Raw genomic sequence first — 60,948 nt, 5'->3', positions numbered from 1 at the left:
AAATACTAAAGCTCCTGGAAGCAGGTATTATCTATCATGCTGCTCATGGTGATTGGGTGAGTCCGATGCATTGCGTCCCTAAGAAGGGAGGTTTTACCGTTGTCCCTAATGATAAGGATGAATTGATCCCTCAGAGGATTATTACTGGCTATGGGATGGTGATCGATTTTAGGAAATTGAATAAAGCCACTAGGAAAGATCATTACCCTTTGCCTTTTATCGACCAAATGCTAGAAATACTGTCTAAACACACACACTTCTGCTTTCTAGACGGTTATTCTGGTTTCTCCCAAATACCAGTTGCACAATCTGATCAGGAGAAAACCACTTTCACTTCCCCTTTCAGTACCTTTGCTTACGGACGTATGCCTTTTGGCTTATGTAATGCACCTGCTACCTTTCAAAGATGTATGATGGGTATATTCTCTGACTTTTGTGAAAAGATTGTCGAGGTTTTCATGGATGACTTTTCCGTCTACGGGTCTTCTTTTGACGATTGCCTCGGCAACCTTGATCGAGTATTGCAGAGATGTAAAGACACCAGTCTTGTCTTGAATTGGGAGAAGTGCCACTTTATGGTTAATGAAGGCATCGTCTTAGGACATAAATTTTCTGAAAGAGGTATTGAAGTCGATAAGGCTAAGGTTGATGCAACCGAGAAAATGCCATACCCCACAGATATCAAAGGTATAAGAAGTTTCCTTGGTCATGTTGGTTTCTATAGGAGGTTCATTAAAGACTTCTCTAAGATTTCTAGGCCTCTTACCAATCTCTTGCAAAAGGATATTCCTTTTGTCTTTGACGATGATTGTGAGGAATCCTTCGAAATACTTAAGAAGGCCTTGATAACTGCACCTATTGTTCAACCACCTGATTGGAACTTACCTTTTGAAATCATGTGTGATGCTAGTGATTATGCTGTTGGTGTTGTCCTAGGGCAAAGAGTTGATAAGAAGTTGAATGTTATTCACTATGCTAGTAAAACTCTAACAGTGCCCAAAGAAACTATGCTACTACGGAGAAGGAATTTTTAGCAGTCGTGTTTGCATGTGAAAAGTTCAGGTCTTACATAGTTGATTCCAAAGTCACTATTCACACCGATCACGCTGCTATTAAGTACCTCATGGAGAAGAAAGACGCTAAACCTAGACTTATCAGATGGGTTCTCTTGCTACAAGAGTTTGATTTGCACGTTGTCGACAGGAAGGGTGTTGATAACCCCGTAGCAGATAACTTGTCTAGGTTGGAGAACGTTCTTGATGACCGACAACCTATTGATGATAGCTTTCCTGATGAGCAATTGAATGTCATCAATGCTTCACGTAGTGCGCCGTGGTATGCTGATTATGCAAACTATATCGTTGCCAAATATATACCACCTAGTTTCACATACCAGCAAAAGAAGAAATTCTTCTTTGATTTAAGACATTACTTCTGGGATGATCCTCACCTTTATAAGGAATGAGTAGACGGTGTTATTAGACGTTGTGTACCTGAACACGAACAGGGACAGATCCTACAGAAGTGTCACTCCGAGGCCTATGGAGGACACCATTCGGGAGATAGAACTGCACACAAGGTATTGCAATCAGGTTTCTATTGGCCCACTCTCTTCAAGGATGCCCACAAGTTTGTCTTGTCTTGTGACGAATGTCAAAGAATAGGTAATATCGGTAAACGTCCGGAAATGCCTATGAACTATTCACTTGTTATTGAACCATTTGATGTTTGGGGCTTTGACTATATGGGACCTTTTCCAAAATCCAACGGGTATACTCATATCCGAGTTGCTATTGATTACGTCACTAAGTGGGTAGAAGCTATCCCAACCAGTAGTGCTGATCACAACACTTCTATCAGGATGCTTAAAGAAGTTATTTTCCCTAGATTTGGAGCCCCTAGATATCTAATGACCGACGGTGGTTCACATTTCATTCATGGTGCTTTCCGTAAAACGCTTGCTAAGTACAATGTCAACCATAGAATTGCATCTCCCTATCACCCTCAGTCCAGTGGTCATGTAGAGCTAAGCAATAGAGAGATTAAACTAATTCTGCAAAAGACTGTCAACAGGTCTAGAATGAATTGGTCTAAGAAGCTTGATGATGCACTCTGGGCTTATAGGACTGCCTATAAGAATCCCAAGGGCATGTCTCCGTACAAAATGGTGTACGGTAAAGCATGCCATTTACCTCTTGAGCTAGAGCACAAAGCTTATTGGGCAATCAAAGAGCTCAACTTTTATTTCAAACTTGCTAGTGAGAAGAGGCTATTTGATATTAGCTCGCTTGATGAATGGAGAACTCAGGCATATGAGAATACCAAGTTGTTCGAAGAAAGGGTTAAGAGGTGGCATGATAAAAGGATACAAAAGTGTGAGTTCAATGTAGGTGATTATGTCTTGCTATATAATTCTTGTTTAAGATTTTTTGCAAGCAAGCTTCTCTCTAATTGGGAAGGTCCCTATATTGTTGAGGAAGTATAACGTTCCGGCGCTATCAAGATCAACAACACGGAAGGTAATTGTCCAGGAGTGGTAAATGGGCAGATAATCAAGCATTATATCTCAGGTACTCCCATAAATGTTGAAAGCAATATTATCAATACCATAACTCCGGAGGAATACCTAAGGGATATTTATCAGCCTGTTTCAGACTCCGAAAATGAAGAGGTATGTGTTTTGCTAAGTAAACAGACTCCAAAACTTTTCCAGTAGGAATTTTTCTCCGTTTTGGAATATTTAGAAAAATAGAAAAATTTGAAGTAGTCCGAAAAGCGCACGAGGAGGCGACAAGCCTGCCAGGCGCGGGCCACCCCCCTCGTCGTTCCTGGGGGGCTTGTGGCCACCTCGTGTGCCTCCCGGACTCCGTTTTCATGCGGAGTACTCCTTCTGGTCGGAAAAAAATCATTATATATTCTCCCGTAAGGTCTGACCCTTGTATCACGCGATTTTCCTCTGTTTTCGTTTCGAGCATGTTTCGGTTGTAGATCTAGATTGCTATGACGTCCCCAAAAGCTCTGAAGGACAAGATCTTCGAGAACGTCATCAATCCCTACCTCACGGGAGTGCTGCAACACCCTCAATCTATCGAGATGCGTGAGGGGATGTTGCACATCCATGATGTTGAGGGGCCTAAGAAGACTGGAAGCATGCAGGCGAGGCTCGAAGCAATGGAGCAACATGTCTTCAAGTGCCAAGGGATTGTGGAGCGTGGACTCAACGCCAACCACATGATGATCACGGAGTTCACCAACAAGCACAAGATCGATGCCAATGACATCGGGAAGCACCTCTCCAGGCTCTATGACGGAATTGGTCACCTCCAAGCCCAGATCTATGACCTGCAGAACCAAAACTTGAGTATGAGTATAGATTTAAATCAATACGGTTGGCTGCAGATTTGAGGATTCCGGAGACTCAGTCATCTTTCCATGATGGAGCACCAATGCCTTGGAAGACGGAGGATCAAACCTATGTTGAAACGACTCTACCACCATCACCTCCAAAAGAAGACAACTAAACATGGGTATGGGAGATCCCCTTGGCTTGTGCCAAGATTGGGGGAGTTGCCCCGGTATCGTATCACCATCACATCTTTTGCCTTTACCTTTTTTTTAGTTTCTTCCTTTTCAGTTTTCTCTTTCTCTAGTAGATTAAAGGTCTTAGTGTTTTAGGCTTGAGTTTTGCTTTGTGTCACCCCCGATGTATTCGAGCTCGTGAGCCATATAATAAAGAGTGTCTTAGTTAAGGGCCTTGCCTCATGCCATGATCAAAAGAATAAGAAAAGAACAAAAGGATGAAAGATCATGTAATGATCTTATGGAAAGTGATGGATTCACATATAAAAGGGATGATGATTGAAACTTGTTGAGGGTAGACAAACGTAGACCTTGGTCATTGTTGCAATTAATAGGAAGTGATAAAGAAGGAGAGGTCCACATATAAATATATCATCTTTGACACCATCTATGATTGTGAACACTCACTAAACTATTGCATGCTTAGAAGTAGATGTTGGACAAGGAAGACAGCATAAAGAATTGTGTTTGCTTGGTTCCGAACAATGTTATATGACTAGAGATCCCTTAGCATGTGACGATTGCTTCCACCTCATATTAGCCAAAACTCCCGCACCAAGTAGAGATACTACTTGTGCATCCATAAACCTTCGACCCAGTTTTGCCATGAGAGTCCACCATACCTACCTATGGATTGAATAAGATCCCTCAAGTAAGTTGTCATCGATGCAAGCAATAAAAATTGCTCCCTAATATGTATGATCTATTAGTGTGTGGAAAATAAACTTTGTACGAACCTGTGATGAGGAAGACATAAAAGCGACGGAGTGCATAATAAAGTTCTTTATCACAGGAGGCAATATAAAGTGACGTTCCTCCACACTAAGAGGACACATATCCAAACCTCAAAAGCGCATGAAAACCTATGCTTCCCTAATATGTATGATCTATTAGTGTGTGTAAAATAAGCTTTGTACGAACCTATGATGAGGAAGACATAAATGATGGGGAACGTCGCATGGGAAACAAAAATTTTCCTACGCGCACGAAGACCTATCATGGTGATGTCCATCTACGAGAGGGGATATTCGATCTACGTACCCTTGTAGATCGCACAGCAGAAGCGTTAAGAAACGAGGTTGATGTAGTGGAACGTCCTCACGTCCCTCGATCCGCCCCGCGAACCGTCCCGCGATCCGTCCCACGATCTAGTGCCGAACTGAAGGCACCTCCGCGTTCAGCACACGTACAGCTTGATGATCTCGGCCTTCTTGATCCAGCAAGAGAGACGGAGAGGTAGATGAGTTCTCCGGCAGCGTGACGGCCCTCCGGAGGTTGGTGGTGATCTAATCTCAGCAGGGCTCCACCCGAGCTCCGCAGAAACGCAATCTAGAGGTAAAACCGTGGAGATATGTGGTCGGGCTGCCGTAGCAAAGTTGTCTCAAATCAGCCCTAAAACCTCCGTATATATAGGGGGAAGAGGGGGATCCTTGCCTTGGGGTCCAAGGACCCTCAAGGGGGTCGGCTGAGCCAAGGGGGGGAGTCCTCCCCTTCCAAACCGAATCCAATTAGGTTTGGAAGGAGGAGTCCTTCCCCCTTTTCCCACCTCCTCTTTTTTTTCTTTTCTCTTTGATTTTCTTCCTATGGCGCATAGGGCCTTCTTGGGCTGTCCCACCAGCCCACTAAGCGTTGGTGCGCCACCCCCAAGGCCTATGGGCTTCCCCGGGGTGGGTTGCCCCCCCCCCCCCGGTGAACACCCGGAACCCATTCTTCATTCCCGGTACATTCCCGATAACTCCGAAAACCTTCCGGTAATCAAATGAGGTCATCCTATATATCAATCTTCATTTCCGGACCATTCCGGAAACCCTCGTGACGTCCGTGATCTCATCCGGGACTCCGAACAACATTCGGTAACCAACCATATAACTCAAATACGCATAAAACAACGTCGAACCTTAAGTGTGCAGACCCTGCGGGTTCGAGAACTATGTAGACATGACTCGAGTGACTCCTCGGTCAATATCCAATAGCGGGACCTGGATGCCCATATTGGATCCCACATATTCTACGAAGATCTTATCGTTTGAACCTCAGTGCCAAGGATTCATATAATCCCGTATGTCATTCCCTTTGTCCTTCGGTATGTTACTTGCCCGAGATTCGATCGTCAGTATCCGCATACCTATTTCAATCTCGTTTACCGGCAAGTCTCTTTACTAGTTCCGTAATACAAGATCCCGCAACTTACACTAAGTCACATTGCTTGCAAGGTTTGTGTGTGATGTTGTATTACCGAGTGGGCCCCGAGATACCTCTCCGTCACACGGAGTGACAAATCCTAGTCTCGATCCATACTAACTCAATGAACACTTTCGGAGATACCTGTAGAGCATCTTTATAGTCACCCAGTTACGTTGCGATGTTTGATACACACAAAGCATTCCTCCGGTGTCAGTGAGTTATATGATCTCATGGTCATAGGAACAAATACTTGACACGCAGAAAACAGTAGCAACAAAATGACACGATCAATATGCTACGTCTATTAGTTTGGGTCTAGTCCATCACGTGATTCTCCTAATGACGTGATCCAGTTATCAAGCAACAACACCTTGTTCATAATTAAGAATAAATACGTATCCGGTCTGCGACTTAGAGTCGTCCGGATCTGTGTCAAAGCTTGCATCGACGTAACCCTTTACGGCGAGCTCTTCGTCACCTCCATACACGAGAAACATCTCCTTAGTCCTTTTCAGGTACTTCAGGATATTCTTGACCGCCGTCCAGTGATCCACTCCTGGATTACTCTGGAACCTGCCTGCCATACTTATGGCCAAGCTAACGTCCGGTCTAGTCCACAGCATTGCATACATGATAGAACCTATGGCTGAAGCATAGGGGACGGTGCTCATATGCTCTCTATCCTCATCCGTTGCTGGGCACTGAGTCTTACTCAATCTCGTACCTTGTAAAACTGGCAAGAACCCTTTCTTGGACTGTTCCATTTTGAACCTCTTCAAAACTTTATCAAGGTATGTGTTTCGATCTATCCCTGTAGATCTTAATGCCTAGAATGTAAGCAGCTTCTCCTAGGTCCTTCATAGAGAAACTGTTATTCAGGTAATCCTTTATGCTCTCCAAAAACTCTACGTTGTTTCCAATCAGCAATATGTCATCCAAATATAATATTAGAAACGCCACAGAGCTCCCACTCACTTTCTTGTAAATACAAGATTCTCCAACCACTTGTATAAACCCAAATGCTTTGATCACCTCATCAAAGCGTTTGTTCCAACTCCAAGATGCTTGCACCAGCCCATAAATGGATCGCTGGAGCTTGCACACCTTGTTAGCATTCTTAGGATCGACGAAACCTTCGGGTTGCATCATATACAACTCTTCCTTAAGGAAACCGTTAAGGAACGCCGTTTTGACATCCATCTGCCAGATTTCATAATCGAAAAATGCAGCTATTACTTAAGCATCGCTACGGGTGAGAATGTCTCATCGTAGTCAACTCCTTGAACTTGTGAAAAACCCTTTGCCACAAGTCGAGCTTTATAAACGGTCACATTGCCGTCAGCGTCCGTCTTCTTCTTAAAGATCCATTTGTTCTGAATAGCCTTCCGGCCCTCAGGTAGTACTTCCAAAGTCCATACTTTGTTCTCATACATGGATCCTATCTCGGACTTCATGGCCTCTAGCCATTTGTTGGAATATGGGCCCACCATTGCTTCTTCATAATTTGCAGGTTCATTGTTGTCTAACAACATGATTGACATGACGGGATTACCGTACCACTCTGGAGCAGCACGTGGTCTCGTCGACCTGCGTGGTTCGACAGGAACTTGAACCGGAGTTTCATGATCATCATCATTAACTTCCTCCTCAACCGGCATCGCAATGACAGAGGTTTCCCCTTGCCCTGCGCCACAATCTAGAGGGATGAGAGGTTCGACAACCTCATCAAGTTCTATCTTCCTCCCACTCAATTCTCTCGAGAGAAACTCCTTCTCGAGAAAAGCTCTGTTTTTAGCAACAAACACTTTGCCCTCGGATTTGAGATAGAAGGTGTACCCAACTATCTCTTTTGGGTAACCTATGAAGATGCACTTTTCCGCTTTGGGTTCCAGCTTTTCAGGCTGAAGCTTTTTGACATAAGCATCACATCCCCAAACTTTAAGAAACGACAACTTTGGCCTTTTGCCATACCATAGTTCGTATGGTGTCGTCTCAACGGATTTTGATGGTGCCCTATTTAAAGTGAATGCAGTTGTGTCTAATGCATAAGCCCAAAACGATAACGGCAAATCGGTAAGAGACATCATAGATCGCACCATCTCTAATAAAGTACGATTACGACGTTCGGACACACCATTACGCTGTGGTGTTCCAGGCGGTGTCAACTGTGAAACAATTCCACATTGTCTTAAGTAAGCACCAAACTCGAAACTCAGATATTCACCCCCACGATCAGACCGTAGGAACTTGATCTTCTTGTTATGACGATTTTCAACTTCACTCTGAAATTGCTTGAACTTTTCAAATGTTTCAGACTTGTGCTTCATTAAGTAGACATAACCATATCTACTTAAATCGTCAGTGAAGGTGAGAAAATAACGATATCCGCCGCGTGCCTCTACGCTCATCGGACCGCACACATCGGTATGTACGATTTCCAACAAGTCACTTGCACACTCCATTGTTCCGGAGAACGGAGTTTTAGTCATCTTGCCCATGACGCATGGTTCGCACGTGTCAAGTGAATCAAAGTCAAGTGACTCCAAAAGTCCATCGGCATGGAGTTTCTTCATGAGCTTTACACCAATATGACCTAAGCGGCAGTGCCACAAAAATATGGCGCTATCATTGTTAACTCTAACTCTTTTGGTCTCAATGTTATGTATTTGTGTACCACTATCAAGATTCAATATGAACAATCCTCTCACATTGGGTGCATGACCATAAAAGATGTTACTCATAGAAATAGAACAACCATTATTCTCTGACTTAAAAGAGTAACCGTCTCGCAATAAACAAGATCCAGATATAATGTTCATGCTCAACGCAGGCACTAAATAACAATGATTCAAGTTCATAACTAATCCTGATGGTAACTGAAGTGAAACTGTGCCGACGGCGATTGCATCAACCTTGGAACCATTTCCTACGCGCATCGTCACTTCATCTTTCGCCAGCCTTCGTCTATTCCGCAGTTCCTGTTTCGAGTTGCAAATATGAGCAACAGAACTGGTATCGAATACCCAGGCACTACTACGAGAGACGGTTAAGTACACATCAATAACATGTATATCAAATATACCTGATTTTTCTTTGGCCGCCTTCTTATCAGCAAGATACTTGGGGCAGTTGCGCTTCCAGTGACCCATACCCTTGCAATAGTAACACTCTGTTTCAGGCTTAGGTCCAGCTTTGGGTTTCTTCGTCGGATTGGAAACAGGCTTGCCGCTCTTCTTTGAATTACCCTTCTTGCCTTTGCCGTTTCTCTTGAAACTAGTGGTCTTATTCACCATCAACACTTGATGCTCTTTACGGAGTTCAGACTCTGCGACTTTCAGCATCGCAAACAACTCGCCGGGTGACTTGTTCATCCCTTGCATGTTGTAGTTCAACACAAAGCCTTTATAGCTTGGTGGCGGTGATTGAAGGATTCTGTCAGTGATAGCCTCTTGCGGGAGTTCAATCCCCAGCTCAGCTAGACGGTTTGAGTACCCAGACATTTGGAGCACATGTTCACTGACAGACGAGTTCTCCTCCATCTTGCAAGCATAGAATTTATCGGAGGTCTCTTACCTCTCGATCCGGGCGTTCTTCTGAAAGATGAACTTCAACTCCTGGAACATCTCAAATGCTCCATGACGCTCAAAGCAACGTTGAAGTCCCGGTTCTAAGCCATACAAGACTGCACATTGAACTACTGAGTAGTCCTCCTTACGTGTTAACCAAGCGTTCTTAACATCCTGGTCAGCCGTAGCGGGTGGTTCATCTCCTAGCGCAGCATTAAGGACATAATCCTTCTTCCCAGCTTGTAAGATTAGCTTAAGATTACGAGCCCAGTCTACAAAGTTGCTTCCATCATCTTTCAACTTAGCTTTCTCTAGGAACGTATTAAAATTCAGGGTGACTATCGCGTGAGCCATGATCTACAACACAAATATATTCAAAGTGGACTTAGACTATGTTCAATATAATTAGAGTTTAACTTAATCAAATTACTCGCTAAACTCCCACTCAAAAAGTACATCTCTCTAGTCATTTGCACTTACACTAGCTCAAGTCCGATCATCACGTGAGTTGAGTATAGTTTCAGTGGTAAGCATCCCTATGCTAATCATATCATCTATATGATTCATGATCGACCTTTCGGTCTCATGTGTTCCGAGGCCATGTCTGCACATGCTAGGCTCGTCAAGCTTAACCCGAGTGTTCCGCGTGTGCAACTGTTTTGCACCCGTTGTATGTGAACGTTGAGTCTATCACACCCGATCATCACGTGGTGTCTCGAAATGACGAACTGTAGCAACGGTGCACAGTCGGGGAGAACACAATTTCGTCTTGAAATTTTAGTGAGAGATCACCTTATAATGCTACCGTCGTTCTAAGCAAAACAAGGTGCATAAAAGGATTAACATCACATGCAATTCATAAGTGACATGATATGGCCATCATCACGTGCTCCTTGATCTCCATCACCAAAGCACCGGCACGATCTTCTTGTCATCGGCGCCGCACCATGATCTCCATCAACGTGTCGCCATCGGGGTTGTCGTCCTACTCATGCTATTACTACTAAAGCTACATCCTAACAAAATAGTAAACGCATCTGCAAGCACAAACGTTAGTTTAAAGACAACCCTATGGCTCCTGCCGGTTGCCGTACCATTGACGTGCAAGTCGATATTATCTATTACAACATGATCATCTCATACATCCAATATAGCACATCACATCGTTGGCCATATCACATCACAAGCATACCCTGCAAAAACAAGTTAGACGTCCTCTAATTTTGTTGTTGCATGTTTTACGTGGTTACCATGCGTATCTAGTAGGATCGCATCTTACTTACGCAAACACCATAACGGAGATATATGAATTGCTATTTAACCTTATACAAGGACCTCCTCGGTCAAATCCGATTCAACTAAAGTTGGAGAAACTGACACTTGACAGTCATCTTTGAGCAACGGGGTTACTCGTAGCGATGAAACCAGTCTCTCGTAAGCGTACGAGTAATGTCGGTCCAAGCCGCTTCAATCCAACAAAACCGCGGAATCAAGAAAAGACTAAGGAGGGCAGAAAAACGCACATCACCACCCACAAAAACTTTTGTGTTCTACTCGAGAAGACATATACGCATGAACCTAGCTCATGATGCCACTGATGGGGAACGTCGCATGGGAAACAAAAAATTTCCTACGCGCACGAAGACCTATCATGGTGATGTCCATCTATGAGAGGGGATATTCGATCTACGTACCCTTGTAGATCACACAGCAGAAGCGTTAAGAAACGCGGTTGATGTAGTGGAACGTCCTCACGTCCCTCGATCCGCCCCGCGAACCGTCCCGCGATCCGTCCCACGATCTAGTGCCGAACTGACAGCACCTCCGCGTTCAGCACACGTACAGCTCGACGATGATCTCGGCCTTCTTGATCCAGCAAGAGAGACGGAGAGGTAGATGAGTTCTCCGGCAGCGTGACGGTGCTCCGGAGGTTGGTGGTGATCTAATCTCAGCAGGGCTCCGCCCGAGCTCCGCAGAAACGCGATCTAGAGGAACCCATTCGTCATTCCCGGTACATTCCCGGTAACTCCGAAAACCTTCCGGTAATCAAATGAGGTCATCCTATATATCAATCTTCGTTTCCGGACCATTCCGGAAACCCTCGTGACGTCCGTGATCTCATCCGGGACTCCGAACAACATTCGGTAACCAACCATATAACTCAAATACGCATAAAACAACGTCGAACCTTAAGTGTGCAGACCCTGCGGGTTCGAGAACTATGTAGACATGACCCGAGTGACTCCTCGGTCAATATACACTAGCGGGACCTGGATGCCCATATTGGATCCCACATATTCTACGAAGATCTTATCATTTGAACCTCAGTGCCAAGGATTCATATAATCCCGTATGTCGTTCCCTTTGTCCTTCGGTATGTTACTTGCCCGAGATTCGATCGTCAGTATCCGCATACCTATTTCAATCTCGTTTACCGGCAAGTCTCTTTACTCGTTCCGTAATACAAGATCCCGCAACTTACACTAAGTCACATTGCTTGCAAGGCTTGTGTGTGATGTTGTATTACCGAGTGGGCCCCGAGATACCTCTCCGTCACACGGAGTGACAAATCCTAGTCTCGATCCATACTAACTCAATGAACACTTTCGGAGATACCTGTAGAGCATCTTTATAGTCACCCAGTTACGTTGCGATGTTTGATACACACAAAGCATTCCTCCGGTGTCAGTGAGTTATATGATCTCATGGTCATAGGAACAAATACTTGACACGCAGAAAACAGTAGCAACAAAATGACACGATCAATATGCTACGTCTATTAGTTTGGGTCTAGTCCATCACGTGATTGTCCTAATGACGTGATCCAGTTATCAAGCAACAACACCTTGTTCATAATCAGAAGACCCTGACTATCTTTGATCAACTGGCTAGCCAACTAGAGGCTTGCTAGGGACAGTGTTTTGTCTATGTATCCACACATGTATATAAGTCTTCATTCAATACAATTATAGCATGGATAATAAACGATTATCTTGATACAGGAATTATAATAATAACTATATTTATTATTGCCTCTAGGGCATAATTCCAACAATAATAGCGACAGACTGCATAATAAAGTTCTTTATCACAAGAGGCAATATAAAGTGACGTTCCTCCACACTAAGAGGACACGCATCCCAACCTCAAAAGCGCATGACAGCCTCTGCTTCCCTCTGCGAAGGGCCTATCTTGTACCTTTACTTTTTGCCCTTGAAAGAGTCATGGTGATCTTCACCAATTCGTTATTTCGCCTTTATCTTGGCTAACGTCATATGCTAGGGAAAGATCTATATTCATATGTCAACTTGGAAGTAAGTATTCATGAATTATTATTGTTGACATTACCCTTGAGGTAAATGGTTGGGAGGCGAAACTATAAGCCCCTATCTTTCTCTGTGTCCAGCTGAAACTTTGATCTCATGAGTATCACGTGAGTTGTAGCAATTGTAGAGAACGAAAAGATGATTGAGTATGTGGATTTGCTTTACAAGCTCTTATTTGACACTTTCCGATGTTGTGATAAATTGCAATTGCTTCAATGACTAAAGGCTATCGGTTGTTAATTCTCGGTAAGGTTCTTGATCCATGCTTTACCTTGTGAAGGAATTGTCACTTTAGCATAAGAGTTCATATGATGGTATTGCTGTTCTGATCATGATCATGATGCCTGCATGTTCGTATCTTGTTTTGTCGACACCTCTCTCCCTAAACATCTGGGCATATTTATTGAGCTCGGCTTTCGCTTGAGGACAAGCGAGGTCTAAGCTTGGGGGAGTTGATACGTCCATTTTGCATGATGCTTTCATGTTGATATTTATCGCTTTTTGGGCTATTATTTCACTTCACGGTACAATACTTATGCCTTTACTCTCTTATTTTGCAAGGTTTACATGAAGAGGGAGAATGCCGACAGCTGGAATTCTGGCCTGAAAAAGGAGCAAGTTTGAGATGCCTATTCTGCGCAATTCCAAAAGCCGTGAAAATCAACGAGGATTTTTTTGGGATTTATAAAAAATATTGGGCCGAAGAAGTACCGGAGGTGCGCCAGTAGGGGGCCACAAGCCTGCTAGGCGCGGCCACCCCCCCTGGCCGCACCTAGGTGGCTTGTGGGCTCCCAGCTGGCCCTCTGGCTCCCCCTTTGCTACAAGAAGGGTTTCGGTCTGGAAAAAATCAAGAGAAGGCTTTTCGGAGGATTCGCCGCCGCCACGAGGCGGAACTTGAGCAGAACAAATCTAGAGCTCCGGCAGGACGATCCTGCCGGGGAAACTTCCCTCCCGGAGGGGGAAATCATCGCCCTCGTCATCACCAACACTCCTCTCATCGGAGGGGACTCGTCACCATCAACATCTTCATCAGCACCATCTCATCTTCAAACCCTAGTTTATCTCTTGTAACCAATCTCCCTCTCGCGACTCCGATTGGTACTTGTAAGGTTGCTAGTAGTGTTAATTACTCTTTGTAATTGATGCTAGTTGGATTACTTGGTGGAAGAGTTTATGTTCAGATCCTTGATGCTACTCATTACCTCTCTGGTCATGAATATGATTATGCTTTGTGAGTAGTTACTTTTGTTCCCGAGGACATTGGGATAAGTCATGCTATAAGTAGTCATGTGAATTTGGTATTCGTTCGATATTTTGATGTGTTGTATGTTGTTTTTCCTCTAGTGGTGTTATGTGAACGTCGACTACATAACACTTCACCATTATTTGGGCCTAGAGGGAGGCATTGGGAAGTAGTAAGTAGATGATGGGTTGCTAGAGTGACAGAAGCTTAAACCCTAGTTTATGCGTTGCTTCGTAAGGGGCTCAATTGGATCCACTAGTTTGATGCTATGGTTAGACTTTGTCTTAATTCTTCTTTCGTAGTTGCGGGTGCTTGCGAGAGGGGTTAATCATAAGTGGGATGCTTGTCCAAGTAAGGGCAGTACCCAAGCGCCGGTCCATCCACATATCAAACTATCAAAGTAACGAACGCGAATCATATGAACATGATGAAAACTAGCTTGACAGAAATTCTCATGTGTCCTCGGGGGCGTTTTACCTCCTATAAGACTTTGTCCAGGCTTGTCCCTTGATACAAAAGGGATTGGGCCTCTTTGTTGCACCGTTGTTACTTTTGTTACTTGTTGCTTGCTACGAATCATCTCACCACATTACCTTGCTGAAAACCACTTGTCAGATCCTTCTGCTCCTCGTTGGGTTCGACACTCTTACTTATCAAAAGGACTACGATAGATCCCCTATACTTGTCGGTCATCAGTTGGCAATGAGGTAACTTAGGCTGATTTATACAAGTTTATATACATGGGCCCGAGTTCTAGTGGATACTAGATTCCTCAACATTGTGTGATCGGTGCTAAATTATTTTCATGTGGCATCCCTCTGTATGTGGCATACTTTTTTGTGTTTTGGCACCGAACACATAGTGGAAAGCCTAATGCATTGTGGTTCGAGAAAATCAATATCAGATGAAGTCCAAATGCCATGAAACTTTATGAAGATTTGTTTTTGGACCAGAAGGAAACTTGGGAGTCAAGGATAATCACCAAAGAAGGCCGAGGCGGCCCACTAGACACCAGGGCGCCTAGGTCACCTCGCGCGGCCTGCTACCTAATGGAGGTCTCGGGCGTCTCCTCCACCGTCTCTGGGCTCTATAAAATCTCAATATTCCGAAAACCATAAAGGAGTCGACGAAAAATCATTTCAGCCGCCGCAAGTTCCAAAATCCACGAAATCCTTGTTGTGGGTTTATATTAATTGTGGGCAAAACCCTTGTCGTTGGTTACAAGGAAGGATCCAATCTAGAAGGATTCGGTTGTTACAGAAAGAACAAGATAGCTACAAGAGAGAGAGAGATCAGAGAGTTGGTTGAGATTACAATATGTCACCAAGTTTAACAACAATTGATCTTGTGAACAAATCAACCGCGGGAATGCCAAATACTATGACAGTGAGAGCTGGAGCAACGCCACCAGCAGGGCGGCAACCGCCGTCGCCATGCCAAGGCGTGTGGCCGCCACCCTCGAGCCCGAGGTGGCTATCTGGATGGTGAAGTTGCAGGTGGTCGTGGAGGGATCCGTCTGGGTGGGCAGCGCGAGGCCCTGGAAGTCACATGCCTCGTCCTTCTGGCTCTGCGCTTGGTAGTAGGCGTTGAAGGCGTAGGAAGCGTTGCCCATGGCGTCCATGCCGTTACACGTGGAGCCGTATCCAAGCGTCGTGCAGTCGGCGTTGCTGCACGCGTAGTCGATCTTGGCGCCAAGGAGCTTGCCGAGGTCGTCCCTGCTCGCCTTGGGGTTCACCGCGCACCACGTCCTCGACAGGTACTGCACGCCCTTGGCAGGCACCAGTGTCGCGTCCCGGCGGCCCTGCCCGCTCAGATCCATGGCGAACTTGGGCTGCCCGTCATACCGGAAGATGCCCCAGTGCCGCTCGAAGCTGCCCGGCTGCACGCTCTTCCTGTCCTCGTCCACCAGCCCGAACAAGTACGTCTCGATGTGCCGGTTCGGCCTCGCCGGCGTGCCGCGGTTCGCCGCCAGCCGCCTCAGCAGCCCGTCGTAGAAGCGCCGCGCGTGGGACGCCTTGGCGTGCCTGTCGCCGTCCGTGGGCCAGCCGACCTCGCCCACGATGATCGGCATGTCGCCGTGCCCCACCGCCGCCAGCGCCGCGACCAGCGTGTCGAAGTTGGCATCGTACACGTTTGTGTACATCACGCCCTTGTCGTTCACCGGCGTCGCGCCGCCGCCGTCGAAGAAGGCAAAGTCCAGGGGGAAGTTGTCGTCGAGGTAGAGGCTGAGGAACGGGTAGATGTTGACGGTGAAGGGCGCCTTGTTCTTGGCCAGGAACCTGACGATGTCCGTCATGACGCCGGAGATTTCGGCGCGGAAGCGGCCCGCCGAAGGCACGGGGTTCCTGGCCGGGGAGTTGTACACGTCGGCGTTGAGAGGGACAGTCGCCTTGATCCGGTCGCCGACGCCCGCGTCGTTGAGCGCGTTCTGGATGTTCTCCAGCGCCGGCAAGGTGACCTTGATGAAGGACCCCTTGTACGCTTCCAAGAATGGCTCGTTGCCCACCGCCACGTACCTGCATTGCGTCGCAACGGTTCATTCACAAGGATGTACTCCTACTTATATACTGTAGTAAGAATCAGAACAAAACTCTTGTCACTTGTGTGTTCAACTTATTATGAAACATTGTGGTTCACCTTCCACTATGTAGGCCAAAACAAATGCTAAATTTGCTCTTTGTTAGTGTGGCATGTTTTATCAAAATCATCATATCGACGGTTATTATGCCAAGAATTGTTGTTAGACAAGCTATGATTTTCTTTCTCTGTATTTCCAAGCAACACCCACACACATCTCATTTATCCGGCGTCCCAGTATATCCAGAAAATGTCCAAAACTGGACACTGAATTAGTGACTATAATAAACTGCATGCTGACACACAAAGAACATGACAACAATTGACAGATACCCCATATTATTATGCAAGTGGTAAGATGGCCCACCAAAAGATTATGATCCCTTGGCTTGCACACCACGACCAACCAAATCGTCCCAACAACCTCCTCCACTCACCACTGTCTCCTCCAACCCTCATCTCATTCTAGTATAAGCACACCAGATTACAGTTTCGTGCAGGAAGAAGAGGAAATTTACACAAGCATGCAATGTACGTAGTATACTAGTATCGCTGTGCTACACAAGAACCAAATGGCCAAATGGTTGGTGGCAATATTACGCGAATATTTGCATATCAGCTGAGATAAGGTAGAAAATTAAGCAGGACGACGGCTGGGAGTGAGAGAAAGGGAGCTTACTTGATGACGACGCCGCCGTCGAAGTCGAAGCGCTTGACATTGCGCTTGACCCAGTCCCTGGCGGCGGCGCCCGAGTCGCCGGCGATGTGGTGGAGCATGTTGTTGGGGATGGCGAGCATGACCTCCACCCCGCTGCCGGCGAGCGCCTTCATGGCCTCCAGATTGGTCTCGAAGAGCTTCACCTTGTTGATGCCGTTGTCCTTGAGCAGCTGCACCACCACCTTGGGAGGCAGAGGGTGCGACGCCTGCGTGCCCCAGTTGACACCCAGCCCCTCCGCCGCCGCCACCAGCACGGCCGCCGCCGCCGCGGCCAGCAGCAGCCCCGCCGCCAGCCTCGCCATTCGCTCCAACTAGAGCCACAGTAGATGCAATGCGCACCAGTGTCGTGTGGAGATGGGAGAAAACTACCAACAAGCAAAGGTCGGGGGAAGCTACCGCAGCCGTGGTGGTGCCGAGCGATTCAAGATCGAGTCTTTCAGGTCCACACCACCAGAACCGGCCCACAGCTCAGCAATGCTCGTATATGTCTGCTGGGCAACTCGCCAGCGAAACGAAAACGAAAGCGCGGCCAAGAAGAAAGCTCGAAAACGAATTTGAGTCCTGTGTGTGTGAAATCGAGCAAAGGGGAGGAGGAGGACGGCCAGAGTCTAATCCAGATGGATCTGATTGTGTCTCTTGTTTTTGGTTGGATCGGGAGGGGCGTTTCGGTAACTCGCTCATGTTCTTGATTTCAGAATCGCGGTCACGTGGGACTTTTCGGCGCCGACAAAGGCATTTTCCTCCTCATGTTCGTGGTGGGTTTTCGAGAGACCTCGTGCACAGCCATATTCTCGACCGTTGGGCTAAATCTCTCCCTGATAATAAAACAAATACGGTTTTTGGTGGTCCGTGTTAAAAATTACTTCTAAAGTTTGCATAAATTACCTAACATGCCACCGGTAAATAATATAACACGTTTCATAAAGCAAAAAATCTTGGACTGGGCCGGTAAAACGTCCAATATTACGCTCTGCACGTTGGGAGAATATCCAACACGCCGTATGGCCCGGCCCATGCACAGGCGCCTGCTTTTAGTTCCATTTATTTATTTATTTATTTTCAGTTTCTTTTATTTTTTTTATTTTAAATAATTTAGAACTTTAAATAATATTTAAAATTTTAATAAACTGATAATTATAAATCAACACATTTCAAAAATTAAAATGTTTGTGACTTCAAAAACTGCTCGGAGTTTTGTAAAAAAATGCTCGCATATACAATAAAATGTTTGCAATTTTAGAAAAATATTTGTACAATAAGAAAAGTCCATGATCTCAAATACAATTCCATGTATTAAAAATTATTAAAGGCATTTAACAAAATGCTTTCTAATTCAAAATATGTTAATGCATTTAAAAAATGTCCTAATATTTTAAAAATAGCTAATGCCTGTTTTGATAGTTTCTTTTTTTATTTAAAACTAGCAAAAGAGCCCGTGCGTTGCAACGGGAAAAAAACACACTCTTAAACATCATGTCCGTGCCTCAGTGCTCACAAAACAAAAACTTATTTATATGTGGTTAGTTCTAAGGTCTCTCTTGCGCGCGCACACTCGCTCGAAATAAGATGAGAAATATGTTGTTTTTTCTCGTGAGGTTTTTCATAGGTGTGTACGTGTGGTTTTTGGTATTTTTCGTCTAAATCTGGTTTAATGGATGTTTATTTGCAATTCGATTCGCCGCCGGTACGAAAGAAAATAATATTTTAGAAATATTTAACAGGTAAATCTAAAATCATATTTAGATTTTCCACAATTTTCTAATTAAATTCTAAATATAATATGTTAAAATCGGAGTTATGCTTGAAAAGATATGGATAATTTTGTTTTACATAAATTATGATCAATTAACCGATACGTCAAGGCGTTTTCTGTTAAAGAAAAAAACAGTTCGGTTGACTTAAATATGGATGACCAATTGCCTAAAAATTCAAAAAGTTTTCAAAGAAATTTCAACAAAAAAAAGATTTGAATGTGACTTAAATATGTATTGTAGGTTAGTTTACATAAAACTGTATTTGCAAAATGATGTGACGGACGACCAGAAGCCGTCCGGGAAGAGGAGGCGGGCTTAGCGCGCGTCTGTTTCGTGTCCGCATCGACAAAAATGAGCCTCAAATTTAGACTGGGAATAGGTCGGTAAACAGAGAAAAAACGGACGCATGTCCATTTGGGTTGGCACGTTGGGCCGTGTTTGATGTCCAAACGGACACACACAAACGATATATGTCGACGTGTTGGATTTCTCTAAACGTATCAATAACAAAAAAACTACAGCATGTAATTATAATGGGTGTTCATATAGATTTTTTTCACAATCGATGGCACACAACATGCAGATGTTTTTGGTTGGTGGGCAACCATCAAAAGAAAGCAAATAGACAAAAAATCCCCACCGAGAGAGCTCCTTATCCACACATCAGTGCCGCTCTCTCCTAACATGCAGATGTTTTTGGTTGGTGGGCAACCATCGAAAGAAAGAAAATAGACAAAAAAATCCCCACCGAGAGAGCTCCTTATCCACACATCAGTGCTGCTCTCTCCTCTTCTCCGTCCTATCTCTCTTCAGTGCATCTATCTTCCCTCCTCCTTTCCTCCGCATGCCATAGGGATGGTGGCACAAGATCGAGGTAGGGGCCCTGCCTCCTCCAACCGCGCGCAAGCAGGCCAAGCGGACGCCTTTGCCCCCTCTCTCATCCTCTCTTCCTCTTCTCTCTCTAATCTCTCTCACATGTTTTCTTCAGTGAGCCCGTGAATGGAGATCGTGGTCTGTCCGTCTCTACCCGTCCGCCACTGGATCCTGTTGGGTTACGTCGCATGGGAAACAAAGAATTTCCTACGCGCACGAAGACCTATCATGATGATGTCCATCTACGAGAGGGGATGAGTGATCTACGTACCCTTGCAGACCGTACAGCAGAAGCGTTAGTGAACGCGGTTGATGTAGTGGAACGTCCTCACGTCCCTCGATCCGTCCCGCGAACTATCCCGCGATCAGTCCCACGATCTAGTGCCGAACGGACGGCACCTCCGCGTTCAGCACACGTACAGCTCGACGATGATCTCGGCCTTCTTGATCCAGCAAGAGAGACGGAGAGGTAGAAGAGTTCTCCGGCAGCGTGACGGCGCTCCGGAGGTTGGTGATGATCTCGTCTCAGCAGGGCTCCGCCCGAGCTCCGTAGAAACACCATCTAGAGGAAAAACCGTGGAGGTATGTGGTCGGGCTGCCGTGGAAAAAACGTCTCAAATCAGCCCTAAAACCTCCGTATATATAGGTGGGAGAGGGGGGACCTTGCATTGGGAGCCCCAAGGGGGTCGGCCGAGCCAAAGGGGGGAAGGACTCCCCCCCCCAAACCTAGTCCTACTTGGTTTGGTGGGTGGAGTCCTTCTTTCCTTTCCCACCTCCTCTTTTTTTTCTTTTCTCTTTGATTTTTCTTCCAATGCGCATAGGGTCCTTTTGGGCTGTCCCACCAACCCACTAAGGGCTGGTGCGCCACCCTCAAGGCCTATGGGCTTCCCCGGGGTGGGTTGCCCCACCCCCCCCCCCCCCGGGTGAACTCCCGGAACCCATTCGTCATTCCCGGTAACTCCGAAAACCTTCTGGTAATCAAACAAGGTCATCCTATATATCAATCTTTGTTTCCGGACCATTCCGGAAACCCTCGTGACGTCCGTGATCTCATACGGGACTCCGAACAACATTCGGTAACCAACCATATAACTCAAATACGCATAAAACAACGTCGAACCTTAAGTGTGCAGACCCTGCGGGTTCGAGAACTATGTAGACATGACCCGAGAGACTCCTCGGTCAATATCCAATAGCGGAACCTGGATGCCCATATTGGATCCTACATATTCTACGAAGATCTTATCGTTTGAACCTCAGTGCCAAGGATTCATATAATCCCGTATGTCATTCCCTTTGTCCTTCGGCATGTTACTTGCCCGAGATTCGATCGTCAGTATCCGCATACCTATTTCAATCTCGTTTACCGGCAAGTCTCTTTACTCGTTCCGTAATACAAGATCCCCCAACTTACACTAAGTTACATTGCTTGCAAGGCTTGTGTGTGATGTTGTATTACCGAGTGGGCCCGGAGATACCTCTCCGTCACACGGAGTGACAAATCCCAGTCTTGATCCATACTAACTCAACGAACACCTTCGGAGATACCTGTAGAGCATCTTTATAGTCACCCAGTTACGTTGCAACGTTTGATACACACAAAGTACTCCTCCGGTGTTAGTGAGTTATATGATCTCATGGTCATAGGAACAAATACTTGACACACAGAAAACAGTAGCAAAAAAATGACACGATCAACATGCTACGTCTATTAGTTTGGGTCTAGTCCATCACGTGATTCTCCTAATGACGTGATCCAGTTATCAAGCAACAACACCTTGTTCATAATCAGAAGACACTGACTATCTTTGATCAACTGGCTAGCCAACTAGAGGCTTGCTAGGGACAGTGTTTTGTCTATGTATCCACACATGTAAATGAGTCTTCATTCAATACAATTATAGCATGGATAATAAACAATTATCTTGATACAGGAATTATAATAATAACTATATTTATTATTGCCTCTAGGGCATAATTCCAACAGTCTCCCACTTGCACTAGAGTCAATAATCTAGCCCTCACATCATCATGCGAGTTACATTGTAATAAATCTAACACCCATACAGTTCCGGTGTTGATCATGCTTTGGCCGTGGAAGAGGTTTAGTCAGTGGGTCTGCTACATTCAGATCCGTGTGCACTTTGCATATATTTACGTCCTCTCCTTCGACGTAGTCGCGGATGAGGTTGAAGCGTCGTTTGATGTGTCTGGACTTCTTGTGAAACCGTGGTTCCTTTGCTAAGGCAATGGCACCCGTGTTGTCACAGAACAAGGTTATTGGATTCAGTGCGCTTGGCACCACTCCAAGATCCGTCATGAACTGCTTTATCCAGACACCCTCCTTAGCCGCCTCCGAGGCAGCCATGTACTCCGCTTCACATGTAGAATCTGCTACGACGCTTTGCTTGGAACTGCACCAGCTTACCGCACCCCCATTAAGAATAAATACATATCCGGTTTGCGACTTATAGTCGTCCGGATCTGTGTCAAAGCTTGCATCGACGTAACCTTTTACGGCGAGCTCTTCGTCACCTCCATACACGAGAAACATCTCCTTGGTCCTTTTCAGGTACTTCAGGATATTCTTGACCGCTGTCCAGTGATCCACTCCTGGATTACTCTGGAACCTACCTGCCATACTTATGTCCAGGCTAACATCCGGTCTAGTGCACAGCATTGCATACATGATAGAAGCTATGGCTGAAGCATAGGGGACGGAGCGCATATGCTCTCTATCTTCATCAGTTGCTGGGCACTGAGTCTTACTCAATCTCGTACCTTGTAAAACTAGCAAGAACCCTTTCTTGGTCTGTTCCATTTTGAACCTCTTCAAAACTTTATCAAGGTATGTGCTTTGTGAAAGTCCTAGCAGGCGTTTTGATCTATCCCTATAGATCTTAATGCCTAGAATGTAAGCAGCTTCTCCTAGGTCCTTCATAGAGAAACTCTTATTCAAGTAATCCTTTATGCTCTCCAAAAACTCCATGTTGTTTCCAATCAGGAATATGTCATCGACATATAATATTAGAAACGCCACAGAGCTCCCACTCACTTTCTTGTAAATACAAGATTCTCCAACCACTTGTATAAACCCAAATGCTTTGATCACCTCATCAAAGCGTTTGTTCCAACTCCGAGATGCTTGCACCACTCCATAAATGGATCGCTGGAGCTTGCACACCTTGTTAGCATTCTTAGGATCGACAAAACCTTCGGGTTGCATCATATACAATTCTTCCTTAAGGAAACCGTTAAGGAATGCCGTTTTGACATCCATCTGCCAGATTTCATAATCGAAAAATGCATCTATTGCTAACATGATTCTGACGGACTTAAACATCGCTACGGGTGAGAATGTCTCATCGTAGTCAACTCCTTGAACTTGTGAAAAACCCTTTGCCACAAGTCGAGCTTTATAAACGGTCACATTGCCGTCAGCGTCCGTCTTCCTCTTAAAGATCCATTTGTTCTGAATAGCCTTGCGGCCCTCAGGTAGTACCTCCAAAGTCCACACTTTGTTCTCATACATGGATCCTATCTCGGACTTCATGGCTTCTAGCCATTTGTTGGAATCTGGGCCCACCATTGCTTCTTCATAATTTGCAGGTTCATTGTTGTCTAACAACATGATTGATAAGACGGGATTACCGTACCACTCTGGAGCAGCACGTGGTCTCGTCGACCTGCGTGGTTCGACAGAAACTTGAACTGGAGTTTCATGATCATCATCATTAACTTCCTCCTCAACCGGCGTTGCAACGACAGAGGTTTCCTCTTGCCCTGCGCCACCATCCAGAGGGATGAGAGGTTCGACAACCTCGTCAAGTTCTATCTTCCTCCCACTCAATTCTCTCGAGAGAAACTCCTTCTCGAGAAAAGCTCCGTTTTTAGCAACAAACACTTTGCCCTCGGATTTGAGATAGAAGGTGTACCCAACTATCTCTTTTGGGTAACCTATGAAGACGCACTTTTCCGCTTTGGGTTCCAGCTTCTCAGGCTGAAGCTTTTTGACATAAGCATCACATCCCCAAACTTTAAGAAATGACAACTTTGGCCTTTTGCCATACCACAGTTCGTATGGTGTCGTCTCAACGGATTTTGATGGTGCCCTATTTAAAGTGAATGCAGCTGTTTCTAATGCATAACCCCAAACGATAACGGCAAATCAGTAAGAGACATCATAGATCGCACCATTTCTAATAGAGTACGATTACGACGTTCGGACACACCATTACGCTGTGGTGTTCCAGGCGGTGTTAACTGTGAAACAATTCCACATTGTCTTAAGTGAGTACCAAACTCGAAACTCAGATATTCACCCCCACGATCAGACCGTAGGAACTTGATCTTCTTGTTACGATGATTTTCCACTTCACTCTGAAATTGCTTGAACTTTTCAAATGTTTCAGACTTGTGTTTCATCAAGTAGACATAACCATATCTACTCAAATCGTCAGTGAAGGTGAGAAAATAAGGATATCCGCCGCGTGCCTCCACGCTCATCGGACCACACACATCGGTATGTATGATTTCCAACAAGTCACTTGCACGCTCCATTGTTCCGGAGAACGGAGTCTTAGTCATCTTGCCCATGAGGCACGGTTCGCACGTGTCAAGTGAATCAAAGTCAAGTGACTCCAAAAGTCCATCAACATGGAGTTTCTTCATGCGCTTTACACCAATATGACCTAATCGGCAGTGCCACAAAAATATGGCGCTATCATTGTTAACTCTAACTCTTTTGGTCTCAATGTTATGTATATGCGCATCGCTATCAAGATTCAATATGAACAATCCTCTCACATTAGGTGCATGACTATAAAAGATGTTACTCATAGAAATAGAACAACCATTATTCTCTGACTTAAAAGAGTAACCGTCTCGCAATAAACAAGATCCAGATATAATGTTCATGCTCAACGCAGGCACTAAATAACAATGATTTAAGTTCATCACCAATCCTGATGGTAACTGAAGTGAAACTGTGCCGACGGCGATTGCATCAACCTTGGAACCATTTCCTACGCGCATCGTCACTTCATCTTTCGCCAGCCTTCGTCTATTCCGCAGTTCCTGTTTCAAGTTGCAAATATGAGCAACAGAACCGGTATCGAATACCCAGGCACTACTAAGAGAGCCGGTTAAGTACACATCAATAACATGTATATCAAATATACCTTATTTTTCTTTGGCCGCCTTCTTATCTGCCAGATACTTGGGGCAATTGCGCTTCCAGTGACCCATACCCTTGCAATAGTAACACTCCGTTTCAGGCTTAGGTCCAGCTTTGGGTTTCTTCGGCGGATTGGCAACAGGCTTGCCGCTCTTCTTCGAATTACCCTTCTTGCCTTTGCCGTTTCTCTTGAAACTAGTGGTGTTATTCACCACCAACACTTGATGCTCTTTACGGAGTTCAGACTCTGCGACTTTCAGCATCGCAAACAACTCGCCGGGAGACTTGTTCATCCCTTGCATGTTGTAGTTCAACACAAAGCCTTTATAGCTTGGCGGCAGTGATTGAAGGATTCTGTCAGTGATAGCCTTTTGCGGGGGTTCAATCCCCAGCTCAGCTAGACGGTTTGAGTACCCAGACATTTTGAGCACATGTTCACTGACAGACGAGTTCTCCTCCATCTTGCAAGCATAGAATTTTTCGGAGGTCTCATACCTCTCGATCCGGGTGTTCTTCTGAAAGATAAACTTCAACTCCTGGAACATATCAAATGCTCCATGACGCTCAAAGCGACGTTGAAGTCCCGGTTCTAAGCCATACAAGACTGCACATTAAACTACTGAGTAGTCCTCCTTACGTGCTAACCAAGCGTTCTTAACATCCCGATCAGCCGTAGCGGGTGGTTCATCTCCTAGCGCAGCATTAAGGACATAATCCTTCTTCCCAGCTTGTAAGATTAGCTTAAGATTACGAGCCCAGTCTACAAAGTTGCTTCCGTCATCTTTCAACTTAGCTTTCTCTAGGAACGTATTAAAATTCAGGGTGACTGTCGCATGAGCCATGATCTACAACACAAATATATTCAAAGTGGGCTTAGACTATGTTCAAGATAATTAGAGTTTAACTTAATCAAATTATTTGCTAAACTCCCACTCAAAAAGTACATCTCTCTAGTCATTTGAGTGGTTCATGATCCACTTACACTAGCTCAAGTCCGATCATCACGTGAGTTGAGTATAGTTTCAGTGGTAAGCATCCCTATGCTAATCATATCATCTATATGATTCATGATCGACCTTTAGGTCTCATGTTCCGAGGCCATGTCTGCACATTCTAGGCTCGTCAAGCTTAACCCGAGTGTTCCGCGTGCGCAACTGTTTTGCACCCGTTGTATGTGAACGTTGAGTCTATCACACCCGATCATCACGTGGTGTCTCGAAACGACGAACTGTAGCAACGGTGCACAGTCGGGGAGAACACAATTTCGTCTTGAAATTTTAGTGAGAGATCACCTCATAATGCTACCGTTGTTCTAAGCAAAATAAGGTGCATAAAAGGATTAACATCACATGCAATTCATAAGTGACATGATATGGCCATCATCACGTGCTTCTTGATCTCCATCACCAAAGCACCGACACGATCTTCTTGTCACCGGCGCCACACCATGATCATCCATCAACGTGTTGCCATCGTGGTTGTCGTGCTACTTATGCTATTACTACTATGGCTACATCCTAGCAAAATAGTAAACGCATCTGCAAGCACATATGTTAGTATAAAGACAACCATATGGCTCCTGCCGGTTGCCGTACCATCGACGTGCAAGTCGATATTTCTATTACAACATGATCATCTCATACATCCAATATATCACATCACATCGTTGGCCATATCACATCACAATCATACCCTGCAAAAACAAGTTAGACGTCCTCTAATTTTGTTGTTGCAAGTTTTACGTGGTGACCAAGGGTATCTAGTAGGATCGCATCTTACTTACGCAAACACCACAACGGAGATATATGAGTTGCTATTTAACCTCATCCAAGGACCTCCTCGGTCAAATCCGATTCAACTAAAGTTGGAGAAACCGACACTTGCCAGTCATCTTTGAGCAAAGGGGGTTACTCGTAACGATGAAACCAGTCTCTCGTAAGCGTACGAGTAATGTCGGTCCAAGCCGCTTCAATCCAACAATACCGCGGAATCAAGAAAAGACTAAGGAGGGCAGCAAAACGCACAGCCCACAAAAACTTTTGTGTTCTACTCGAGAAGACATCTAGGCATGAACCTAGCTCATGATGCCACTGTTGGGTTACGTCGCATGGGAAACAAAAAATTTCCTACGCGCACGAAGACCTATCATGGTGATGTCCATCTACGAGAAAGAATGAGTGATCTACGTACCCTTGTAGACCGTACAGCAGAAGCGTTAGTGAACGCGGTTGATGTAGTGGAACGTCCTCACGTCCCTCGATCCGCCCCGCGAACTATCTCGCGATCAGTCCCACGATCTAGTGTCGAACGTACGGCACCTCCGCGTTCAGCACACGTACAGCTCGACGATGATCTCGGTCTTCTTGATCCAGCAAGAGAGACGGAGAGGTAGAAGAGTTCTCCGGCAGCGTGACGGCGCTCCGGAGGTTGGTGATGATCTCGTCTCAGTAGGGCTCCGCCCGAGCTCCGCAGAAACACGATCTAGAGGAAAAACCGTGGAGGTATGTGGTCGGGCTGCCGTGGAAAAAACGTCTCAAATCAGCCCTAAACCCTCCGTATATATAGGTGGGAGAGGGGGGACCTTGCCTTGGGGCTCAAGGAGCCCGAAGGGGGTCGACCGAGCCAAAGGGGGGAAGGACTCCCCCCCAAACCGAGTCCTACATGGTTTGGTGGGTGGAGTCCTTCTTTCCTTTCCCACCTCCTCTTTTTTTTTCTTTTCTCTTTGATTTTTCTTCCAATGCGCATAGGGCCCTTTTGGGCTGTCCCACCAGCCCACTAAGGGCTGGTGCGCCACCCTCAAGGCCTATGGGCTTCCCCGGGGTGGGTTGCCCCCCCCCCCCCGGTGAACTCCCGGAACCCATTCGTCATTCCCGGTACATTCCCGGTAACTCCGAAAACCTTCTGGTAATCAAACAAGGTCATCCTATATATCAATCTTCGTTTCTAGACCATTCCGGAAACCCTCGTGACGTCCGTGATCTCATCCGGGACTCCGAACAACATTCGGTAACCAACCATATAACTCAAATACGCATAAAACAACGTCGAACCTTAAGTGTGCAGACCCTGCGGGTTCGAGAACTATGTAGACATGACCCGAGAGACTCCTCGGTCAATATCCAATAGCGGGACCTGGATGCCCATATTGGATCCTACATATTCTACGAAGATCTTATCGTTTGAACCTCAGTGCCAAGGATTCATATAATCCCGTATGTCATTCCCTTTGTCCTTCGGTATGTTACTTGCCGAGATTCGATCGTCAGTATCCGCATACCTATTTCAATCTCGTTTACCGGCAAGTCTCTTTACTCGTTCCGTAATACAAGATCCCGCAACTTACACTAAGTTACATTGCTTGCAAGGCTTGTGTGTGATGTTGTATTACCGAGTGGGCCCCGAGATACCTCTCCGTCACACGGAGTGACAAATCCCAGTCTTGATCCATACTAACTCAACGAACACCTTCGGAGATACCTGTAGAGCATCTTTATAGTCACCCAGTTACGTTGCGACGTTTGATACACACAAAGTACTCCTCCGGTGTTAGTGAGTTATATGATCTCATGGTCATAGGAACAAATACTTGACACGCAGAAAACAGTAGCAACAAAATGAAACGATCAACATGCTACGTCTATTAGTTTGGGTCTAGTCCATCACGTGATTCTCCTAATGACGTGATCCAGTTATCAAGCAACAACACCTTGTTCATAATCAGAAGACACTGGCTATCTTTGATCAACTGGCTAGCCAACTAGAGGCTTGCTAGGGACAGTGTTTTGTCTATGTATCCACACATGTAAATGAGTCTTCATTCAATACAATTATAGCATGGATAATAAACGATTATCTTGATACAGGAATTATAATAATAACTATATTTATTATTGCCTCTAGGGCATAATTCCAACAGATCCACGTCGAGCCGATTCAAACGCCCACAACCCCACCCCGCCTTGGAGCTCGCTACCTCTTCGTGGGCCTCGTTCCCATCCGCCGCCGCCGGATCCACACCGGAGCAGTCGAATCCTCCGACTCCTGCCTCACCTACCATCGGACATCGGAGCAATCGAATCCTTCGACTCCTGCCTCACCGACCATCAGGAAGCGAACCTTGGGGCTCGCCACCTCCGACCACCTCTTCGTGGGCCTCGTTCTCATTCGCTGCCGCTGGATCCATGCCGGTGCAGCCGAATCCTCTGGTCCCGATCCCCCGCCTGGTGACCCATGGCGACTCCCCTCCTGCTCCTCCTCTCATGGATGATGGGGACGAAAAGAAGAACACGGCGATGGCAGCACAGTGCATCTCCATCGGCGCCTGGCCCGGCGGTGGCGGTCGTCGGCGCCATGCCGGAGACGGCAGTGAGCAATCGGAATGGGAGAAGAGGAGATGCGCGGTCGTGAACTGGGGAGAAGGGGGTTTGTGTAAAACTGAATCGTTTTCTCCACTTAAATTGGTAGTGCGGGTTGAATACAGAAAATGTCAGGGGCTTTTTTGCAAAACCGCCACGACGGACGATAGAAGCAATAGACGCTTTATTATTAGGGAGAGAATTACCATGGACTTGCTGACACAATTATTAATATTTCAAAAATACTATATATTTAGTTAAAAGGTATTACCGATTCCATGATAGCCTCGGTGAACTCTTTCCTGAGGTTGTCGATTTTGGAGTCCAATGAACAGGCCTTGGTATCATCAAAGTCCAAGAGCAGTCTCTCCAAAACTGCAGGTTCATCCACAATGTGTGTCATCTCATCAGTGAGGCAAGGGTCCAACTGACACATTTCATCGAACGTCTTGCCCGCATTTGGATCTTTTGTGCTTGCTTCACCACCACTCGTAGCAACTGGCTCTGGGATGGTGCCCCACATGGTCTTGGAGAGGTGACAGAGGCTGCACCATAGTAGCCGGAAACGGGGAACGGTGGGCCGTCCCTCGACCCGGATTCATCGTCCCAGAATCAGATTCGGAAACGAGGGTCGATTCGGTAAGATCCGATGCGGATTCGGCGTTCCCGCGGCCGGATCGTTGATTCAGTTTCGGTGACTCGACAGTCTTGGTTCTTGAATCGATCGAGTAAGCAAAAGGTCAGCCATATCAATCACAAACTCTTCGTTTTACTCTCTGCCCCGTTCTTTTCCACTCCCCTAAATAACTCTTTGCTCTGCTCTCCAATTACTCCAAGGCTGCTAATAAATTTTTCATTGAGAAGGAGATGATTTATTTTAGTCTTCATGGATCGACGATGCAGCCAGTTGCTCACAGCCCAGCCAGTTCCCCGTATAAGTACTCCCTCGGTCCCTCTCCCTCCCAGCCAGTTGCTCCCCGCTAGTAAAGATTCACGTTCCTCGTTCCATGGTACCGTACCGGATTCATCGTACCGGAATTGATTGGATCGCGTTTCCGTTTAAAAAAAATTGTTCTAGAGATGTATACCCCCGCTGTACTCTATTTTTTCCAGCCTCCGACTCTCGTCCCCTGTTCCGGTTCCTCGTTCCCACCGTACCGGAAACAGGGCAACTATGGGCTGCACTTGTTTTCTTTGGCAGGGACAATGTTGATGGCGTCGTAGTCGTGCCAGCCCTTGAGACTGCGCACCTTCTGCCGGAGGTCCTGCAGGCTTAAGCCCTTGCTGTCGAGGCGGCCTTGGAGTTGGAGGGAGGCGAGGAGCGCCTTGGTTCTCGGCAGCTTGCCGTGTTCCTTGCGATACGCCACCAGGCCCTCGAGTATCTGGACCTCGTCGCAAGGTGTCCACGCCCACGCGTGGTCAGATGGGAGGGATTTCTTCTCCGGCTCGGGCGGCGCCTATCTCGACTTGTCGCTCTTCTGGGGCGGATCGGCTGATGGCGTGATATTCCTCTTGCGCACCGGCAGCTGGGCATCGGCCTCCCTGCTCTTGGCTGACGGCGCATGCTTGCTCTTCCCGGGGTCCGGCGATTGGGCTGCTCGCACCGGGGCCTCGAGTGTCTAGACCTCGTCGCCGGGTGTCCAGGCGCGCTCCAACGGGAGAGGCAAAGGCTTCTTCTCGGGCTCGGCCGGCGGCGACCTGGTCTTCCCTTTCTTCTTCGTAGGCGGACTGGCCGACGATGCGACCTTCCTTTTGCGCTCCGACAATTGGACATCGGCTACTCTGCTTTTGGCTGACGGCGTCACGGGCTCCAGCGTACGGGTTGCTCAGCCCGGAGATATACCGGCGGGGAGCGTAGGCGGCATTGTCGGTTGGATTTGGGGTGGTGTCTGGGGAGGTGAGAACTGCGGGTTGATTTATGAAAAACAGGAGGGTGTTTTTTTTTTTTTTTTGCAAAAACGCAACCGCCACGTATAGCACAAACGGTACCTGCTTTACTATTAGGAAGAGATTTTTCGTTCCATTTTATTTATTTATAATTTAAATAATTTAGAATTACAAAAACTTTTGCATACTAAAAAATAGGAATTTTGAATTAAAACGCTGACGAATTTTTATTTTGAATTAAAAATAGGATTAAAAAAAAATGCCGGATTTTTTTTTTTGCAAATTCCAACACAATGTCCATGAATTTAATAAATATATTACTGATTTATAAAAATGTTTGTTCATTCAGAAAACTTCATGCGTTTCAAAAAATGTTTGTTCATTCAGAAAACTTCATGCGTTTCAAAAAATGTTTGTGAATTTAAAATAAAATCCTCCAACATAAAAAAGTATGTTCGTCTTTTCTTGAATTGGTCGCCAATTCAAAAGAAAATTAAACCCGTTCGAAATATAAAAAATATTCATGATTTTTAGTAAATGTTTGTAAATTGTAAAAAATGTTCTCAATTTTAAAATTGTATCCATATTTGTAAAATTGTTCACGAAAGATCTAATGTATGTAGTTAAACATTAATGCTTCTAAGTCTATGTGATAATATACCTGTGTGAATTTTGAAGAATTAACTGTTGGAAGCATGAGATTATTATTGTATGTTTTCTAAAAAAAATCTTGAAATTCAGAATAAATCTTTGAGTTACCAATATTTTTGAAAATGTAAAGATTGCTTCAACTTGTGAATAAATTTAAAAAAAGAAATATTTTCTTGCATTTGTGTACAAATTTTTTAAATCAAGCGATGATATGTGAACATAATGTGTTCATCATCATTGGAGATTATGTTTTTTTTCTTCCGTGTCAACGCACGGGCCATTTTGCTAGTTTGGACTTACAAATTTGACCCTCAAATATTGTCATATGTCTGTTGGCTTGGATAAGAATTTACAAATTTGGTATCTCAAATGTTCGAGGAAGGGCGTGTCCGCAGACACTGATTTACCGTGCATTTTTTTCTCTCACAACAAAATATCTTATTTACTATATTACCTTTAAAAAAAAAGGATGACCATCAGCCTCTGCATCTGAAAAATGCATGCAGCCACTTTATTAATTATTCACAAAGATCTTACAAAGCAATACATCAATATGTCTGAAGCCGCCCACTTGGCAGCATTTGTCACTACTCTTATTCAATGATGAAGAGGTGCAGAAAATGTGAGCCACGTATCCAAACCTTTCACATAGCCTCACATCTAAAGCGGGAGGCCCCGAGTGAACCATATACCGGATCAGGGGCACAAACCGGTCCGACACACCCTCAAAGGTCGTCGCCGCCGCCTTCCATCAATCTATCTTCAGAACAGTTACTAACGCATCGACCTTGCAAGTCCTGTCGTCGATGCCCCCACGGCGCCAGACAACGCCTCCTCCCTACGCGCGCTCATCATCACGCATCCGTCGCCGAGACTTTGTTGCGCCTCAACGCCAAGACTCCACGACGTCGATGTGTCACGGGGAACGCCGCTCTACCGTAGATGCCGACCAATGGTCCCTCGAGCCCGTGTGTACCTCCATGAATGATGCCCCCAAGGGGGAAACGACATCAGAGCATCGCCATCATTCGATCTACTGATCTAGGGTTTTCCTTTGAGGTAGCAGAGAGTGGCCTTGAACTTCTCCTCGACGAACCCTTGAGGAAGGGAATGACGTAGACAGCACCGCCATTGCCGGCCTTGGCGGTAGCCGAAAGCAAGCTTTCACCCAGATTTGTTGGAAGAACCCATCTCTCTTGCACAGGCCACCACATCATGTGACGTCCCCGGGAGCGGGATCCCAAGACCCGCCGCCACCAGCGACGCCACTAGGACCCACCACCTGGCCATCATCCCTGGCAAACGGGATGGCGCGACCACCTTGTTTAGATCTAGCAGCACGCCAACGCCTCCTGCCGCCCCCAATCACATTTGTGAAGGAGGAGAGTCAACGCGCGCGCCCACCACCGCTTAGGGCCGCCGGACGGCGCCCGAGCCCGACCACCCGAAGGAGAACCGATTTGGGGTGCGGAACCCCGGATCCGCCGCCGCTAGCCCACGCAGCGTTGTCGGGATCCCATCGGGCTGCCACCCGATCACGCCAACTCCGCCTCCATGTCATACGTCCAGGGACGTCATCGCATCTCAGCTAGAGGATCCCCTCGTGAAGAAGGGAGGAAGGCCCTTCGTCCGCCGTCCGTCGGGGGAGCTTCTCTCTCTGGCCTCCTCCTGCGGCGGCGGGGAAGCAGGGGAGAAGGGAGGTCGAGGGAGGCGGTAGCTAGGGCGCCCGAGTCGCCCCCTAGAGGTGACGCAAGCGGTTTTCTTGTAACCCATTCAGCTCATAGAAAGATAAGTTGAGCATTTAGTATATTACCTTAAATCCATATAAAAGTCATGTAGCTACATAAAGATGCATCCGACTACTACATCAGAACATGCCATCAGATTACTAAATTTTGGCATGTTTAAATTACATACTAGATATGGAGAAGATCATCCACGATTGTCCTTGTCGTCCTTCTTGTGAAAGTAACGGTCGAAAATGCAGTATGGATCAAATCGGATACGCTCACCGCGAAGCTATCCGACCCATCACCGACCTTCTCCTCCGCGCGGGGGGGGGGGGGGGGGGGAGTCCAGCCATGGCACATGCCTCTAGATTCTGCTCTCGGATGAAGGCGTGCGTGTTCCTCCGCTGATGGCTTCCTCCTTCGTGATAGTCCACGCCGCTGCATCGGCCACCTTTATCGGCACCATGTTGGCAATGAGGTGGGCCTCGGCCACTCTGATCCTCTCCTTATGACGGCGGGCACACCGGTCCCGCTATCACTCATACTTCGACGAACCGGTGATGGTAAATAGAAGATTGGAAGGCCCTTTGAGGACTGCAATGATCCAGCTCCAAAGGATCTAATCGCCCGATGCACCGCTGCAATGGACTCATGTCGGGCATATCCCATAGTCGGTCGGGCGCAGTCCTCCCGAAAACAATGGAGTGGAAAGTGGACGACCATTTCCCCTTCATACTCGCACGGGACGACACTCCTGTTTTTTTTTTTTTTGTCCTTTTTTATGAAAGAAAGTTCGTAAAAAACTATCAATATGAGATCTAGTTTTGAAGATGTTGACGTGATAAATACAACGATGAAAATGATTTAGAATTTGAATGCACGATTTAAAAGATAAACAAATTTAAAAAACACGAAATTACGAATAAAGAGAACCCTCGCCATTTGTTACGACCGGTGGGAGTGATCTTTAAAAAGATTTCGCCAGGGTTCTCTGACGCGGGCAGGTAGGCAAAACAATCAAACGATCGGCCCAAAGCCCAGTCCGCTCTAAATGGCCCAAGCCGAACCAACGCGACCCCAACGCCTACGCTGCTTGCTTCAATTCCCACCCTACCAAAAACAGCAGAGGAGTCCGGCCGCCGCCGCCGCCGCCGCCGGGGCTGCCTTCCCCTGCTCCCCGCTGCCCACTCCCATCCCCTCAGGTAGTAGGCTAGTAGCCCTTACGCTCCCCATCTCCCCGTGTACGTATCTCCCCCGTCTTTTCTTGATCCATTTAGATCGATGATTATCTCGTCTGCATCTAATTAGGAATGCCAAATTAGGTGGTTCCGTTCACGCGGTAGCTTGCAACGGTGATTGAATTCCAAGCCTACCGAGCATAGCAGTCCCTCCCACTGAACCAACCCCCTTCTTCTGCCTCGTGATTACGTCTTGGATCCTATCATTTGTTCATCCGTCACTGTTTTCCCCCTCTTATATGCCATAGCAAATACTCCTCAGTAAGCAATTTGCAGTAGCTCCTAGCAGCACAAAACAAGCAAAATTGGCTGCAGCTGCTGAAGCAATTGCCCTGTTTAGTCTTTTCTTTCCTCCTTTACAAGAAAGGACAGAGCTTTGTACGTCACAGAGTTATGCTGTTACAATCTCTCTCTTCACATGTTGGATTTTCCGCATCGGCACTAGGAGGATATCAACACTTCTGCTCAAACACAAGTAGTATATGGTCGACGCATTGTTTTGCACCTATATTATATACTCCCTCCGTTCCTAAATATAAGTCTTTTTTTAGAGATTTCACTAGAAGGCTACATACGAAGCAAAATGAATGAATCCATATTCTAAAGTACGTCTATATACATCCGAATGTAGTCTATTAGTGAACCTCTAAAAAGATTTATATTTAGGAACGGAGGGAGTAGTTGAGGGCTTGATGCATTGTTTGTATGCATGCACATCAGCGGATGCTGTTTAGCTGTCTGGGCTCTATTCCATTGCATCCGCAGGGCAGCGTCTAGAATATCAATCATTTCATCCTACTCCTCAAACTACATTTTCTTCCTTGTCTCATGTTTTCCCCTCTTATCTGCTATCCCTGTTCAGAAACAATTAATTCAGATGGGATCATCTGCCAAGAGTCAGGAAATCGGGTCAAAAAGAAAGTGGAAGAACCAACACGAACATACAGCAAAGCACATTGCATGGCAATCCTCTGGGTACCAAGGCCACCATCCGCAACAGAGGCCTACACGGAATGGCGGTTCACCCACCCTCTGGCTAGAGAGGGAAGATTTCCATGTTTCAGGAGATCGATTATTTCTGACATCCAACCCATACCAACAAGATGTAGAAAGTATGTACCTTCAGGACAAGAAGAACGGGGTAATCACTTGTTTGGTCTGTGGCAAGGAAGGACATTACAGTTCCAAGTGCTATTTCAAGGACAAAGAGCACAAACTCATTTGCACAGTCTGTAGCAAAAATGGCCACTGTAGCATGTGGTGTTGCCAGCAGAACAAGTCGGAGTATCGCGCTTGCACCCGCTGTGGAGAGATAGGGCATAGTACCAGTACACATGGTCTCGGCTGCTCAAGCTGTGACGAGTATCATGACGATGGAGAGTGCCGACTGAGCGAAGTTAAATGCTTTATTTGTGAATCCCAGGATCATTATCTTGCTCAGTGCCCCTTGAACTTCCAAGGTGCTCTGCAGCTTGCGCTATCAAAACAGGGCAACACATCATCTGCACCTGCCAAGTGTTCCGCAAAATCAGAAGGAAAAGTACTGACAGCCAACAAGTCTAGTCCAATATGCTTTACATGCCGTGAAGAAGGTCACTTTGCCTTTCAGTGTCCTCAGAACAGCCCCGACCGGTCCGAAGAATTTGAAGAGAGCAGCACTATAGCTACATCCTCCAACCTGTTCAAAGAATTAGAAGAACGGGAACCTGGTGCTGGTACTGCTAAACAATCATCAGAAATGAAGCTGATATTGAACGATCGATCTTGCCCCTCAAAAGCAAAAGTACTGACCCCCAGCAACTCTAGTCCAATAGTTATAACATGTAAAATGGAAACACAAGGGAAGAAAAGGATGTGCTTTACATGCCATGAAGAAGGTCACTATGCCCATATGTGTCCGCAGAAGTTCGGAGCTATATCTGGCAACACGTCAAAAGAAGTAGAAGAGAGCAGCACTATAGCTACATCCTCCAACATGTCCAAAGTATTGGAAGAACAGGACCCTTGTACTGCTAAACAGTCATCAGAAATGAAGCCGGCATCGGTTGTTCGATGTGTTGGCTGTGGTAAGGAAGGGCACAGGCGCAAGAGATGTCCAACACGAGTATTGACATGGTACAAATGCAATGAAGAAGTCCACGGAGCCAAGAATAGCCCTACTACTAAACAATCATCAGAAATGAAGCCGACATCGGTTGTTCGATGTGTTAGCTGTGGTCAGGAAGGGCACAGGGCCAGGAGCTGTCCAACACGAGTGTTTATATGCTCTACATGCAATGAAGAAGGCCACAAAGCCAAGAAATGTCCTCAGAAGCGCCAGAAGCGTTAAGACTGCCGCACCAAAAGCTATCGCGTAAGCAAACAGTAATACACACTATACATGTCATTACACTTTCAATCACGCCGAGAAGCAGCTGGGAAAGAGATGTTGACACTAAGATACAACCAAGGAAGCTCGGTAAGTTGCTGAGCTGAGCCAGACCTCCACCTTTGACCAAGAAGTTGCTGCATAGTTACTATCTTTTTCTTGTGATACTCTAGCCGTTGGAAGTTTTTCAAGTATGGATCTATTTGTATAATGTGTTTTCGAATGTCTTTTTCTATGAAGTTGGTGGTGCCAATTGAGGATCTGATGAAAAGACATTCCAAAGGCTGCGTTCACAACTGCCTGAATTGTGCAAGTTACTGGCATGTTAATTCCTTGGTCTAATAAATGCTTATCCATACTAAATGAACTGAAGACGTGTACGGAATACATCTTGGTAAGTTACGGAAATATTCTGCAATATCTGAAGAATGTATGGAACATCTGAGTTAGTTCTGGAAAGTTCCGTAAACACCATGAGTTGTTACTGGAGAAGTTTTGGAACCATCTAAATGCTGAGTTCATCAGGTGTGAAGTCTGAATGATGGTAAGTTGGCTTCTTAGGACAAGATATGTCTGCAGATGGAGTTGCATTGATACTTGGGAATGCCAAGATTTACCTGGGTTTTTTTGAGAGACGCGTCGGTGATTTTGAAATAGTCGTGACCCTGGGGTTCTTCTGGTAGAGGGCCTAGTTACGTTCTTTTGGCAGGAGCACACATAACAAACTTAGGCAGATGAAGCCTTAATACCAGTGTTGGCAGACTGAATGTTTACCAGTGAGTTCTTCATTAACTAATAACCTTCATTTACTGCAATTACGTTCTTTCAAACATATACTTTGAATAAGTGTTATTGGTATTGAAATACATACTGCTGTTGTCTTCTGAAAGATCAAAAATAAGCTCTCCTTGTAACCTTTACAGAATAAGTGGACACTCAGGTAAAAGATGGCCTCAGCATGATAGGTATATGTCGTCAGACCCTTTCCCACGTCTAATTCTCTAGAGCGATGCAACACCGATCGTGGCCATCGGTATCTTCCAGTGTACGTTGACGATTTTTGGGCCAGTGCTTCTGCAAGCTCCTGAGTTTCAACAAGTTTGCTTTGCTCACAGTGTGTCATCGATGAATACAAAGAAAATAATACTTTGACACCTCTAATGATTTAGATGTGCTCTTTAATTTTCGTAAGTGCTTTTGCAAGGGTCTGTGCTACTTAATGTACATGACATTGGGCCTTTTCACAAAACAATAATAATAAATATTATTGTTTTATTATAGTGAGTATTGGAGTAATACATACTCTCTCCATCATAAAATTCTTGTCTTAAGTTTGTCTAAAAATGAATGTATCAAAATACTAAAACATGACTAGATACATTCATATCTAGACAAATTCAAGACAAGAATTTTGGGATGGAGGAAGTATTAGGCATGGAATAGAACCTTCAAAACACAAATCATCACATCCATGACACCTCCAGCTAGGTGATGCCATCGATTTAGGCACGCTTCTAGTATATATATTCCGCTTTTACGGAGGCCCATATGCAAAAATAAGCTTTACTCTCTGTGAATGCAGCAGAAGAAGACTTTGTCACCTTCAAGAATTTGGATGTATTTTTAATTTTGGTTTTGCTAGAACTCATCTAGGTGAGTTTTAGTTATGTCTTATTCACCTATATATTAAGTAGCACATACCCTTAAAAACACACATATACAGCACCCACACACCCGCAAAAAAAAACATACAAAAATTAAAAGAGAAAGGTGTGATAGAAAACCTGCAAACACTTACAAACTTTCATCATCTTTGATGCTGCAAAATTTCAGATTTATTTTATTTTATTTTCTATTTCTTTTGATTTTACTGTTCATAAAGGGTGCGTAGGCACCCGAGAGCTGAAAATCCACTCTCAAATTAAAAGGGTATGTGGCCCTTTGACTTTATGCAACATAATAATAATGTTATTATTGTTTCGTTGTAGTGAGTATTGCAGGAATACAAAATAGGCATGGAATAGAACCTTCAAAATACAAATGACATCCATGGCACCTATATATAGGTGCTGACGTTGCTTCTAGGTATACTAGTAGTACTTGTTGTTGATGACTCTGCAGTTCTTCCTTATCTCGTAACGGGTACTACCCTCGGCAGGGAGCTTGCTGAGCTTGATCATGGCGGCGGCGAAGTCGTTGTTCCACTTGGTGGCATTGTTCATGTACTTGGTCAGATCGTCCGCGGCGTCGCTGTCCGTGCGCATAACCCAGTCCGACTTGAAGAGCACCCTGTTCTGAAGGTTGGCGTGGTAGTAGCTGTTGTCCAGGGCGCCCTTCGCCGCGGTGTTCACCCCCGTGGGGTCGTACCCGGCGGTGGTCTGGAAGCTTGAGCTCATGTCACGGATGTTGTTCTTCTCGATCGGATCCGACGTGTTTTGGCTCTTCTTCAGGGCCTCGACGTCATGAATGAGGGCCTGTTTGTAGTTGTCGTCGATAGGTGTCGCGGTTGTATCGTTGAGGCGGTCCTGAAAAGATGAGAGGTGGGAGACACCGATGGAGTGCGCGCCGGAGAGGATGACGAGCTCCTCCTGGGTGAAGCCCTTGTTGGCGAAGTTATCCTTGAGCTGCTGGAACTCGAAGGTGGATTGCGGGAGGATGGCGTCTGCGGCGACGGCCGACGAGACGATGCCGTCCTTGCGCCCTGAGGGGACGGAGTAGGCTATCTTGCCGCCGCTCAGATATCTGGCCGCGTCACGCGCTGCGAAGACGACGATGTCGGCGCACGAGACGCTGTCGCCCAACTTGTACTTGATGGTGTCGATGAGGCTGAAGCCGTCCAGGCCGATGTTGTTGATCGCCTTCTTTTCGGTATTGGTACCGGATGGCGTCTTGTCCAAGAGCACTGATCCATCGCAACCCTGCGTGCATTCACCATCGATCAAATGAGAGCCAGGACTAAGGCCAATTCTAATGCATTGAAAAAGGAGTATATCATATGCATTTTTAATGGATTGTGCTATTATTTAATGTGTTTTTGTGTGAGAAATACATATATATGTGTGTGTGTGTTTTCGTTGATTTTAGTGCTATACGAGTTATTTTCCTCTTATAGATACAATGTGACATCAGATATTAATTTGCATACATAGTGTTATGCACGAGACAAATCTAAGACAAGTAATATGAACGAGAGAGAATACAAATTAAATGTATGATACTATTCCTGCAATGCATAGTATCATAGGAACATCTTATTTATTTGTTTGCACAATTCCAATACGAATATGTGTACAGGATAGACTTGTCATTAAAATATCTAGATATGGACGTAAATTTTGTTGACACCCCATTGTGATTAGTCTAAGATATAGTCCATGGTGAAACATGCAAATAGAAATGAATTGATGTGGACTTTACATTAACCCAGCAGTCGTGGAACACGAGACGGACGAGGGCGGCGCCGATGCCAGGGTTGCTCTTGATGGCCTTCTCTACCTCCATCCTCACGGTGCCCTCGACGTCCACGTAGGCGGCCCGTGTGGCTCCGGCAGAGCATGCCAGCAACAGGCACAGACACAGCAGGGCCGCGCCGGCGTCAACCTTGGCCATCTTAAACTTCAGTTGGAGGTTGAAGCTCTCCTAGTTTGCTAAGTTAAAGTGCTCTAGTGCTGCCTGTGCTTAGATATATAGCTTAAGGTAGAGTGGTATATATAGCACAAGACAGCGCACCGACGATCATGGAGATCGGCCGGCAAGATGGCATTATTTGTATTAGCTGCATGATCCAAGCATTTGACAGGCTTGCGCTTAATTGACCGGAAATGAAGGCCGGTTATCGCATGCAACTACGGCACGCGTGCTGTCGTTACCGTCCACTGGTCAATGCAAGCGCCAAGTTGCAAGGAATTTTGCTTGTCTTTGGTGTTTTCTAATGGATCGTGTTGGGGGTGCACTATCCATTAGGAGAGAAGATGCATGTGCAAAGGTTAATTAGTAGTCGCTGCCATGTTGGAGGCAACTAACTGGGTCGAGTATGTATCTGCGTTGCCTGTGATATTTATTACAACCGGAGGATGTATTAGGCTAGTTAGGTATCAGAACTTGTCTGACTTGGACTTGGACATATCAACACTTACACTAGTTAGTTTGGGTCATCATACAGCCGTCGGTGCGGGTTGATGTGCGATTGGGGGGACGAGGGCGTACGCGCGTCATCGCACACGCAGCGTAAAATGCATGCCATGAAGTCGGGTTGCACGCAATTTAAAGTAAATAAAATGTGTGTGACGACAACGCGACGGGTGCCATGAGGCAACCATGACACGAGTTTTTTTGCACGTGCATAGTTCAAAAAGGCCCATGCATCCCTGAGGAAATATGTTCAACTTATATAAGATTATTAATCAGGTTTAAAAAATGTTCATCGTGTTTTAAGAAATGTTCACCGATACAAAATATGTTCATCTATATTTCAAAAAAATATGTGTTTAAAAATATATTCAGCATGTTTTTATGAAAAGCCAATCGTGTATACACAACATAGTCATGGTGCACTAAATATTTTTGGCACGTGCTATTTTTGCTATATTGAAATTTTTTGTCGTGCATTTTATTTTCCCCCCTAATGTCCTCTTATAAAAAAATGCATTTAAATTAGTATCACATGTTAAGAAATTCTACATCCTATAGTTTAAGCATATCTATCATGTTTTCAAAAACAATTCATCATGTTACTAGTTTTTTTAGCATGTAACAATAATTGACGACGTGTATTTTGAAATGTTCATATAGACTTGAAAAAGAGTTCCCATATCTTAAATAAAATGTATGTGTATTTCTAAAAAATATTCATGATTTAAATAATAAGACATTTTAAAAATACACAAAGGAACTAGAAAGAAAGCAGAAAGAAGAAAAAATGAAACATGAAGAAGAGAGGAAAAAAGAGATTGCAATAGGTGAAAATGGTAAAAGAAAATGAGAAAATAAAATAAAAACACATATTGTACTGTCACACCTGTGTGGGTGAGCCATGAAAAAATGGAGCGAAATTTTGGCACTCGTGTGGCAGTTATATGGGCATTTTAAAAATAATTTCAGAAAAAGGTAAAAAAAATCTTCACCTGTTTTCGTACCAAATTTGATCAAGTTTTGTACTTGTATAAAAAAATTGGCCAAGGAATTATTCCCATTGACTTCCGGAAAAAAATATAAAATAATTTTTTGACGACAATATAGCATGAATATTACATGTATACATCTTTTTTTGTCGAATATTTGACCCATGGTACAATTACTATTCTTTAAAGTCATTTCCTGGCAATTCTTGTTGTACAAGTACTATTCTTGATCATGTTTGATTCTCAAAACATTTGTTATTCAACTTTATTTCTAATTAATAAATTATTTTTGAATATAGGGTGCACTAGCACCCGAGGGCACAAGTGTATTTCCCCTGGAAAAACCGACTACTGTAGTAGTGGAGGAGCTATTTATCGCTTTGTGCGCGACAGAACTCTATCTTGCTATCAACTGTTTTTCCTGCGCGCAGGTAGCCTCGTTCTTATTTTTTGCTCACTGGTTTCTTTTGGATCGGTGTGCTTTCCTTCGGTTTTCCTTCTTCTGTTCTTCATTTTCGGTTTCCTTTTCTTGTTTTTTATTTTTTGGTTTTATGTTTTCTGCCTTTTCTTTTTCTTTTCATTTTTGTTTACTTCTCTGTGGTACTTCACCAGTTTTCTTTGGGGCTTTGACCTTTTTTTCATTCTTTTGAAATACATGTCTGCTTTACGAACACATGTTGTATGTTTTTTATACTCATTAATTGTTTTCATATAAATTACGTATATTTTTTCAAATACAAAAATGGATTATTTTCCAGAATATATGTTAATTATTCTGAATTGTATTGTAGATATTTTAATTGCATATAACATTTTATGAGAATTACATGAACATTTTTATCATTCTCTAAAAAGCATTCTAACAATTTCAGGAACATATTTGTTTAAACGAGTGGTCTTTTTTATTAAATTTTGTGGGATGGCACGAGAAATATTTTTAGAAATACATTTTTTGACAAGATTTATTTTTTGAAATGCATGAACGTATTTAAAAAATGTCACGTACATTTTTTTGAATGGTATGAAACATTTTTATCCAAATGTCACAAACATTGTTCGAAATGTGTGATTTTCTAAATGTCATGTACATTTGTTTTAATGTGATAAAAAAAATTGAATTGCAAGGGCATTTTTTAAATTGTATAAACATTTTTGGAATACATGCTATTTTTTTAGAAATTTTAGATTTTTTCTTCCATTTTAGTAATATAGGTTATGTTCAGCCCACAGGAGAAACATATCCCTCGCACTGCAGTAGTGTTCCTTTCAATGTGCTACAAGGAAAAACCGTTATAATTGGCTGACTATGCGTGAAAGACTGCGGGCGTGCGATGTTTATTGCTCGCCAGGAGCCAGATGCAACAATGTGACCCAACTAACATGTTTGTTTGTTGTATTAGTAAAGATGATCGCAATTGTTATGCATGGTCATATTTGAGAAAAAAAACGAGGGATTCTAATTTCGTCATTTACTTTGTGACATGTTTTTGGATAATTTGTTATCATCCGGATTACCTCATTTAAGTAAAGTTTTACGAGTTTTATCATTTATAAATTTTTGAGAGGGGCCATGGGTCCTCGCGCATGTAAGTGTGACATGCCATGTAATGGTTTTTGCATAGTGGTCTTCCTCACACAAACCGGCCAAATAGCTTAGCCAGATATGAATATTTATCACAGTTGTCAGGTGTACAAACACACTACATAACAGTTATGCGAGTGTTTGGGATGAGTACATCTTATATTATTAGCTCAGGGACGCGAATTGATCCACGCGCGGGAAAATATACAAGTAGGAAAACCACAATGTGTCACGCCACATACCAAAGGGATGAGGCCCACCTAGCAGGTGACTCTTAAAATTAAATTTTAAATGGAACAAGAACTGGCAAAAACATCACCAATTGGGATATAAACTTGCGAAACTTTTGTTAAACGGGGTAATCCGACGAAGACTGATAAATGGGGTAACTAACCAGCTTTACAAATATCAAGTAGGGAGGTAAAACTTTGACTTCACTCGCTCTACGAAAAATTACATAATTTTACACAATCACTATAGTGCTGGTGTATTTGGGAACATCGTTCGAAATCACTAAACGCGGATGGAAACATCGTTCTGGCCATATCTGCGGTCATCAGAAGACAGAAGAGATGTCGAAGCATCGTATGCCACTTCGTCATTGTCCGGAGACTGACATCCAACCTTACTGTTCCTGTACACCGCGTAGATAACCAGCTGGATGCCTCCCAAGAAGCAGCCTATCCCATTTGGGACCTGCATTTTCGTTAACATTCCACTTAAAATCACCAACATTCTTTCATTTTCATTAACCTAAATAAGTGTAAGGCTTACCCCGAGGAAGACATCTCTGTCGAGTATGGCATACGTGGCCCAGACGCCACCGTTGAGGAAGAGGAAGAAGGAGAGGAAGAAGGGCATGTACTCCACGCTCCTCGTGGCGATCACCGTTCTCTGTTCCCGCCACAAATTTACACACATTTTTCAGGAGCGGTTTCCACGGTCGAAAAAGAATTAATTAACGGAACAGCAACACAGCTCCAACTCCATCCATTCAAAAGCGACGTGGAACTGATAAACACCCCGTGCTGGCCAGCCTTTTCTTTCAATCAAGATCTTGGCCCACTTAAAATGATGAGTACAATAGCATTGGGTACCCCTCATTCATTCATTCATTCATTCACGCTTGACAGTGCAACAACGTGGTTGTCTCTAACTTGTTTTGGATAGTGATAAGCACGTAGCTACGAGCTTGATTAAGCAAAAAAAGATGTAGTATAATATTCTAACCCAACTACTACAATCAACAAATATCTCCAATGATACATGGGGCACCAAGATATCGATCGATCAGCCAGCTACTGTGTTATAAGTTGGCTGTTTCCTCTGAAAATAGTAGTTCTGCGTCTAACCAAACACCCCACATGAGATCTCCCCGCCAAAAAATGAATAGAAAATTCAACATGCCATCCATGCTTGTATATATAAAATGTAATGTGGCGATTAAATTCGGCAAACCGTGTTTCCACCTATGATTTTTTTTCCTTAAAGACGACTTGCATGTCTATCATATCCGTGTACGTTTACTGCATCTATATTTGTTAAATGCAGGTGTATAAGTTGACCTACAGATATGTATAGCATATCTCTTGTCTGGACGCAAGGTGTACACATACCGTGCAAGAAAGGGGTTAGCTAGTGGAAACTGTATAGTTTGACCGAAACCTTGCATATCCCAACTGAATGGCTGTCTAACGATGTGTATGTATGTATGTATATGATTATAGATGATCTGGTAGTACTTTCACGCGTTGAATGCAAGATCTGATTGAATAAAAATAAGGAGCAATCTTAATGTTAGTACATGTACTTTTTGCTACTCTCTCTCCGTCCAAATATGTAAGGCCGTGTACGATTTTGAGCATAGGTATGAACAAGAATTTTACTGACAAAATGTAGGTTTTATGTCACAAAAAAAATATCATTAAATTCATATTTGAAAGACGTTCCTAGTAGTACTCGTATAACGTTTAGAATAATATATAACTTCAGAGAATACTTTCACGGGTGTTGGTTAATTTTATCTAGAGAAAATTGTACCCAATACTCCTTCAAATTGAATTGTTTTGCTCTTTGCATATTCGCAAATCGTTTACTAGGATTTAACTATTTAAAATTAATTTTCATTATAATTGCATGGCTTCTTTTTGTCGGTCACTAGAACAAGGAAAGAAATATAAAATCTTTCTGAAAAATCATCACAGAAAGGTATATATATAAAAAAGCCGAAATAGAGAAGAATATGATGACATATTTATTTGTTGGTGTAGTGGCCTTACCACGGCGGCGAGTGGGGACCCATACATGAACACGCTAAGGCAAGCACAAATCAATCCAATGACTATGATTTTCATGTCAAGTCCACCAATGCCGAATGTTGTGGCCACGAACACGATCCCGAAAAATCCGATGTCCAGAGCTGCCACCAACTTTGCGGTTTTAACCTTCAAAGGGGAACATGATATCATTGGTTGGAAACTTTGAGATGGCTGATTGTGTTTTCACGCGATCATCCATATAAATATATGGCTAGTAAATATATGACATTTCCGCGGTCGAACTAATATCAAAAAATTGCCAAAAACATTATCGTAATGAAATAATTCTTAAAGTAGCTTGAGAAAAATATCAAAAATAGCAACATGAACACAACTGAAATAGGACACCGAATAATTAAGTGGGTCGAAAGGGAAAGAATGCGATTCAACGGAAACAATTAACATGGAAGATATGTTGCGACTAAAGACAGCCACAATTAAATAGCTTGGGGTACAAAATTACTTGAACAGTACCCTTTTTGTTCCCTTAATGGGGAAACACACAACTAACTCGGTCGAGATGAGCTACTCCCTTTAATGGGGGAAGCTACTACTCCTATAGTTGCCTCAATGGGGGAAGCTAGCTAGTAGTACGAAATTACGAATTCAGAAGTAATATAAATTTGTGTCTAAAGGTATAAATGGGTTATATTTGTACACGGTACGTGTGGCCTCACGTACCCTTTTGACATTGTCGGCGGCGTAGACGAGGAAGAGCACGACGTAGATGGTCTCCATGACGGCGCCGAAGCCGTTGACGGTGGCGATAAGCAGGCCATCGGGCTTGGTGAGGCCGTAGTAGAGCCATAGCAGCGTGTTGAGCAGCGTGAGCACGTACGGCGCCGCCTCGAAGTCCTCCGTCGACCTGCTCCTCACGATCCTCCAGAACGTCGGGCTGCACCACCATACATGTGTGAATACGACAGCAATCAGCGATGCATGTATCCAACAGCAGAAACAAAATCCGTGGGTTAATCAACCTTGGAAGAAGAAGAAGAAGAAGAAGAAGAAGAAGAAGAAGAAGAAGAAGAAGAAGAAGAAGATGATGATGATGATGATGATGATGATGATGATGATGATTTTTGTAAATGCATGCATGATCGGATGCTCTTCTTACATGGGAGAAACGAAGACCAGAACCGAAATGATGTTCCCTGCAACACGCAAAGAAGCTCCATGGTCAAACAACAAAGAACAAATAAATATGATAGAGAGAGAGAGAGAGGGAAATTCATGCATGCGCATGCTCTGGCTTACCTATGACGCCGATGATGAACAGAGTGGAATTCATGGCGCGCAGCTGCCAGCCGAGAAACCCGGTGGAAGGGAGAAGGAAGAAGAGGTGCATCAAACTCAACGAGGAGGTCGAAATTAAAGGACGATGTGATCTCCAAACAAAAAGGGAACATATCCTACTTAATGAGGAGAAAGCACAGCCCGATCAAGCCCGCGCTGTTGGATGAGAGAGACAGGCAGTTACGAATTAATTCAGAGCTGGGCCGGCGATGCTGCCTCGTGCAGCACAAGAGTATAATATGTGTAGGATGCCACCGCCCGATCCAGTTGACCCAAAGGCAGAGATCGACGTGCTTATTTCTCCCCCTTGTTTTCTTGCAGATACGTAATGATCTACATCTTTGCAATTATCTTCACGAATCCGCATTTGATTTCGTTGTATTTTATATCCTGTACTTGCAGTACTTCGTCCCCATTTTCTTTCTTGTTGAGGCTACTTATTTCCTTTTTAAAAGAAAATTTCGGACCTATTCATCAACTGTCAAGGTAGTAGTGTTAAAAAAAAACTGTCAAGGTAGTACTCCCGCCTTTTCGGTTTATAGGGCTCAAATCTGAAATCTCATCAACCAAGGTGAATTGTTAATGGATGATACTAGTTTTAACTAGCCAATGAAATATTTCTCACATATGCAATTTCCAAGACAATAAATGTAGCATCCTTTCTTTTATTGGACTTGCATGGTGGATATAGACAACGATGCATGCATAGCCACTCATCTCCTTTCTCTAAACTTTATGAATTAAATATGACGTGAGACTCAAATCACTTTAACTCACTTAGACTCAAAATGAGCCTAATATAATGAAAATCTAAATTTTTTGAGATGAGCCCTATAAACCGGAAATGAGGGAGTATAAAGAACACCGAAAATAAAAATTGCATCCAGGTCCGGACCGCCTAGGGACAACTGCAAGCACTGAGCGAGCCGAAAATGCACAACTATCATCACCCCTCCCTAATCGGATGAGCAAACATTGTTGCACAGACAATCGAAAAGTCGTTGTGCTAAGTCCCTATAGCACCAGCGCATCAGAACAATAACCGACACGGATGAAGAAAAACGTAGGTGTGAAGGATCCAACCTGTAACAGACGTAGACGAATGAAGACCGGATCCAAGTGGGTTCACTAAAGACAATCGCCGGCTGGATCCGCCAGAGACACCCCTCCACACGCCCTCCGACGACGATAGAAGCAGCACGTACCGAGATAGGGCTAGGAGCGGAGAACCTTATTCCATTTTCAGGAAGCCGCCGCTGCCTCGTCTTTCTTAACATGACAGAAACCCTAACAGAACTCAAGAAAACACGTGAAAATGAAGCCCTCCGCCGGTAAGCGTCGGGATTCACCCTGTCTCCATGGTCCAAGGACCATAGGATACGAGGCAAATCGGTCGTGGCACCGTCGAGAGGCAGGGAAACACTAGCTGAGTGCCTTGGTCGCAGGAGCGAACGGGTGCGGCACATCACGTTGGCTTCAATGCATGGTAGTCTTCGGCGCGGCGAGGCTTGGCTTGTCAGGGACCCCTACACATAATGGGTGTAGCGCGGCAGACCCTATTTAGCGCCACAGGCACCGGTTACAGGTAAATTTTGCTAACCGGCGCGTGCAGCGCTCCGCAATGGGTCAGCCCATCTAAAGATTATGTCTGTGTTTTAGTTCGTGAACTTTTTTCAAATCGATGAACTTTTTTTAAATCGGTGAACTATTTTGAAAATTGATGAACTTTTTTTAAAACCTGTGAATTTTTTTGCAAAGGTGAACATAGTTTAAAATTTGTAAACTTTTTTCAAAATCAATAAACTATTTTTAAAAATTGATGAACTTCTTTTGAAAATCAATGATTTTTTCTTTGAACTTTGTGAACTTTTTGAAAATCCATGAACATATTTAAAAAATCAGTGAACTTTTTTTCGTAATCATTGAACTTTGTTCGCAAATCTAAACTTTTTGAAATTTTATGAACTATTTTTTTATTTTGTAATGACCAACACATTCGAAATGGACCAGCCCACGAGGAGGAGCGCTGCAGGCGCCGGTTCTCCGAACTGGCGCTGAAGGCGCCACATAGAAGGTCCCGTGTAGCGCGGCCATGTTTGGGCTCGTGAGACCATTCTTGAATTATTTATTTATTTATTCAACAAATCAATTCAGCAAATGCACGCAAGATTGAACTATCTTTTATTTATTTATTTGTGCATCGATTTATGCGGAGAACATGGTTGTCTTAGCGTGCTACTGTGTGGAGGTTGGTTCATTCGGTGAATGTGTGTCATCACATTTGATTTGTTTTTCTATCTATTGTAGTACCTTGGATAGGGCCAGATCCACGAGGTCCGTTGGATCTAGTAACATAGAACAAGATGGAAAAATAGAAGGTTAATGGATAAAAAATAATAAAGGTGCCACATGGTTTCGCATGCACCCACATGAATATGAAATTAAAAAATACTAGAAAAACTTAAAGAACCAAATTGTAAGGTATCAAACTTGATCAACCATTTTTCTTTTTTCTTTTCTTTTAAGGGGATCGACCATTTTACTTACGTGTGAAGTTTCGTGAAGTATTGACACCCATTGGTATACTTTGTGAACAAAATACATTTGGGTCCATACTATTCATCCAATAGTGTTTTTAATATAGCTTTTATTTTGTCACTTTTGCCTAGAATAACATGAACGTTATTTCTTGGTGAAATTTCATACGTGAGCATACTGGTTGACTATGTTTGTTATAGAAAAGTTAATTATTTTAGATATTTTAATCTAGAATGAATTCCACCTTTTACCTTGTAGTTGTACGTTTGTGACACATATTACCCCATTTAGTGAAACTTTTATCAAATATCAGATTTTGATGACTTTCAACACGGTAATTCTTCATATTTACATTTTTCTTGTTTATGTTAGATAAGATTGGCTTGTTGCGTTAATGATTCGTAGAAAAGTATGTAAAGATCAGAGGACATCGTTGACGATCATGTCCAGACTTCTCTTGTCCATCTGTTCCATTCTTCATCATCGTCCATATATTTTTGGATCCCGGGGGTCACCTCACACCTTGCCTGATGGACATGCATCAGAAAACGAGTGTCCAAAGCTTTAAAAAGGGGTATTATAGACGAATTTCCACTCGATGGGGTAATTAATGTCACAAATGTACAACTACAGGGTAAAAAGAAGAATTCACTCTTTAATTTACTATTTATAAAGGACGTGTGTGGAACCATGATCACCAGATCTGCGTCCACATGTGGATGATGTAGTCTTTGTGATGATGTATATCAGTGTGATTATCATCATGTATCTCCATGAATCTCCATTTGATTTCCTTTTCTTTATCTACTGTATTGTAGTCCCTGGTTCCTTTACCATGCGACAGCGTGGAGGTATGCCATGACGAGGCTGAGTTGGACCGGCGTGCAGTGATGGACTGGGTTATTGGAGTAGGGCCGGATTAGCGTGAGCCGTTGGATAGAACAAGATAGGAAAGATAGAACAAATGGGAAATCAGCCGGTGGTGGGCGGCATGCTGCAGATCTATTGTGGAATGAAACATTGTCATTTTGTTTTGTTGTGCGCGCCTTAATTTCCATGTTTGATTTCTTCCGTCCACCTTCAGTTGGATGTTTGTGATTGTGGTCAGAATGCAATTTGCTGTTATTCCACTTCTTTGTTTTCCAATGAAGGAAATAACACATAATTCGATTAAGCCAACCTTTGTTTGGGCTTTAATTAGCTGCCGTTTTCCAAAGTCTAGCTATCAGCGACCTCCAGTATAGAGAGGATACACCTGAAGAGTAATCAGGTGAACAGGGTACTTCAGTTGTCCGCAACAGCATGACAGCTAGACGGCTCAAGAGAATTTTCCAGTGGTTTGCTAGCCCAAACTCGGCCCGTTAAGCGGGGTATACGATAATACATATAGATGTTCGTTTTCTTTCTTGTTTGCTAGGATTTGCGTGACTTAGGTCGTGGCTCAATATCACGTAATCGAATAGAGGCGAGGGAGGTTGGGAGGAACTACAATTTAAATTCAAACTTTTGATTGGATCCATGTCGTTTGTGAGTTAACCTAAGAGGTTAGCTTACATTTGGTATTTAGAGCATTTGTCCAAGATATTTCGCTTCACCGCCGCACTAGATTCAGCGATCAATGGCGACGACAAGCCATGAAGAACCTCGGTGCTAAGAGCTGCATTGTAACGGCGCCTCCAGATGCCTTTGATGTATTTCTTTATCGTCGTGTGATTTAATTATCTGTCGTATTCATTATCGCATCATTCACATTGCATCGTTACTCCGTTGTCGTCATCTTTCAATACTTGCATCAGTTCATAGTTGCCGGTTCTCCCTATTCTCCTCCTTGACCATTTCAAGACCAAACACCCGCGCCCGCGACGTCGTCAAGATATTATTTTCTAAGTGGAAATAAGATCTTCTACGAATGGGGTGAAAGTTGGTCAGCAGGGTATGAGTGTAGCAGCAGCGCTGCTTTATCAGTAGCGCGTGATAGATAGGTGCGTTGTAGATTTTAGCAGTAGCACGATGCGGATACACACTACTGCTATATGAAGGTATCAGTAGCGCGGGTTACCACCAGCGCTACTACTAAAAGTTAGCTGTAGCATCATAGCAGTAGCGCGGGGCCCGCACTACTGCTAGGGTTTTTCCTAGTAGTGTTCCTTGAACACATGGACCATCATACCGCACACTTGACACCAATCGGGGAGACATTCGTACTTAACAGCGAAAATTTCCCTCTTTCCTCCCCTCACCGGAGATGTTGCCTTCTTCCATGGGTTACAGACTTCTAGTCTGACCCTCACCTTGTAAAAATTCCCCTCAAAATCGAAAGATGAGGGTTCAACATCCACAAACTATCCAACCTTGGAGGAAAGCTTCTTCACAAGTCCATGGTAGGCTGGAGGAGCTCAATAATCCTAGCCCAAATCTCAAAAGTGAACAACTCAATCAAAGAGTTCTTCATGTAACCATCATAATTAAGGGGCGATGATCATCGGATTTCGTCTAAAGTGCCACGGTCCTCCTTGAGTGACCATCTTCCAATTCCCCACGAAATTGAACTACATAACAAAGAGGTTTTCTTCTAGGGTTTTGATCTTCATAGGTGTTACCAAACCCCACGCATCACACATGTTACGGAAAAACCAATAGCTGCTAAACTCCTTGCCCATATGAACCCTAACCAGTATATCATCCATCAGAGGTTCTCCTTCATCGAGTCATCCTCCTCCTCAAAGACCACATCGTCCAGATCACCCTCTTCCAAGGACAACTCCTTCATCAAATCCAAATTACCCTTGCCCTTGCCCCCTGAGGAAGAACCGTCACCGTGGTTTGCTATGATCGCCTCAACAGCCGATCTGATCTCAACAACAGAAAAAAACCATCCGTAGACTCATGAGGACCCCAACCCCAAATCAAGGCCGAGCGGTGATCTCGCGATCACCCCAAATCGGCCTGACTCTAGCAGTCCTTGCCCTCATCGGACATGGAGAAGAGGTAGTCTCAGTGTCTCCACCAATGGCAGCGAGAGCAAAAGTAAACCCTAACGAGAGGGAAAGCTCTATAACGCCTTTAGTGCCAAAATGCATGCTTGTACTCCTGCAATTGTGAAGTGGGCCAGCCACAACGTAGTTCTTTCCTTAGAAAAGTCACGTAGTTCTGCAAAAAAATGTTGGAAATATGCCCTAGAGGCAATAATAAAATGGTTATTATCATATCTCCTTGTTCATGATAATCGTCTATTGTTCATGCTATAATTGTATTAACAGGAAACAGTAATACATGTGTGAATAAATAGGTCACAAAGTGTCCCTAGCAAGCCTCTAGTTGGCTAGCTCGTTAGTCAATAGATGATCATGGTTTCCTGATCATGGGCATTAGATGTCATTGATAACGGGATCACATCATTAGGAGAATGATGTGATGGACAAGACCCAATCCTAAGCATAGCACTAGATCGTATTGTTCGTATGCTAAAGCTTTTCTAATGTCAAGTATCTTTTCCTTCGACCGTGAGATTGTGCAACTCCCGGATACCGTAGGAGTGCTTTGGGTGTATCAAACGTCACAACGTAACTGGGTGACTATAAAGGTGCACTACGGGTACCTCCGAAAGTGTCTGTTGGGTTGGTACGAATCGAGATCGGGATTTGTCACTCCGTGTGACGGAGAGGTATCTCTGGGCCCACTTGGTAGAACATCATCATGAGCTCAATGTGACTAAGGAGTTAGTCACACGATGACGTGCTACGGAACGAGTAAAGAGACTTACCGGTAACGAAATTGAACAAGGTATAGGTATACCGATGATCGAATCTCGGGCAAGTTCTATACCGACAGACAAAGGGAATCGTATACGGGATTGATTGAATCCTTGACATCGTGGTTCATCTGATGAGATCATCGTGCAGCAAGTGGGAGCCACCATGGGTATCCAGACACCGCTGTTGGTTATTGGCTGGAGAGGCGTCTCGGTCATGTCTGCTTGTCTCCCGAACCCGTAGGGTCTACACACTTAAGGTTCGATGACGCTAGGGTTATAGGGAATTGTTATACGAGGTTACCGAAAGTTGTTCGGAGTCCCGGATGAGATCCCGGACATCACGAGGAGCTCCGGAATGGTCCGTAGGTAAATATTGATATATAGGACGGATGGTTTCGGATACCGGCAGTGTTTCGGGCATCACCGGTAACGTACGAGGACCACCGGGACCACCAGAGGTGGCCCCGGGGGTCCACCGAAGGGGGCAACGACCCCGGGAGGTAAATTGGGCCAAGTGGGGAAGAGAACCAGCCCCTAGGTGGGCTCGTGCGCCTCCCCACTCAGCCCAATGCGTGGGGGAGAGAAAAGGGGGGGGGGGGCAAACCCTAAGCCAGGTGGGCCTAAGGCCCACCAGGGGGCGCCACACCCCTCCTCCCCCCTTGGCCGCCACACCAGCCCCCATCTAGGGCTGCCGCCCCCCAAGGAGAGGGAAACCCTCAAGGGGGCGCAGCCCCTCCCTCCCCCTATTTATAGTGGGCACTTTTGGCCATTGGAGATCAGACTTTTGCCTCTCTCTGTGCGCAGCCCTGCCCTTCTTCCTCCTCCTCTCTGCCGGTGCTTGGCGAAGCCCTGTCGGGAGACCTCGTCTCTCCATCGACACCACGCCGTCGTGCTGCTGGAGTTCTTCCCCAACCTCTCCCTCCTCCTTGCTGGATCAAGGTGCGGGAGACGTCACCGGGCTGCACGTGTGTTGAACGCGGAGGTGCCGTAGTTCGGCACTAGATCGGAATCGCTGCGAGTACGACTCCATCAACCGCGTTCTAGCAACGCTTCCGCTTAGCGATCTTCAAAGGTATGAAGATGCTCTTACCCCTCTCTCGTTGCTGGTCTCTCCATAGGAATATCTGAATATGCGTAGGAAAATTTTGAATTTATGCTACGTTACCCAACAGTGGCATTAGAGCCAGGTTTTCTATGCGTAGATTCTATGCACGATCAGTAGAACACAAAAGTTGTGGGCGATGATTTGTCAATTTGCTTGCCGCTACTAGTCTTATTCTTTTCCGGCGGTATTGTGGGATGAAGCGGCCCGGACCGACTTTACACGTACGCTTACGTGAGACTGGTTCCACCGACAGACATGCACACCGTGCATAAAGGTGGCTAGCGGGTGTCTGTCTCTCCTACTCTAGTCGGATTGGATTTGATGAAAAGGGTCCTTATGAAGGGTAAATAGCTTTGGCATATCATCGTTGTGGCTGTCACGTAGGTAAGAAAGCGTTCTTGCTAGAAACCCAAATCAGCCACGTAAAACTTGCAACAACAATTAGAGGACGTCTAACTTGTTTTTGCAGGGTTTGACATGTGATGTGATATGGCCAAAGTTGTGATGTTGCATGTATGATGTATGAGATGATCATGTTATTGTGATAGGTTTCACGACTTGCATGTCGATGAGTATGACAACCGGCAGGAGCCATAGGAGTTGTCTTAATTTATTGTATGAGATGCAACGCCATGTGCTTACTACTTTTACTTCATTGCTAACGGTTAGCTATAGTAGTAGTGACAGTAGTAGTTGGCGTGACGACTTCACGGAGACACGATGATGGAGATCATGATGATGGAGATCATGGTGTCACGCCGGTGACGATGATGATCATGCGATGCCTGAAGATGGAGATCGAAAGAGCAAAGATGATAATGGCCATATCATGTCACTATATGATTGCATTGTGATGTTTATCATGTTTTTCATCTTATTGCTTAGAACGACGGTAGCATAATAAGATGATCCCTCTTAAAATTTTGAGAATGTATTCCCCTAAGTGTGCACCATTGTGAAGGATCGTTGTCTCGAAGCACCACGTGATGATCGGGTGTGATAGATTCTAACGTTCCCATACAATGGGTGTAAGCCAGATTTACACACGCGAAACACCTAGGTTGACTCGACGAGCTTAGCATGTACAGACATGACCTCGAATACAAGAGACCGAAAGGTCGAACATGAGTCGTATGGTTGAATACGATCAGCATGAAGTTGCTCACCATGGTGACTAGTCCGTCTCACGTGATGATCGGACACGGGTTAGTCAACATGGATCATGTATCACTTAGATGACTAGAGGGATGTCAATTTAAGTGGGAGTTCATACTTAATTTGATTAAATGAAATTAATTGTCATGAACTTAGTCTAAAAGTTGTCTTTATAAATATTGTAGATGGCCAACGTCAACCTCAATTTCAACGCATTCCTAGAGAAAAACAAGCTGAAAGATGATGGTAGCAACTATGCGGACTGGGTTCGCAACTTGAAGCTCATCCTTGAAGCAGCTAAAAAGGCTTATGTCCTTGATGCGCCGCTAGGTGACCCTCCCGCTCCCGCAGTAGCCCAGGACATTCTGAACGTCTGGCAAACGCGGAGTGATGACTACTCTCTGGTTAGGTGTGGCATGTTATACAGTTTAGAAACGGGGCTCCAAAGGCGTTTTGAGCAACACGGGGCATATGAGATGTTCCAGGAGCTGAAGCTAGTTTTTCAAGCTCATGCCCTGGTCGAGAGATATGAAGTCTCCGACAAGTTCTTTAGCTGTAAGATGGAGGAGAACAGTTCTGTCAGTGAGCACATACTCAAAATGTCTGGGTTACACGGTCGTCTGACTTCACTTGGAGTCGAACTTCCGGATGATGCTATAATTGACATAATCCTCCAGTCTCTCCCACCAAGCTACAAAGGCTTTGTGCTTAACTACAACATGCAAGGGATGGAGAAGACCATCCCCGAGTTATACTCGATGCTCAAGTCTGCAGAAGTAGAAATCAAGAAAGAGCATCAAGTGTTGATGGTCAACAAGACCACTAGTTTCAAGAAAGGCAAGGGTAAGAAGAACTTCAAAAAAGACGGCAAAGTTGTTGCCGCGCCCGGTAAGCCAGATGCCGGGAAGAAGAAAAAGAATGGACCCAAGCCTGAGACTGAGTGCTTCTATTGCCAAGGAAAAGGTCACTGGAAGCGGAACTGCCCCAAATACTTAGCGGACAAGAAGGCCGGCAACGTTAAAGGTATATGTGTTATACATGTTATTGATGTGTACCTTACCAGCGCTCGTAGTAGCTCCTGGGTATTTTATACCGGTGTTGTTGCTCACATTTGCAACTCAAAGCAGGAACTGCGGAATAAGCAGAGACTGGCCAAGGACAAGGTGACGATGCGCGTCCGGAATGGTTCAAAGGTCGATGTGATCGTCGTCGGCACGCTACCTCTACATCTACCGTCGGGATTAGTTTTAAACCTTAATAATTGTTATTTAGTACCAGCTTTAAGCATGAACATTGTATCAGGGTCTTGCTTAATGCGAGACGGCTACTCATTTAAGTCAGAGAATAATGGTTGTTCTATTTATATGAGTGATATGTTTTATGGTCATGCTCCGCTGGTGAATGGTTTATTCTTGATGAATCTCGATCCTGATGTTACACATATTCATAGTGTGAGTACCAAAAGATGTAAAGTTGATAATGATAGTACCACATACTTGTGGCACTGCCGCCTTGGTCATATCGGCGTTAAGCGCATGAAGAAGCTCCATACTGATGGATCATTAGAGTCTCTTGACTTTGAATCATTTGACACATGCGAACCGTGCCTCATGGGCAAGATGACTAAGACTCCATTCTCAGGAATAATGGAGAGAGCAACCGACTTATTGGAAATAATACATACTGATGTGTGTGGTCCAATGAACGTTGAAGCTCGCGGTGGCTATCGTTATGTTCTCACTCTCACCGATGATTTGAGTAGGTATAGGTATATCTACTTAATGAAGCACAAATCTGAGACGTTTGAAAAGTTCAAGGAATTTCAGAGTGAGGTCGAGAATCAACGTGACAGAAAAATTAAGTGTCTACGATCTGATCGTGGAGGAGAATATTTGAGTCACGAGTTTGGCACCCACCTAAGGAAGTGTGGAATCGCTTCACAACTGACGCCACCTGGCACACCGCAACGCAACGGAGTGTCTGAACGTCGTAATCGCACTTTATTAGATATGGTACGATCTATGATGTCTCTTACCGACTTACCGCCATCATTTTGGGGATACGCATTAGAAACTGTAGCATTCACTTTAAATAGGGCACCGTCCAAATCCGTTGAGACGTAACCGTATGAACTATGGTTTGGCAAGAAACCTAAGTTGTCGTTTCTTAAAGTTTGGGGCTGCGATGCTTATGTGAAGAAACTTCAACCAGAAAAGCTCGAACCCAAAGCGGAGAAATGCGTATTCATAGGATACCCTAAGGAAACTATTGGGTATACCTTCTATCTTAGATCCGAAGGTAAAACCATTGTTTCCAAGAACGGATCCTTTCTAGAGAAAGAGTTTCTCTCGAAAGAAGTAAGTGGGAGGAAGGTAGAACTTGATGAGGTAATTGCACCCCCTTTCGAACAGGATAGTAGCGCAGCGTGGGAAGTTGTTCCTGTGGTGCCTACACCAACTGAAGAGGAAGTTAATGATGATGATCATGAAGCTTCGGATCAAGTTACTACTGAACCTCGAAGGTCCACAAGGGCACGCTCCGCACCAGAGTGGTACGGCAACCCTGTGATGGAAATCATGTTGTTAGACAACGGTGAACCTTCGAACTATGAAGAAGCGATGGCGGGTCCGGATTCCAACAAATGGCTTGAGGCTATGAAATCCGAGATAGGATCCATGTATGAGAACAAAGTATGGACTTGGTGGACTTGCCCGATTACCGGCGAGCCATAGAAAATAAATGGATCTTCAAGAAGAAGATTGATGCAAACGGTAATGTAACCGTTTACAAAGCTCGACTTGTCGCAAAGGGTTTTTGAAAAATTCAAGGAGTTGACTACGAAGAGACTTTCTCTCCCGTAGCGAAGCTGAAATCAGTCTAAATCATGTTAGCAATTGCCGCCTTTTATGATTATGAAATTTGACAAATGGACGTCAAAACAGCGTTCCTTAACGGGAACCTTAAGGAAGAGTTGTATATGATGCAACCAGAAGGTTTTGTCGACCCTAAGGGTGCTAACAAAGTGTGCAAGCTCCAGCGCTCCATCTATGGGCTGGTGCAAGCATCTCGGAGTTGGAACATTCGCTTTAATGAGGTGATTAAAGCGTTTGGGTTCATACAGGTTTACGGAGAAGCCTGTCTGTACAAGAAAGTGAGTGGGAGCTCTGTAGCTTTCCTCATACTATATGTGGATGACATATTATTGATGGGGAATAATATAGAGATGTTGGAGAGCATAAAGGCCTATTTGAACAAGATTTTTCAATGAAGGACCTTGGAGAAGCTGCATACATATTAGGCATCAAGATCTATAGAGATAGATCAAGACGCCTCATAGGTCTTTCGCAAAGCACATATCTTGACAAGATATTGAAGAAGTTCAATATGGAAAACTCAAAGAAAGGGTTCTTGCCAGTTTTGCACGGTATGAGATTGAGTAAGACTCAGTCGCCGACCACGGTAGCAGATAGAGAGAAGATGAGTTCTGTCCCCTCCGCTTCAGCCGTGGGCTCTCTAATGTATGCCATGTTGTGTACCAGACCTGATATAAACCTTGCCATAAGTTTGGTAGGGAGGTACCAAAGTGATCCAGGTATGGAACACTGGACAACGGTCAAGAATATCCTTAAGTACCTGAAAAGGACTAAGGAAATGTTTCTCGTTTATGGAGGTGACGAAGAGCTCGTCGTAAAGGGTTACGTCGACGCTAGCTTCGACACAGATTTGGATGACTCTAAGTCACAGACCGGATACGTATATGTGTTGAATGGTGGGGTAGTGAGCTGGTGCAGCAGCAAGCAAGAAGTCGTGGCAGCATCTACATGTGAAGCGGAGTACATAGCTGCTTCAGAAGCAACTCATGAAGGAATTTGGATGAAGGAGCTCATCACCGACCTTGGAGTGGTCCCAATCGCGTCGGGTCCAATGACACTCTTCTGTGATAACACTGGGGCCATTGCCATAGCCAAGGAGCCCAGGTTTCACCGGAAGACGAAGCACATCAAACGCCACTACAACTCCATCCAGGACTATGTCCAGAGTGGAATGATAGATATTTGTAAAGTACACACGGATCTGAATATTGCAGACCCGTTGACTAAACCTCTTCCACGAGCAAAACATGATCAACACCATAATGCTATGGGTGTTCGATACATCACAATGTAACTAGATTATTGACTCTAGTGCAAGTGGGAGACTGTTGGAAATATGCCCTAGAGGCAATAATAAAATGGTTATTATCATATTTCCTTGTTCATGATAATCGTCTATTGTTCATGCTATAATTGTATTAACAGGAAACAGTAATACATGTGTGAATAAATAGATCACAAAGTGTCCCTGGCAAGCCTCTAGTTGGCTAGCTCGTTAGTCAACAGATGATCATGGTTTCCTGATCATGGGCATTAGATGTCATTGATAACGGGATCACATCATTAGGAGAATGATGTGATGGACAAGACCCAATCCTAAGCATAATACTAGATCGTATTGTTCGTATGCTAAAGCTTTTCTAATGTCAAGTATCTTTTCCTTCGACCGTGAGATTGTGCAACTCCCGGATACCGTAGGAGTGCTTTGGGTGTATCAAACGTCACAACGTAACTGGGTGACTATAAAGGTGCACTACGGGTACCTCCGAAAGTGTCTGTTGGGTTGGTACGAATCGAGATCAGGATTTGTCACTCCGTGTGACGGAGAGGTATCTCTGGGCCTACTCGGTAGAGCATCATCATGAGCTCAATGTGACTAAGGAGTTAGTCACACGATGACGTGCTACGGAACGAGTAAAGAGACTTAGCGGTAACGAGATTGAACAAGGTATAGGTATACCGACGATCGAATCTCGGGCAAG

The 60,948-nt window shown here is 44.6% G+C and overlaps 4 protein-coding genes and 1 pseudogene across 5 annotated transcripts; 1 reads left to right on the top strand and 4 right to left on the bottom strand.

Annotated features, from left to right (window-relative positions):
* Positions 1-15,051: 15,051 nt before the first annotated feature.
* LOC123395582 (glucan endo-1,3-beta-glucosidase 8-like) lies at positions 15,052-17,949 on the bottom strand. The gene is made up of 2 exons (XM_045090601.1): positions 17,155-17,949; positions 15,052-16,414 (listed from the first exon to the last, which is right to left on the bottom strand). Exons 1-2 carry the CDS (start codon positions 17,493-17,495, stop codon positions 15,277-15,279), a joined length of 1,479 nt encoding a protein of 492 aa, XP_044946536.1. The 5' UTR covers positions 17,496-17,949; the 3' UTR covers positions 15,052-15,276.
* Positions 17,950-29,156: 11,207 nt separating this feature from the next.
* LOC123396216 lies at positions 29,157-31,216 on the bottom strand (annotated as a pseudogene).
* Positions 31,217-34,696: 3,480 nt separating this feature from the next.
* Positions 34,697-38,040, top strand: LOC123396592. 2 transcript variants are annotated; one of them, XR_006609918.1, is made up of 3 exons: positions 34,697-34,821; positions 35,720-37,315; positions 37,466-38,040. XR_006609918.1 is itself a non-coding variant. In XM_045091484.1 (2 exons), the coding sequence occupies exon 2, from the start codon at positions 35,735-35,737 to the stop codon at positions 37,184-37,186; it is 1,452 nt and encodes a 483-aa protein (XP_044947419.1). In that variant the 5' UTR covers positions 34,697-34,821; positions 35,720-35,734; the 3' UTR covers positions 37,187-38,040. The 2 variants fall into 2 exon arrangements, 1 of the variants encoding a protein (XP_044947419.1); XM_045091484.1 differs by having other exon boundaries at positions 35,720-38,040.
* Positions 38,041-39,141: 1,101 nt separating this feature from the next.
* LOC123396591 (peroxidase 5-like) lies at positions 39,142-40,928 on the bottom strand. The gene is made up of 2 exons (XM_045091483.1): positions 40,643-40,928; positions 39,142-40,143 (listed from the first exon to the last, which is right to left on the bottom strand). Exons 1-2 carry the CDS (start codon positions 40,832-40,834, stop codon positions 39,316-39,318), a joined length of 1,020 nt encoding a protein of 339 aa, XP_044947418.1. The 5' UTR covers positions 40,835-40,928; the 3' UTR covers positions 39,142-39,315.
* A 3,329-nt stretch (positions 40,929-44,257) lies between these two features.
* LOC123398775 (bidirectional sugar transporter SWEET16-like) lies at positions 44,258-47,805 on the bottom strand. Its single transcript, XM_045093229.1, has 6 exons — positions 47,503-47,805; positions 47,363-47,399; positions 46,927-47,140; positions 46,207-46,371; positions 44,702-44,821; positions 44,258-44,623 (listed from the first exon to the last, which is right to left on the bottom strand). The coding sequence occupies exons 1-6, from the start codon at positions 47,591-47,593 to the stop codon at positions 44,441-44,443; spliced, it is 810 nt and encodes a 269-aa protein (XP_044949164.1). The 5' UTR covers positions 47,594-47,805; the 3' UTR covers positions 44,258-44,440.
* Between the last annotated feature and the right edge of the window lie 13,143 nt (positions 47,806-60,948).

Source organism: Hordeum vulgare, chromosome 5H (genome assembly GCF_904849725.1).
Source record: "Hordeum vulgare subsp. vulgare chromosome 5H, MorexV3_pseudomolecules_assembly, whole genome shotgun sequence".
In the NCBI taxonomy this organism is placed as follows: Eukaryota; Viridiplantae; Streptophyta; class Magnoliopsida; order Poales; family Poaceae; genus Hordeum; species Hordeum vulgare.
Note: the sequence above shows the minus strand (reverse complement) of the source record. Positions and strands in the feature narration are given on the sequence as shown.

Bases quoted from the DNA above. Each gene is read 5' to 3' on its own strand.
- LOC123398775 (XM_045093229.1), bottom strand. From the start codon at position 47,593: ATGCACCTCTTCTTCCTTCTCCCTTCCACCGGGTTTCTCGGCTGGCAG. The intron at 47,141-47,362 runs GTAAGAAGAGCA...ATGGTGGTGCAG, and splicing joins CTGGTCTTCGTTTCTCCCAT to CCCGACGTTCTGGAGGATCG. The intron at 46,372-46,926 runs GTACGTGAGGCC...TCCCCTTTGAAG, and splicing joins CCGCCGACAATGTCAAAAGG to GTTAAAACCGCAAAGTTGGT.
- LOC123396591 (XM_045091483.1), bottom strand. From the start codon at position 40,834: ATGGCCAAGGTTGACGCCGGCGCGGCCCTGCTGTGTCTGTGCCTGTTG. The intron at 40,144-40,642 runs GTAAAGTCCACA...GAATGCACGCAG, and splicing joins TCCACGACTGCTGGGTTAAT to GGTTGCGATGGATCAGTGCT.
- LOC123396592 (XM_045091484.1), top strand. From the start codon at position 35,735: ATGGGATCATCTGCCAAGAGTCAGGAAATCGGGTCAAAAAGAAAGTGG.
- LOC123395582 (XM_045090601.1), bottom strand. From the start codon at position 17,495: ATGGCGAGGCTGGCGGCGGGGCTGCTGCTGGCCGCGGCGGCGGCGGCC. The intron at 16,415-17,154 runs GTAAGCTCCCTT...GACGCAATGCAG, and splicing joins GACGGCGGCGTCGTCATCAA to GTACGTGGCGGTGGGCAACG.